Source organism: Diadema antillarum, unplaced genomic scaffold (assembly GCF_040938485.1).
Source record: "Diadema antillarum isolate AM-2024a unplaced genomic scaffold, OU_Dant_1.0 seq00001723_RagTag, whole genome shotgun sequence".
In the NCBI taxonomy this organism is placed as follows: domain Eukaryota; kingdom Metazoa; phylum Echinodermata; class Echinoidea; order Diadematoida; family Diadematidae; genus Diadema; species Diadema antillarum.
In genome coordinates, this window is record NW_027272410.1 from 13,768 (window position 1) to 85,856 (window position 72,089).

At 39.6% G+C, this 72,089-nt stretch overlaps 2 protein-coding genes across 2 annotated transcripts; one reads left to right on the top strand and one right to left on the bottom strand.

Annotated features, from left to right (window-relative positions):
• Nucleotides 1-16,730: 16,730 nt before the first annotated feature.
• Nucleotides 16,731-40,368, bottom strand: LOC139711877 (T-complex protein 1 subunit theta-like). Its single transcript, XM_071623726.1, has 14 exons — nt 40,308-40,368; nt 31,975-32,145; nt 31,102-31,233; nt 30,337-30,406; nt 27,919-28,047; nt 27,277-27,338; nt 26,711-26,848; nt 25,897-25,968; nt 24,662-24,835; nt 23,239-23,326; nt 22,538-22,653; nt 18,871-19,107; nt 17,631-17,750; nt 16,731-16,959 (listed from the first exon to the last, which is right to left on the bottom strand). The coding sequence occupies exons 1-14, from the start codon at nt 40,365-40,367 to the stop codon at nt 16,888-16,890; spliced, it is 1,641 nt and encodes a 546-aa protein (XP_071479827.1). The 5' UTR covers nt 40,368; the 3' UTR covers nt 16,731-16,887.
• Nucleotides 40,369-44,494: 4,126 nt separating this feature from the next.
• Nucleotides 44,495-58,422, top strand: LOC139711876 (uncharacterized). The gene is made up of 12 exons (XM_071623725.1): nt 44,495-44,570; nt 45,657-45,799; nt 46,439-46,487; nt 47,502-47,947; nt 48,162-48,405; nt 48,959-49,158; nt 50,270-50,434; nt 51,946-52,057; nt 52,896-52,952; nt 54,106-54,261; nt 55,281-56,697; nt 57,674-58,422. Exons 1-12 carry the CDS (start codon nt 44,495-44,497, stop codon nt 57,687-57,689), a joined length of 3,081 nt encoding a protein of 1,026 aa, XP_071479826.1. The 3' UTR covers nt 57,690-58,422.
• The last annotated feature ends 13,667 nt before the right edge of the window (nt 58,423-72,089 follow it).

Here is a 72,089-nt window from a genome sequence, read left to right on the forward strand (position 1 = left end):
TTTTAAAGTTTGTGTGTCCCTTTTGCAACCCTGAAAATTAGATTCCTTTCACCTACTGGTATATTGTAGAGGTTGGTAAATTCAGACCTTTCCTCAGAAAAATAAAACTGGAAATATCCTTATGATGAACGGGGAAGCAAAACTGATTTCCAGTGAATTTATTCAGACTCGGAAAAAAAAAAAAATTCCAACCCTTATTCTCGGCACAAAAAAGGACCATATTCACAAGTGATATAGAGTAAGTTTTTCAACTCTTTTCTTTAAAACTTTGGCAAGTCTGAATGTGTCTGATTTTTTTTTTTTAATTTTCACTGATATCTACTTCTGTAATTTGTCTGTTTTCATACAATGTGATATCAGAATGAACTTTCCCTTTAAGTACCTTCTACGGTAACTCATCTTTGGGCGATAAGGAATTGAGAAAGTTGATGTCTGGTAATGTTTGGAGACTGCCACTGAAAGATTTCAATTTGTGTCTCACCAGAACTCATATCAAAATGCTGCTGATTCATACCGTGCCAATCTCAAGGATTGCCCAATTTCTCATAAACACTACCAGGGCAATCAAAACTTTTCCTGAAGATAATCTAAACAGGTGAAGTGTGCTACATTCAAGGTTGACTGTATGCAATAAATGAAGCTTTAAAAGCACATCACAACTACCATGTGACCCTGCACCTCAAAATAAACAAAAAGTCGCCAGACATGAATTTTTAGTTAAGACCATATTCTGAAAGAGCAGACTTTAAGCTTTAAAATGATGTATAACTCAAATCAAATGGACTCTCCTAACCTATCTAAATATTGGAAAGAAAGCACAAACTCAGGAAAAGTGTGAACTGAGAAAAGAGGCTCTGAAGTGCAGTGTCTATTCAAGTGCTTAATCTTTACCAAACCGTGCTGGCTGTGCAATGAATGGGACAAAAAAGCAGGAAGTAAACCACCAGAGTAACAACAATGAAGGGATTTCCAAATTAAACAGAAATTAAGCATGCCTCATTAACACATTCTGTCCATAATTAATGCCAACTTTCAAAGCAGTAGCACTATCCTTTCAAAAGTTATTAGAGTTGAAAGTGAAAAGTGTGGACAAGGTTTTTCAGAAATGAAAAAGGGATTCTAAAGACACACCTAATCACACTATTCTACCAAAAATGTTCGATATAAACTGCTAAAAAAACACACTTTCCTGCCCGTTTTATGATACCAAATTTTAGTATAATGTAAACGAAGACCCGCTCTTTCAGAAAATATGAAAAAGTCAAGTTCGGCTAGGTTTACCCATTTCACTTATTTTCAGTCCTCACGCAACATCAGTGTGTGTGACTTTACAGACTGTATGTTCGTTTTGAGGTACACGGTCACATATGCATTCCAATTTCTTAGATCTATCGTTATAAGACATGATTTGGTACACTTCTTGCAATGCTCTTGTCTAAAATTTGTCATGTCACCTCCAGACATGTGAAATCCGGCAAAATGATTTTTTAATAAAAACCCGAACTGAGAGAAATCTTCAAATGAATTACTGCACACTGAATCTCGTACACGTTGGTACCAAGGGTTCAGCCCATTAAAAATGAATACTCTTCCCAAGAGATGGCATACAAGCAATTATCTCCTCACACTCTCAGTCAATCACACTTCTAAACAAACAGCATCCACTGAAAAACACATACGTACGTCACCTTACATAACCAAACATTGGGGCAGTGTGACGTCTGAAACGTTTGCTGAGCAAATTGCACTTTACGCATGGTGCACACTTTGAGGACTGTGTGCGAGCCAAGTGCATTTAAACGAGAGTACGAAATGAAAGATTGGCATTCAGATGCAAGATGACATGCTGACAGCGTTTACAGGTGAACATGACACATGTAATGAATATTCTGAAAATCAATATTATTCAGATATTTTATTTATATATTATTTGTTGGTGGCTGCTTTGTACACCTTGTGTACCTGTGCTGAGTTCTAAAAGGAAGTGAATACTGCACGTATGGCTTTTCAAATAATAGGAAGAAACTAAAAAATAAATGACAAAACTCAAGCATGTGTAAAGCTACCACCTCACCATGCTGCAAGAACCAACTGTCAATAACACTCATCAAATTCTCTGTCCTCTCACGCTATCTCTCCAGCTTCTCTGATATAAAATGTCTGTCTGGCTAGCCAACAAAATAAATCTATTTAGATCTTTCCAAGTGAATGACCTTCATTCAATTTAACTTTTCACTCACGCAGTCACGTCAGTTTCCTGATCGAGGCTAAAGAAATTGCTCTGCAACGTGATACAAATTACATGCACTGCACGGCTATTAAACTCATTTTCGTTCATGGACCACTGCACCACTTCTCACATTTCAAGCACTTTGCATTTCTTGGTGAAACATCAACCCAATGCTTTATATACTTGCAACTCCTCAAATTCTCAGACACTGGAAAATTACTAGTATTTTGCGCATGTGGGTTGACATGTAACATTGAATAATCAGCTGTTTTTGTAAACATGGTGCAATATCTGACGGCGGGTAATTTCTTATGCACGCTGACTCACACATATTATTAATTTGAACTTTGGTCAAAATTGTCAATATTGTATCAAAATTTTGTATCAAATGGTATCAAAATTTTCCTTAGTTTTCGATAAGTATACATGATGTATGTTTTGCCTATTTTCTTTTTTCTTCTCTTTTAAGGCTGTCGTATCTTCAAGCTATATGCTCATTTGACAACAGTCTTCTGCATCACACTCCCAATACATGTGCCATAATTCAGTCAGATCATTTGATTCACTATATCCTGAGTGGTTCCCAATTGACATGTAATTCTTTTCTTCAATCTGTACACGTATATATCTCAATTATGTTCGGATGTACACACTGTATGTTTTATTGTCTTCAAAATAAAAAGAAATGACTGTATTTCATGGTATATTAAATGCAGAAAATTCCTAATAAATTCATCTGAATTGGAAAAAAAAATATTGTCAAAATGGTATCAAGCTGCCGCCATCTCATGCAGAGAGCTCATGAAATAAATATGTACAGAGCAGTCATTTTAACTTGAAGCAATACTTCCTGAATTAAATTAACTGCATCTGTCTGAATGAATGCCTCAGACAATATACACCATCTTAACCCGTTGAGGACGAGTCCCGAGTATACTGGGCCAGGTGTCTATGGGAAATGCGTGTTGTAGTAAAATCAGCCCATCCTCAACGGGTTAAAGGCAAAAATTCTGGTGGGAAGTGACATTTTCTTGTAATTAAAAAATGAACAATGTACATGTATCATTGATACATTTATAATCTTTAATGAGTATTATTTATTCACAACATGTATATTCATAATAATTTGGTCAGAATTTTTGAGCTTGGAATATATCTAGAATTCATTATCAAGTTCTTTAAAACTGTACAATGTTTCAATCTATGCTGCTACAGCAGAAATATTACACTGCAGCAAAACCTACAATGTATGATGCAGATCTATTTGAGTGAAAGTGATCCATTCAACATTCCACAAACAATAAGTCTACATCTACCACAGATCTCCTCACAGTCTCTCAAACACACTACATAGTCTCATACATCACCACAAACCAATGTACCCTGGAAATCTGTAAACACACTACACAGTCTCATACATTACCACAAACCAATGTACCCTGGAAATCTGTAAACACACTACACAGTCTCATACATTACCACAAACCAATGTACCCTGGAAATCTGTAAACATACTACACAGTCTCATACATTACCACAAACCAATGTACCCTGGAAATCTGTAAACACACTACACAGTCTCATTCATTACCATTCACTAGATCTTGACTTTCCCGTCCACATGTACAGTACTGTATCTAAATCAACATATGTCTACAGCTGTACATACAACAACAGGAGGTATTCACACTTGGCATAACCTACTGTTGACAACACAACTTCAATTTAATAGGGAGTCTCTATCCCTCGCTCTTTCTCTCTCGATGTCTTTCTATCTGCCAGGTATCTATTCATCTCTTGTGGAAAACTAGGTGGTTTACACCAATATTCTACCTCCTTTATCCGTCATCACACCATGGCAGATCACAATATACACTGTGTACTGTATGCACCTACAGTATTGTAGGCACTGTAAATTGCATTTGGTTCTCCATCTTTATCTACTGTACTATGGCCATTCAAAGCCACACAGAACAGCCAGATTTACATGTTATTTGTACACGTACATGCATGCCTTGCTTTATAATCTATAGTAGATGAAGACTTGTTTTTTTTTTCTTTCTTTTTCTTAAGTGGTGAATTGACAGGGTCACTGCAGCATCCTCCCTTAATTAAACATTCCTTGCACGTAATTTGCTAACCACTTTGTTTACTCGTTTAAAAAAGGACAAATATTAGTTCGCTTTCCTCTACAGATGCTGTCCATGCATCAAGGCTACCAATTCATTCCCTTGTGATCCACTCTCCCTTTAACCCTTTGTGTAGTGATGACTGTCACAGAAAACCATCTAGCATTGTACACACTGTCCAACGTCCTTGGCAAAGAAGGATTTTTCTTTTTTAAACCATGGTAGTCTATTCTAACACACACATTGTGAGGTACAATAATGATTACTGCAACATTGTTACTAAGTGTAGGTCTATAATAAAATAAAGGGGATGGTTACCTACAGGAACAACATATACAGACATTATTACAGCATTCTGGTATAAGATAGAGACATGCCAAGTTCAGAGACAGAGACTCCAACTCTCCCGTTTTCGACGGGAGTCTCCCGCCGAAAGCCCATTTTTGCACAATCTCCCGTTCTCCCGTTTGAGATTTGATTTCTCCCGCCCTGGCTCTGTGTCTCCCGGTGGAAAGGATTTCTTACTTATTTCTATCGTATGTTGAAAAAATAGCCTTAGATAGCACCAGAGAACATCTAGAATCCTAGGAATTTCGCGCTTCGCACACATCAACTTGGAGTCTCCCGTTTGCTAGGGGTTTCGGGCGGGAGAATCTCCAGATCAGAAGGTGCTTGGGGTTGGAGTCTCTGCAGAGAGCCGCTACAAAGTAAGTGGGAGATGTAAGCTGTGAATCATACAATCTGGTACATACCTCATACAATATTCTGACTTATTCTGATTAAAAAGAAAATGCCTCAAATTGTTACTTTTTGTAGTGGTTCAAATTCCATGCTTTGCGTCTCTGTGTGTGTCTTTACTTTTTGTGAGACAGAGGAAAAAAAAATCACAAAGAAATTTCTTATTATCTTATAAATCAGTAAAACATCACATAAAGTGTATGAGAAAAGTTTTTATTAGGCAAAATGTGTTATAGTATTTGCAGTTTAAATGTGGTATTTCTGCATTTGAACAGGAGTTGACATGTAAATGTATTATATCTAATTCTCAAACAAAATACGTAAGTTTGTATAGACTGTATGTACATGTGTTAATCACATACATGATATTTGAATAATTGCAAAATTTATTTATACAAAGCTAACATCATGGTGATTGGCAAAATTACAATCTCAGAAATATTGTCTCTAGTAACAGAAATGCCGTCTTTCAATATAATATAATTTGATTTGATTTGATTTGACTCGCTTTGTTTATGTGACCGTCAAGGAAGCTATGAATGCATGCTTACTGTACATGTATGAAGCGAGTAACCATAGGTCTGATGGCAGTAATATTTACGCTAAAAGTGCCTTGCCCAGGGGCAAAGCCATTGCAGCCATGGGCTTTGGATCAGGGGCCTTGTGAGCTGGGAGGTGGACCTTCCTGTTGTGACTCTTGTAAGTGACAGTTGATAGTCTTATCCACAGAGCCACAACGGCTATTGACAAGCAGAAGTAAAGGTACAGCACCTTGATAAATTGTTTCTTCACAGATTCTCCATGATACTGGTACTGTGACACAAGACTGTAGAAACCTCTTTAGAAGCATTCAGTGAATGAGGTTATCTTAGTACTTTGCACAGACATTAGTGCTTGATCAATATCACATAATGATAAAGTACAGGAGATTTAAAAACAAAATGTATCAAAAAACGACTGACACATGGCTCAAAAAGTTTTTTTGTGTGCTATTCTATGTGTTTTATGCATTCAGCATACAGTACTTTATTTCACTTACAATGTAGTATGCACTAACAAGGTAATGATATCTGAGCCATTCCCAAAAGATGCACAATGAAGAGCATGCAAACCATGAACTATCCTCCCATGCGTGCGCAAGCTCACTCTGAAAATCTCACAACATGCTGTCTGCACTTGCACGAAAAGTGACCCAAGGCTGGTGGACGGCGGAATTCACAAAGAAAGTAAAACCACAATACCTACAAAGTAATTACTGTAAAAGTGGAAATTTTCGCAGTGTTGAAATTTTCGCGCATTTCGCGCAAACAGAAGCTAGCGCAAAAATAAAAGCACACAAATATTTTTGTGTGTTATATGTTCCAGTAGTTGATGTCTTGATTCCGCGGGATTAAAAACATGCGAAACTCTTCTAACCCAGCCAAGCGCGACAAACTAGTCACGCGAAAATATCCACTTTTACAGTAGTTTGCAGAAAAATTTGAGTACCCACCTAGTCTATCAGTGTGGAATAGTAATTTGGAATATATGCACAAAATCAGGTTAGGAACTGATTTTATTTTTCTCTTTAAAATGAGGTCAGACCTCAGTTTCATGGGGCTGATTTGTGCACAGAGAAGCAACAGCCACAGAAAAAAGCACAGAAAAATTGAGTCAGATCAGGCCCACAGGTGCAGCAGCATTTTAGTGAACCTGCTGGTGACCATGCTTCGGTGGGTCACTGCACATTTTAATATAAACTTGATTTTTGTCAAAATACACTGACAAATTTTTTTCTTCTCTTTATCATGGAAAGTGGAGATGTGTACAAAAAAAAAAAAAATGTGACCGTGCATCACAAAACCAACAAAAAGTTGCACCCTTGATTTCACGACAGCACTCAAAAAGGGTTTCTGTATTTTCTGAAAGACCTATTCCTCTTCTACATTGTTGTAAGTTTGGGTTCATAAAATGAATGGGAAAGTGGGTATTCCGCTGTTTTTCTACAACCAATAGGCATCAGATAAAATTGATAGTAGACCAGATGAGTTTAGCTGTACAACTGGGAAGTAGAGCATCTGATAGTAGGCCAAGTGGCAATATATATAGCGCTCTTGGATCTTGGATGAGTTCGATCAAAAGATCGGTCTGTATCTGGACGTCGGGGATATGTGCTGCGGAGACTGCGTCTGGCTTCACAGATCCCCTCCTATACAGACCGGTTGTCCCACAGGGTACTGTAGGGAGATACTTTAGCACAGATCAACAGATTCACCAGTGATCAGTTGTCACCAAGCTGCATAGAAGCGCACATGCACTGTATGTGCATGTGCATACAGTGCGTGCGCTTTTATATCCTTTGTTTATCACCGTGTATCTTAGCGGGTTTCAAATTTGCGCGAGGGATGCTCTAGCACGGAAACCGATTTGGCCACGCTCAGTTATCCCCAAAGAGTACAGAAGTGCACGCAATGCATGCACAAGAAGGCCTATACCTTTCGTTATCATCGGCGTATGGAGTTATACAAAATGTATTACTAGCATGTAGATGAGCTGGGCGCTGTGTCCTTTTCCATGAAAATTCTACTTAAGTCTTTAATATTTGCTGCAAACAACTGGTGAGTGCATTGTATTCATGAAATGTTAATTTTACTATACAAATTTAAACTTGCCAATCTAGGGCTGTGAATTAGACGCAATCGAGAAGGGTGAGGTACATCACCCAATTCTCCAAAGGAACAGTGGTTAAGAGTCTCACTACAGCAATGTACGGGACTTGATTCTGTCTATCTACCGAGGAGAGGCGATAACGTCAAAAAAATGAAAGACTCCTCCGCCCTCCAGACCGATGGATCTTTCTGTCTAGAGGATGAGTAGACCTCCCAAACATCTCTTAACTGGAAGTTGCGTAGAGGGTGGACTTTCAGAAGAGGGATGAGAAGGAAGGGTCCTCAAAATCTCAAATAGAGCATATTTACGCTTTGGGGGGGGGGGGGGGGGTCATTTTGGGAAAAGTACTAGATCTAGTAGATGACGGAGCTCTAAACCAATTCCGGCCAGCTCCACTCACAGTCTCATCAGAGCTGAACTTGCTCCTTAACTTCGAGTCACCTTTTATCTGGGAATTCTCACCGACACTGTTGAAGCCTAAGAAGTTGAGCCAGCGCCAGATTCTAGATGACCTAATTTTCACAAACATCAAAATAGTTTGAATATTTCCCCCCCCCCCCCCCCCCCCCCCCCCCCCCCAATCCAGATGATGCCAGATGATAGTGGGAAATACGAAGTAATACCATGGAAACCTCTCATCGTCCGGATTTTATATTTAGGCATGACTCGTAATACTTCCACGGCACTACAGTAGCTCTCGTACGATTCGTGAAGATGTTGCTTCGAATAGCAAGACGGTCTACGCCAATTTTACGGGGCGGGGTAAACTTACCAGCTGCAGTTCATCAAACCATCATCTGTTCTGTGGCCTGTCAATGCTTCATCTCGTTTGTAGTAGATCTACAACTTGACACTAAATGACAGATGGAAGTTCAAAAATGACTTCATCTGCTAAAGAGTCGATCGTCTCGGTCAGCTATAACAGCAGGCAATCACCACTTGCAAACTGCATGCGATATGCAACATCCACTGCGCGCGATGGTGGCTGGCTAATAGCCTCCGTGTATGCACTGTTGTACGGGTGTGTGTTTAGGTTACGGACATGCAGCCGATGTACAGCAGAGCAAGCATCACGAAACAGGTGGTCTGTGTGGTCGTCTAGCCAAATCTCAGGGCTAAACAAGCCAAAAGCTGTGAGCCTTCGGAAAAGCATACCCAATCTAGATGTACCACTAATGTCTATGGGAGATACCATGGCTTACACAGACTGCAAAGTGGGCGATTTATAAGCAGTCATCACCATGCAAACGATGTCAGCTGTAAGTTTGTTTACATGACCCCAGCTGCCCTTTTGCAGCAAGCTGTTGCGCTCTCGTATGCACCGTTGAGAAAATAGAGAAGTAACAATAATCAGTATCTGGCCCGTCTCGGTAATAATATTTCGATATGTCGAGCTTTCATCAAATGTTGCGGAGATATGATTATGCAATGAAAGTTATAATATGCAGTTATATAATTATATGTTTGTTGTTTTTTTTTGTTCAAATGGTGTGTATGAATTAATATATGAATCTATGATAATGAAATGAAAGTTGTGACATATGTTTATAATTAAAGACCTTTATCTTTTAAGGTCAAGGTCTCAAAATGTATAAACAGCTCTTTACCCAAAATCAAATAAGGAAACATATAGTAAAAACATCAGAGCTGTCATTTTCTTTCTTTCTTTCTACCTTTCTCTCTTTCTTTCTTTCGAAGCTCTCGCAGATCATGTTCTTTATGATTTGCTCTTTGACAGTGATATGGACATCTGACTGGTCTAATTTTCATATTCAGATATTGCTTCATCTCCACATGGGCATATGATCATTCAAATTTAATGTCACAGGGAATTTTAGAATTATAGCAGAACTTTCATTGAGCACCAGGGAAATATTTTGGCATGTCACCCGTGGACAATTTTCCAATTATAAGGCACGTACTGTTCATGAAACATTACATAAATTCATATTTACCAATGAGTAAAGAAACAAGGATAAACAAAAGAAAACAAGGGGTATAAAGTTACCTTTCAAAATAGCCATTGACTAGGTTGAATTTTGCATATTTGAAAATTTTTAATGTGTGTGCTTTTTATTTTTGCTTTTGGCATGAATTTGTATGAACCCTTAAATTATTTGCATGTACAAATTATATGATCAAGCAGCATATAAGTGAGAGGAATACTAATTGCTGTTTGTTTGTGTGTGTGTGTGTGTGTGTGTGTGTGTGTGTGTGTGTGTGTCTGCATTTGTTTCATTGTGAATGTGATATTGACATTATTGAACAAAATTTGAATAAAGAATACAGTGCACTTCTATCATAACAAACAGGGTTACAATGAAACTCTCATCACTTATTATGAAGTACAAAGTCAGGTCCCAAAATTAGTAGCTAGGATATCTTAACAAATTACTTAATTGTTCGGCTACAACGGAACTTTGATATAACAAAAGAAAACTGTCCGTTCCAAGGAAGTCATTATAACGGCCGAGTCAACTGTAAAAGTGAAAACAGTGTGTGTGTGTGTGTGTGTGTGTGTGTGTGTGTGTGTGTGTGTGTGTGTGTGTGTATGTGTGTTGTGTTGTGTTAACTGATCATCCTCAAAAGTTTCTCCTCTGTTGATTACTGCATTTTGGACTAGTTTACTCAACCAACCTAGCTGGCTGTCATCATGATCTCTTTCAGCTAGGTAAGCCTGTAAATCATCATCTCATACTAACTTTCTAGGCAATCTTCTACTTCTTCTTCTTCGTCTGGTGAATTCTTCTTCCATTCAGTGCAGCTTCATGCTTGAAGATTGCACACTGCATTCATCGCACAAGATTCAAGTCTGACATGCATTATTATCAAAGGTTCGGGAAATTTCATGTTTTCATTAAGCAAATACTAACAGTGACAATGGATGTTAGCACATAAATCTCCAATTTGTTCATGCACAAAATCATGTCATTGGTCACATGCAATACAACCACATACAACCCCTTTTCCTACAGGTCGTGGCTAGGTGATTAGAAGTTGACACACCCACACAATCAATATGTGAATTCCTTTTAAAATGTAACTCAAAGAAAAGAAAAGGATGAAATCTAGTCAGCTTGTGTACATTTAATGGCAGACTTGTGAGGTAATGACATCATCACCTCATCTCATCTAATTTGCATATCATCGGTTGAGAACCAGAAGGGCGCTATTGTGTTCTAAGATTTGAGTGTAAATAAAAGCAAATTATTAAATTTTCATGAAACAAAAAGTTTATTAAATCAAAAGTGGATAGATTTATAAGCATTGTTCCAAAGATAGGGTAAAGAAGTACCCATGTGGTTTTAATTTTGAACATTTCACTGAAAATAAAAATAATTTAAAACTGACATCGTAATGTAGAGGAGAACAAGCTCTACAACATGATACAATAACTCAATACCCCTCAAAATTGCGATAAAGCCCTTCTAGTTCTCAGCCGATGATATGTCATTGCAAATGACAAAGTGGAACCTCTATATATAAGAGGTTATATAGAACAAGCCCCTCTTGTGACAATGTAATTTCATAGGTCAAAACTCTTCCAGTTTCTTTTGTTTATGTACCCTGATTTAGTGAGACACCTGGGCCGTTTTATGAAGAGTTAAAATTGATTATATGGTTGATTTCTATCATAAGTCTATGGCAGCATGTGAGGTAAGGAAATTTACAATTGATTATATCCTTGGATAAAACGAGGCCCTTATCTAAGAAGGCAATTGTTGTGGTCTTTAGGTCCTTGCTGTGAGGTTTCCCTGTAGTACATGTACTGTTTTATGAAACTTGTGATACTTCAAATTCCATCATTTCCTCAATTTCATGCCAAATTGTGATGAAACTTCTACCATTATACAAATGTGTATTTGTTTCTCTTTTACTCCACAATCTATGCCAGCTTTAACATCGAGTGGAATTGACAGCGTCAAAGACTTGGACTTATCTATATCCATTTCTGCTGCATTTCTTCTTGAATACTTAGAATTCTAGACCCACTCCATATCACCAAGGAAATTTAAAATTAGTGTGTATTCATGGTCGGTTAATTTGTATGTCCTGAACGTTCTTCTCCAATGGCATTCACATAAACGTGTGCACGCACGCACGCACACACACACACGCACACACACACACACACACACACACACATATACATACATACAAACACATACATACATAGAGCCACTGGCAGAAATAAACATACTGTCTAATATAATACCATGTGGATAATTCTGTCATGAAAGCAGTCAAGAAGAGACATCAAAGTCATCTTTTGATCACAAGCTAATGTGAATTTACTGACACTCTTGGTACTTTTCTTCTTGTTTTTCTCTCACTTTTTTCTTTATGATACGGGTACAGAAAGCAGACACAATACACTATTCAAACACGTCACTCTAATAATACAAAAATTCAAATTGCATCACAATATCACTTATTGTACATACATACAATTTTCCACAGAGTACCAAAGTATGATGTCATAGCCATTCATCGCCATAGAAACTGGTTCTAAACAACCTCATCTGGCCAGAATATGTGTGAACACTATAGTTGCTACCCATGTTCGCACCTGGTTCCAACCACAGCTTTGATAAAAGACTGTGACATCATCACTTCGGTCCTCTATACCCCATGTCTCTCGATATCGTAATTCAGTCTCTACCTTTTCTTTAAGACAATGACAAATCACCCTCACCTCTCTTGAAGGACTTAAGCTTGTGCACAATTGTACATAGATTCAAGTTTAACAACCTCGGTTCATCAGGGCAATATTTGAACCCAACACCTTGATTCATCAGGGTGATATTTTAACACAACTCTTGGATCCATTCAGTTCTCTCCCAATGCAAGTGATAATACCTGGGCCCTGTTGCATAAAACCCTTACCGCTGGACTTACCGCTCCTTTCTAGCGGTAAGTCTTCTAATTAGCGGTAAATTTTATAATCCTTGATGCTGATTGGCTGTGACGCCTAATTTTGACGGTAGTTACCATTGAAATTCAATGGTAAGTTTTATGCAACGGGCCCCAGAAGAGGAATCCGTAAACATGTGGTGAAGCATTCGGACTTAAAAAGAATACTGTAAAGTATCTACTCTAGTTGGACAAAATGACCCTCGATATTCAAGATGACTCTTAGCATCTAAAACTACTTTCCATGTAGAGTCAGATACAGCCTTTTACCCTGGTGTGACTAAAATATACCGTCATTTACAATGCACATGCGGGACTGCATGTTTATCATGCATTTCTTGCACCTGGTACATAATGAAATCCTTTGTGGGGTCGCTCTGATATTGATAGGCTGAAAAGGGAGGAATACTTTGTATCACAAAAACTGCATGTGTTCACAAAGCTTTGAACATGGTACTTAAATATCCCAAGTTGTGTAAAGTCCACTTTAAATGACCACTGCAGATCAAAGACTTCTCAGACATTCACACCCCCTTCCCAATCCCAGACTGACAAAGAAATATTTATGATCTTAAACACATCCTTTGGTCACCTCTCTTTGTAGCAATGCATGCAACACTCTTTCAACAAATATGGGGAGGGGTGATGCATAAAATGGGTCAAAAGTGCCCTCTACTTGGGTGGCTTCGTGAGGTAGACATACAACCGTAGTCAACACGTGGTTATAATATAACATCTTGATAAAGTGGGCCTTTCAAGACTATCTGGACACACCAGACAGGTGTTCTAAATATGCAAAGATTTTTAAAGGAAAGTCCAGAATGCTCTCTTTCAGAACTTCAGATACACAAGAGTTTGAGTTATATATTGACACAAAGTTTGCTTCCTATGGCACGATGATTAACTTCTAGAATATCTGCAGTAAATTACACGTGATTAAGAGTGATGGCTCCTGCTGCTACGATATGACTTTTATGACCCACAGATGTTGTGGATTATTGCTGTGGGGATGAATTATCAAACTTAAAGGGATAATATAGTTTTGGTTGAGATGGGGCTTCAGGTTTCCAACATTTTTTTTTGTGTGCAACATAATGAGAAATGTCTTATGAAAAAGCATACAATTCTAAGAGGAATTCAAAGTTTATTTGATGAAAATTGGTTTTGAAATGGCTGAGATATCCAAAACAGAGCAATCCTAATAAAAGGTGGTACTCACCTTTCATTACGATCACTTTGTTTTACTTTGTTTTTGGATGTCTCAGCCATTCCAAAAGCGATTTTCATCAAATAAACTTTGAATTCCTCTTAGAATTGTATGCTCTTTAATATTTCGTACGTGGCTTCTAAATATCTCGCAAAAAGTTAGACGGTGAATCCCGATCTCAACAAACACTGTGATACCCTTTAAAGTATGACTAAAATCACACAAATGACATCCTATCCATGATACCCTAAACATCCAGAAACGATGCCATGACAATGTTCCAACTGGCACGCAGAGCGAATATGATTCAGCATTATCATAATATCACACTCACGGGTCTGGGAGATACAAATCTCCCATTACAATGTTGAGGAGATTCTACAAAAACTGAAGTACGTGGTTCTCATCTTCCCCCACTACTACTGTTTTTAAGTGAGAAAGCATTGCTACAATATCTGGAAAAGAAACTTCAAAAAGAACAGATGTACAAAATCATGCATAAAAGAATTCTTGTCTGGTAGAAAAAGCATTTTGATTATGTACAACAAATTTCATGTGAGTGCTGAAAAGAAAAAAATAAATATATCATAGGTGTTAAAAGGAAACTATGACAAAGAACAACACAGTCAGGAAAAAAAAAAATTAACCTCAAAGTCTTTCAGATACACATCATTCTGGTCTTTGCAATGAAAGGCAGAGGCAACAGAAAGCTTACATCGAAAGTTTGCTTCAGTACTGAAGCAGCAACCTAACGGAGTGTAAGAAAGGCCAGCCAAACTGCATTCTGCTGACTTTGCATAATAGAACACAGTATTTCACTCGCTTTTGATATAGTCATTTTGCATTGCTGCTCCTTATGATTTAACCCAACTCCATAATTAGCTACTCCACTGCCCATCTCCCCACGCCATATGAGAATTATTTATAACGCCACATTTGATATCTAGGCCCCGTTTCTTCAAAAGATATAATCGATTATACATTTCCTTGCCACACAGGCTGCCATAGACTTATGATAGAAATCATCTATACAATCAATTATAACTCTTCATAAAACACGGCCCTAACATTACCATCTAGAGTATGCCACATGCGTGTCTCATGTGTTGGTATTGCAAAGAGATATTAGCACAACTCATATCTCACATTTTATTCTAGGAGTGATCAGCCAGGAGATGATGGACATAGTATATGTACCACGATGTATCTTTGCCTATCACACATTGACAGTTCAAAAGGATCAGACAAGAAAATCAAGGAAACTACCAATACTTTTGCATCAGATAGATTGCCGAAATCTGTCAATGTGCTTGAAGAAGGGGAGGCAGAGACCATGTATTAACTTGTGATATATGGTGCTCTGAAGTGCGAGAATGTTTTTCACGTTTTACCAAAAAATAATTGGTCATATGGCAGACCCCATTCAACAACGTTTTTGTGGATGTGCTGGGTATGGGTGTTGTGTTTTGAGACATTAAAGGACAAGTTCACCTTCATAAACATAAGGATTGAGAGAATGCAACAATATTAGTAGAACACATCAGTGAAAGTTTGAGGAAAATTGGACAATCGATGCAAAAGTTATGAATTTTTAAAATTTTTGTGTTGGAACCGCTGGATGAGGAGACTACTACAGCTTGTGAGTCATATGCGTACAACAGTATAAAGAAAATGTAAAGAAAATTCAACATATTTTCACTTTTTTCGCATAATAAAAGAGCACATGACTTGCCTCTTTCTAAGGGCAGGGGGAATAATATTACCCATAACATTTGTCGGTAACGAGTCGGGGGAATGTGCACTTTTTTCAAAAAATGAAATATTGTGAAATTCTCTTTATATTTTCCTTATATTGTTGTACGCATGTGACATCTAAGTTATTCACACACTGCAGTAGTCTTCTCATCCAGCGGTTACTGCACAAAAACTTCAAAAATTCATAACTTTTGAACGGATTGTCTGATTTTCCTCAAACTTTCAATGATGTGTTCTACTAATATTGCTACATTCTCTCAATCCTTATGTTTATGAAGGTGAACTTGTCCTTTAACACCTCAAAATACTGTCAGGAATGGTGCTTCTGATAAAATACTTTGCACGTCTTCCGGGTATGCATTGACTACTCAGGAGATCACACATGGTAGTGTTGCAAACTTAGTGATCTGGCACGGATGGCATCAGACCATGCATGACACGGATAATACTTAGTACAAGTAAATCAATGCAAGTTAATGGTCTGTACGTCAGGAAGTGGTCACACATCGCCATGTCAGAATTATTTCTACATCTGGGAAGTTGATGCAAAACAAGAACAGAGGAAATATGCCAATATTTTACCCTCAAAATCTTGAATTCCCCATCAAATGTGGACCTTATTGCTATGCCATTGACATCAGTGGTCAAAAAAAAAAAAAAAAATTGTCTGCTGTACACAAGCATGCGTGCCATAAAAAAACAGAAATAGATACATACGTAGCATGTACACACTACTGTAAAAGCTGTTATTCTCACTACCGTAAAATTTTCGTGAATTTGGCGAATTACTGTTGGGGCCGTGAATGTAAGAAAACACGAAAATATTGGCACCTGGGGAGCATTTCATGAAGGAACTTGTCGGATAAAATATCCGACAAGTCAATTATATCCGACAAGTTTTGAGAAATCCTTTAGTCTGATTAGCTGATTTCTCTGAACTTGTCGGATATAATTGACTTGTCGGACATTTTATCCGACAAGTTCCTTCATGATCTTGATGGCACTAAATTTACCGACAGACATTAGTGCACTTGCGATAGCCTCAGTGTCAAATCGCAAAAATAACATCTCGCGAAAATGTCTGTGACCTCATTCGCAGAAGTATCTGTGCGTTAAAATAACAGCTTTTACAGTAATCCTCCCCCGTCCCCTTTCATCAGCACAAACCAAGGAGATATTCATGACAGAAAAGAGTTCTGAGGTGGGGTGGGCCAAGACTTTCCTTCAAAAGAGACATATGGGAAATTGTTCTGTGTTCCTTGTCGTTAGTCATCGTCATTGTCGGCTCCTCCTGGCTGTCTGACCTTTGGACCTCCGGCAGGCTTGGCCATGATGATCTAGAAATAAAATGTGACAAGAAAGCAAAACAAATACTTTAAAGAATGCTCCATTCCCATTTTAAATCTGTTGATTGTGTATGCAAATATTGGTTGAACCCATCCCTTAAAAAAATTATTTTGACTGCTTGTCAATACGAACTTGAAAATATTCTGATGATAGAATGTGATTTACTTCCTTCGACACCTCAGAAAGAACTATGTAGTGACATATATATATTTGTATCAATATGAATGTGACAGAAATACCAAATATTCATGCATTCAGAAGTCTTCTATGCGACCTGAACAGTCAGGGGCATTTAATTTTGACACTCTTGTCAAAGCATAAAATATACAATAAGCTGCAAAGTTTCAGACAGACGGTCAGGGGGCATTTCAAGGAAGCATTCTGTCAGATTTTTTTTTTTCTTGACAAAGTGTTATAAGCTACTGAAATCCTTGCATCTGATTGGCTGAGAGCAAGCAAATTTGTCGCACAAAACGTTGCATGAAATGCCCCCCTGACTTGCAGACAGAGATATGAAAAGGACAGATCAACAGATAGGCTGACACACAGATAGACAGCTAGACACACAGACAAACACACAGACAGACAGACAGACATACAGACGGCGGTACATCTAAGCGAGAGAAAATGTTTCATAATAAGGATCAAATCTGCCCTTTACCTGGTCCACCCTGAGGACAGTGATGGCTGCATTGGTGGCCAGCTTGATGGCCCAGTACTTGGTAAGGAAGGCATCCCAGATACCTGCCTCCACCACATCCTTCACCTCCGCCCCTTCAGCCTGCAACGAAGATTACAATCATATTGTAAAGCATAAAATCAGCAGCATTAATTCATACTCATACTAATACTGTTAGCATGCTTTCCAAATTCTGTTATTGCTTATCGTGGTGCTAATCGAGAATAAAGTTGTGACTGACTCAGCTATCTATTTCAATGCTTTAAATGGACATTTTTAGGACAATTTCCTGTCATGTTGAGAATTCCTGGACATACTGCATGAATAAAATCAGTCAGTGCTGTACTTATACACACCCACAGAGGGCATGCTTCACACATATGACTCGTAAACAAGCTAATACTGTAAAAGTGGAAATTTTTGCGGTGTTGAAATTTTCGCGTATTTCGCGCACCGAGAAGCAAGCGCGAAAAAAAAAGCACGCGAATATTTTTGCATGCCCTATGTTCCAGTAGTTGATGTCTTGATTCCGCGGAATTAAAAACATGCAAAAATCTTCTGACACAGCCAAGCGCGAAAAATTAGTTGCGCGAAAATATCCACTTTTACAGTAGGAGCTAAATTATTGCACTGAATTGAACTGAACTGTATTAAAATGAATTGGACTGAGCTAAACTAACTGCACTGAATGCATTACATTTGCCTTAAATTGAACTGAATTGAATGACTGCTGAATAAAGCTGTCTCGCAGGGAACAGAATCTAGTATTTTGCTTTGTAAAGTGGAAGTCAGTCCATTTCATTGCCTGTTGAGCGTGACGAAAAGAAGTTGTGAGAATCCTGATAACTACATGACCAAAGTTATTCCTGTACAGTGGACTCCTGTTATAACGAAGCCCTCGCGACCTGCACTTTTCTTTCATTATTTCGAAATTTCGTTATGACCAAACAAATAACAAAAATACCGAAATTTCGTTATAAATTTCGTTTGTTATACTGTAAAACATGACATATTCATGGCATGAAATTTTTGCGCATTGGAGCGGACGGCCTCTTTTGTGGCATGAAAGTGTCACGAATTGCTACTGGCGTGCAATGCATACAGTGAAGACAAGAACTTTTGTGTGCATTTTATTTTCGCGAATCTTGGCACTCGCGAAATTCGCGAAATTAAAATGCACGCGAACATTCGTTTTACAGTAATGGAAGTGCGCTGTACTCACATCAATGTCAAAGCCGACGCCCTTCTGTTCGTCTTGGTGGGCAGCGTACAGCTTGGACAACACTTCTGTTGCCTTGACACCAGCGTTGTCGGCTAGCGCACGGGGTAACGCCTCAAAGGCCTGGGAGTACTGTTTGACAGCGTACTGGGCCAGGCCCGGAATGGTCTCGCTGTACGAGGACAGCCGATGGGCAAGCTCGATTTCAGTTGCCCCAGCTCCTGGCACAAATCGCTTGTCCTGTGGAATAGGGGACAAATGTGATGCACATGTTTAAAAGATAGAGAAGAGACCTACCTTTTACAACTCTTTCATCTTGTGCAAACGATGAGATACTCTAAAATCATTCTCTAATGAGCTACTTGAATATCATATACATTCAAGAATAAACATCAAAGCATGTTATGCTTGTAGAGCAAATCTGTTAAACAAATGCACATATGAGATTTTCCAAATACTAGCGTACAATCATATTCTGCAGAAAATGGAGCCTATCATATTGTGGATTCACGCAATATGAGAGATGTTGTCATAATGAAGTACTGTAAATCCAGAAATATTTGCAGCATGAAACTTTTACAAATTGGAGCCGACGGTCTTTCTCATGGCCTGAAACTTTCACAAATTGCCACTAGCATTCAATGCATTGACAAAAACTTTTACATGCATTTTACTCTTGGCTCCTAGCAGAATTCAAGAAAGTTTCATGCACACAAAAATTTCTGGTACAGTACTCTCCGCATAATCGGGTAGGCTCGGGCAGAGCGTTTCTTACCCGATTAAGCGTGGTACCCGATTAACAGAAGAACACGTCTCATTCACAATTGACACACACAATGTGTATGTACATGCATTTTACACTGCATCAAACACCTAAAGGGACAGTGATTTTCCGCGATCGCGGAAAACGGACGGAAAACGCGGAAACGGCCTTTTGAAACGGAAAAAATATTCCACACGGAAAATCACGGAAAATCACTTTTCAACAAAATAAAACACATAAAAGTAAAAATAAATCCAACAGAAGCTGTGAATTAATCATTATTACATGTCCACGATATTTACAGACTGCGGAAACTGAGTTTCTAAGCCAAGTTGTGTTAGTTGCAAGTTAGTTCTAAAGCTAGTGATGTCTAACGGCGTTAGATCTAGCGATGTCACGATTTCAATAACTGTCGAACACTTACTCAATCCAACACCAACAATCATAACCATAGAAGAAAGTCCATTTATATTCCAAAACACAATATGTGTCTCGCCGAATAATGTGTGATGATAAAGCCAGTATTTTGGCAGTAAAAGTAGCGGCAACAGAAGAAACTGTCTAGCGCTGTTAACTGTCTAACTGTTTTCTGCTCGCGGTAAGCTGTCAGCAAGTGAGTGGAGTGGTGACTTGCTATGCCTGCCTGCTGCACATGTGTGTCGTGTGTAGAGCACAGCGCACAATGCATGATTCAGGAGAGTAAGAGTGAACTCCAAGTTCACGCAGAAAAAAGAAAAATCCCACGATTCCAAGGTGCCATGCCAGACTAGCTGGGTGGGGTGGAGAGAGAGAGACCAATCAACAGAAGAAACTGCGCATACTGGCGCATTCTTGGAGGTCATGAGCTGTCTGGGGTGTTGGAGATGAACATGGAAAGGGGCTGTTCCCAGGCCCTCTCTCCAGTCAAGAAATTGACACGCGCACGCAAATTCTTCTGCCAACCAGCCAGCTGTCGGAATGTGCTTTGAAGTTACACGACAGCCTGGCCTGGCTGGCATGAATGGGTGTTGACTTTCAATCAATATCTACTGTTGTTTTATTCTTTTATTTGAACATGTCGTTTCACCTGACAGAAACACGGAAATCGGGAAGGTGTAGGGGAGAGGTTTTTGTTGTGTTGCAATGTGTGTGTGTTCTCCTTTTTTTTTTTTTTTTTTTTGGTTGGGGGGGGGGGGGGGGGGGGGACTGAGGCCAGAATGGGGAAAGATCAGAGTGAAATGAGTGCTAGTTTCTTGTCTGGATTATTGACTGAAGAAAGATAAATTGATTGTTCCTTTAGTGCTGAAATTTTTTATCTGTTTAGACCTTCTGAAGGAATAAAAAGACTTGACTAGACAGTAGTACACTGTAAGTCACTTGACTAGCAAGTCAAGAAAGAGGACATAATGATAGTTGTTGATACTGCAGGCCAGGCTTTGATAGTGATACACAAATATGTACTGTCCCACGGCATGATTAACTGGATTACAATGTATTGACTGAAGAAAGATTGAGGTAGATTGATCGTTCTTTTAGTGCTGAAGTTTTTATCAACACTGCTTATTAAACTGATTATCATGTACTCTGTTTGCAGCTTCTAAAGGAATGAAAACACTTGACTAGCATAAAGTCACTAGTTGAGACTCAGAGACTTATTTCACTTTGTATATTTTTTTCTAATTTGTAGACAGCAGTGTAAACAGTCGTGTAAACAGCCCTCTTTATCATTGCCATAATTAACCTTGCAGATTTACACATTATGCAATACTCTTCGAACATTATCACTGTGGCAACCTAAACCGCCATTTGGCAACCTAAAAAACTCTATAGGTTGCCCGGCTGGCAACCAAGGAAAAAAGTTAAGTGAGAGCCCTGTGCATGTTTTGACAGTCAAAATAAATAAATTGTAATACTGATGTTTCATTTCACTTGTCTTCATGGGTGTGTGGTACAGAGGTTGGAAATCATCAGGTATACACTATGCATAACATGTATGAATGTATACACAATTACACAGGTACACAAACTTCAAATAGTAATCATTTAATTTTTGTTCATTTTTGCATGCAAATACATGTAAACGGAATTTGCATTTTTTGTATGTACAATTCATATGGGAAAACGGAATTTCCGTTTTTTCACCATGTTAAAACGGAATTCATGATTTTCTGAAACGGAAAAGGCAATTTTTTGAAACGGAAAATCACTGCCCCTACACCTACACTGTATGCTTAACAAGCATGCTTGCACGGCACATTATACATATCTTCAAATAACACTTGTTCAGTCACGAGCAATAATTTACATTTTTTTATGGACAAATACGTCTTCACAAAACTTTGTCGTTTGACTATAGACTGTTCGCTAACAAGCAGGCGTTTTTCGAAATGAACACATCTTTTTGTGTGCACTATATAGTCACGTAGAACGTCGGGTTACTTTTCGAGAAGTCACTGGGGAATAGTAAAATTATGAAGCTGGTGCATGGCCTGATTTTCGTTGCAAACTTCAAGGGAAGAGCGCAAGTGTGTTTAACTTCCATCTGTCCATGCAGTTGTGAGTGCCAGCTAAATGTGTAATGTTCGTTTACGTGTGGCAAGTCGGTACACTGTACTGGTACATGTATTTTCATGTTTAATCACTCCCCAAATGATCGTTTTGTTTGCAAATTAAGTAGAGAATGCGATTAGCCGTGGAAAATTTGACATGCATGATTTCTTAAGTGTTATATCTGCGATATTATGGGTACAACTTAGGAAAGAAGAAAATTGTTTACCCATTTTATTTATGCAGAGAGGCAACCCGATTATCAGGTAATTTTAATGTGCATTGGAACTTATCTTGAAATTACTACCCATTTAAACGGAGTACCGTTTAAGCAATACCTGATTACGCGGAGAGTACTGTATTACAGTTTTGAGGAGTCACCTTTGTTAGGGCCTTGAAAGTATTGACACCATCATCAACAGCCCTTTCAATGTCGTCCATGATGTTGTCCGTTGACCCACGGATGACCACAGTGGAGATGGCATTCTCTTCTGACTCTGCATTGGAAGGACAATGTGATGTTGGACAATACAAATTTTTGGAACGCATTGTAAGGCGGGCAATTTTAAATTCAACCATTACGCTTCAAACAAGGCTACAGCATGAATACATCCTTCAAATGGGCATGTGCTTTACCGTGCATCCATGGCGAAGACACTGACCTCGGGTGCGAAATTATGAAATTTAATGCCAGAAATGGAATGGCTTACTGATGTATTGAAATTTCTTTGCATTTTTGTTATGAAGAAGTTGCAACACGTCATTTCATTTGGCAGTTCCTCACCGAGTCCATTTACAAACTAAAATCAAGTTTGCATGTACGTGTTGATCTCTTGGCTATCAAATATACAGCAACAAACTTCACTGCAAAGGAGCAACCTTTCTGACATAGGCGTGAATTATACATTAGTAAAATTATCTATTCACTCAACATCCGCTGTCAAATGGCCATCATTTCAAATTCAGAGTCATCATTTATCACACGAGGGCAAATTCACTTTTAAAAAGGGCAATTTTACATGTGATACTATCCAAGAATGCACAAATATATTGGTAACCTACACCATGTTATGGACACTGACCTTGCTTGAAAACGATGACAGGCGTGTCGCCGACTTCGTCCATGAAGACGTTGTCACAGTTACCCATCTCTTGTGATGTTGGTGGGGTCTGAAAAGATTTGGGAAAAGGGGAAAGATAGGAGCACACAAAAGCTTAGCCTCAGCTCTGATTACAACCTGCAAGCCACCTACGACTTTTGTATCAACACATGGAGAATGTCAACTACAATGCAAGTGTAATGCAACAAGGGCAAAACTGACTGTCATACTCAAAATCTGTTGAACTGACGATATCAGTACCAACACATAAGGCTACGATGTGCAAGTTTATCATATTTCTGTGACACAAATTCGTCATAGCGAAAAGTTATGCTTGAAAATGCACAACTCTAGTAAATGGCTAATGCATTTATAACATTCAGCTACATCTCTTCACTATAGACTTATGGGAATTTAAAGAAGACCTCTGGATGATTTTCGGACTTTTACATATGAACAACAATTAATGGTTACGCTGGATGCAGAGTTTCAGAATTTGTCGTGATTGGGATGAAGAATAGGAGTGTTTTCAAGATTTATAACAAATCACAATGAACAAGGATGATGACATAGCAGCCTAACTAAAAGAATGCATGAATACGGGCTCAAGGAAGAACAAAAGAGGAAGGCATGCACAAAAGAATATTCTAATGAATTACATTGCTACAGGTGTACATTTCTGAAATATGTGAGGCTCCTATGTCATCATCTTTGTTCAGTGTAATTTGTATTAGGTTTTCAGAGTATTGATTTCTCTGCTCAAGGACCACAATAAATTCCACAGATCTATACATGGAGCTGTTGATTTATGTACTACAGGATGTGAAATTATGAAAATCGTCTGGAATATGATTAAGAATGGCAATCTCCCGTCAGACAGTACACAGTGGGGGTAACACTACCGTGTACACTATCCAATATATGTCCACTTCTCCACTAGACCTTCACGACATCAGCTACCCATAAAATAAGGACAATCCTCTCACAGTGTATGCACTTAATGGACAATCTACCAGCAAACATGATTACAGTCACATTGACGATATCACAAGCACTAGCCTAACAAAATGGTACAGCACCTCACACAAATTTTCTAAGTTCTTTCCACTGGCCACATAGCGGGAATCCGGTACAGGAAGAGTGGAAATTTTTGCAGAGGGGAAATTTTCACGCATTTTGCTCGACCAGAAACTAGCATGAAAATAAAAGATGCAAGCAAATATTTATGCTTGCTACCTGTACCACTGTGTAATGCCTTGATTCTGCGGAATTAAACACGAACAAAATTCATCTCACTTGTCTGACATGAAATATTACTCGCGCCAAAATATCCACTTTTATTGTACCCATTCCAAGCCCCGAAATGCTCTCTCTGTGCATATAATATGTAGGGGGTGTGGCTCACCATGCGGGGGAGCACAGTTGCCCCAACTGTCCTGGCCAGGCGTCGCACGTCCCACTTGGAGTTGAGTCGGACCACCATCAGGTTGTGCTTGTTGAGGAAGTGGAGCGCCATGTCTCCTACTTTCCCGCCTGACACCACGACATTCACCCCAGTGTCGGCAATGGCTTTAATTTGCTGGAGGAGAGAACGATAGGTGGGAAATTTATTCAACTTACAGTGAAACCATAAGTTGGCTGGCATACAAATAATGCACATTACACTGTGAGTTCAATTGTCCACCTGATACTAACTTTGGAACATTCAGAAACATATGTTTTGGAATGTTCAAAAGTTACGGAAGGTGGATAATTTTACTACTGTCCAATCAAGTAATGTGCATTATTTGTTTTATAAAAAGTGACATGATTTTAATTTCAGCCATACAGCAGCCATTTCTGAAAGATTCCCCGAGGCCAGCACCAGCTCCAAGATACTGGTGACTGAACACACACATTAACAATCATAATGAAAACTTTGAAAATGCGTTCCAGCAAACATGAAACCCGGTACTATCACTGTGATTGGAATTGTAGGTTTTTGTATAATCTTTCCATTTTTTTGAGCGCTTAGGGACATTATGCTCTAAGCATTATGGGCTGTATAAGCACTGTCATTTATTATCATTATTAATGCATTTGTAATACACAGGATATGCAGCAGAGCAGAGACGAGCATTTGTTAAAACTGGTCATCAGTATACTAATGCCTAGTCATGTGATAGCCCCCAGCTAGTCATTTAAGCGCTTTATCACCGTTTTATTATCATGTACACGTATGTAAAACAATGCGATTCAAGGGTCACTAACCCTCCAACACCATTTCTTTGTCATGCCCCTGACATAAGGGTATGAACAACACTGCAACTCTTACAATTTTCCTCTCTTTCAAACAAGAGAAGGCTCTGTAAAGAATTCTTCCTATAGGATATGATTTCTACTAATCCACTTATAATCTTGAAACTTCATCTTAGACAATTCAACTTCAGGCACATCTTGTACAATGCGGTATTTTGTCATACACTATTGGACAGCTTGTACTAGTTTGAAAATAAAGTAAAGCAGTATGAATGAATTGTAGCCCCATTACGTCAACACACCCTTTGTCAGATATTGAAAGGTATTCAACATGTGAACTTATCACAATGAACTCTACTGATGAAGGCTTGGCTCAAATACACTCAAAGTTTGAATACTCACATTTTCCAGTGCGTTTTCCTCTCCTTTACTGTAATTCATCAGCTCAGCAGCAGACTTTATTAAGACTGTCCCCTGGAAAAGAGTACACAAAGTTCAAATGATGAACATAATACTAGCACAACAGCTTGGGTTATGGAGAAGTTGGGCATACATTTTTATACTAACATAGTCTATTCCAGGAAGGTACTGTAGCATCATAGCTGTTACACACGTTTTTGTTGTGTTGTTATTGTTGTTTGCAGAAAAAACAACAGGGGTAATTCTCACATTTCTATATGGTCACAAAATAATTTGGAAATTCAGCCCACAAATACCACATCCTTGTTTCTGTGTTGCTGATAGCAGAGGTGGGATTAATTGACCAGTGATGCTCAGAGATTCATGATTAAAAGGAAGCAGGTTTGCTGGAATGATAGAATACATCAAAACAATAACAAAGCACTCAGTGATTTTTCACCAGACATTGCTATTTAAACAGGGCTGCACATTAACCCATTTTTTCTACTGGTCCACTAGACAGGTCGGACCAGTAGGTACCCAGCGTTTCCAATTTGAACTGCTCTATTCCTGAAAAGTTACTGGTCCGAAAGTGAGTTTTACTGGTCCTGGACCGTCAGACCAGTGACAGTGTGCAGTGTTGGCCATTATTTCAGTATGACGGGGAAAGACTGAAATGGTATACAGAACATTATGTAAAGCAAACTTGTAACTCTGTGCCCAGCTTGTGGAATTACATCCTCCGAAAATGACCATTACATGACCAGCATGACCACTGCACGTAGTATGTCTGTAAAGGCTTAGAAGTGCTACCCACCTTGGTCTCTGTGTGTGAGGAATCTACAGGGCAGGAATAGACGGCAATCTTTGCCTTCTTGACCCGGTTGATGGATCCCTCAACATTCTTCTTGAAGACCATTCCCTGAAGGACCGATGATCCAAGAATTCCCGAGCCCTGCAGTGGCGAAGTAGAGACTTTGACCAACTGGCTCACGCTATTCAAACACAATATAGCCAATGCACCGACTGACCACTTGAAAAAGACATGTAGCGCTACGACTAACAAAGTTGTTGTGTTTGCAGAGGAATTCAAAATTATACAAGGGCGTGAGTGATAGTGATATAGGCCAAATGGAGTTTACATAAATGCCATGCACCACTATTAGCTACACATCATTGGAGCAGAGTGTTTTGTATCACATATGTTAAATAGGTGAACAATGTTTCCATTTTTACAACTCTCGCGTCAAACTGGTAGCAGGAAATCTGTTCATAAGCACGAATACAATCACTGCAATCACCCTTAGAAAATTAATAACAATGGGGGAAAATATAATGTTTACAAAGTCGCATACCAGTATAGTATTCAACTTTTGGACTCACCAAAATTTTTGTGACACGGACATTGTCGACATTGAAGGTTGCCGTCTTTGACAGTACTGATGCTGCAGAAAAAGAAATGCATACAAATTCAGGGCCTAACTTAATATGGGCCTTACTTATAGAGATGTGTTTGGTTTTTTTATCACATCTGTATAAACTGCTGATGTGTCCATATTTGTGCTGAAATTCGATCAAACACTTAACAAATTAGAGGAACTACTACAAATTTCATGATTTGGCCAAAATCACTGATAATCACATGATCTCTACTAAACTGAAGAAAGTCTGCTGCCTTGTCATGGGCGATAACTTTATTGACCTCAACAGAATGCCTAACTATTGTGTAAAGTTTGAGCATGAGCCATAGCCTTTCTCCCAAACATCTTTGACCTTTCACACTATGACCACAAATCTAATCAGTTTCTCAAGTGATGACGGACATACATGTACCTACATACACCAGCTTTCAGGTTCCATACAGATACCCTTTGTTATTCTGAAGCTGCCAAGGTAACAAGAAATGATCATGCACAGATGGACACAAGGAACAGACTGAAAATTGTAATGATTCTTGAATTTACTCAGTAGTGTAGGCCCTAGGAAAAGAAGAAAAACAAATGTGTGTCCATGTTGCCCACTTACAACAGGCCTGGGAAATAAGCTTAGCGAGGAAGTCTTCGTTGCCATACTGCTTGCTCATGACAGCTGTGCGAATTGCCTGGGTGACTTCTTCTAGGTTCTTCATGTCCTTGATGGACCCACACACGAGGTCTGTACAGAGGCACACAAAACAGGGCGAAAAATTGAAAACTTTAATAAAATGATTATGATAGATATACCACATTCAAGCCTTCTAAAGTACCTGTCATAATTATAAGGAGCTGTTCTGCATTCAGGGAGAATTTAGAAAATGGGGAGGGGGGGGGGGATTAAAAGTCATACATGTATTCTTCCAAAGCAATATTCTGGAATATGCATTGCATATGTGCCTACAACAAGAGCGTATAGACGAATACCCCGTTTAGAGTCCCCCTGTCTAGGAGGACCTCTGGAGGACGTGCTAGATGAAAACTAGCTATTTTTTATACAAACTCGGTGGGTGGTATTAGTCCCTCTGTTGTCTAGAGTGAGGTCCGCATACATTTCTATGGAAATCAGTGGAAGGGTATTTTTTTTCCACCACAAACAGTGCTGGTCACTGGAAGTGTGTGCTGTGTTTACGCTAGTCTGGTTTTCAGACTGTTTTCTCACACTAATTTCCTTTTCAGAATATTAACTGCTTCTAACAACAAAAGAAGTAGCAGGTTAAGCTGATGGGCCTTATCCTTACGTCTGGCATGAACACAGCACAACCTCTAGAGGTTGTGCTAGACTTGTGCTAGGATGTCTAGCATGACAGTCACCCCAGACTCACGCCAGACTCACTCCAGACTCGTGCTAGATGCTTTGTGCAGAGACCGTTTAGAGTCCCCATCATCTGGCGTGAACACAGCACAACCTCTAGAGGTTGTGCTACACCTGGTGGGACTCTAAACGGGGTATATGTGTGCTCTTGTGTGAAGTTTCATGTAGGCAACTTCATGAAGTGTGGATTTAATAAAATACAGCTGAAGGAGCTTTTCAACCAATACATATGTCGCAGACGAAGTGTTTTTCTTTCTTTTTTCCCTATCTGTAAACATTATCTTTATCATTTACATTTTGCGATCTATTTTTAACCCTAACTAGGCCGGGCTATTTAGGTAAATGATAGAGCCGGGGGGGGGGGGGGGGGGGGGGGGGGGGGGGGGGGGCCTCCCAGGCCCCCCCTCCAGATCTCGGCCGTCGACCGCAAGATCGCGACGAAAATTGGCACACACATTGCCCATGATGTAATCTAAAGTACCATGAAGTTAATTTTTTCAAAAATTATCATTTACACTAAATTATGCTAATTTATGCATAATGATGCATGAAATCAATTTGGTATAAATCACTAAATAGAACTCAAAATAGGCACATTTTTTGTGTAAATATTCTTTTTAGTGTCCTTAGCAAATGTAAGAGAAAAAAATTGCGCAATCAGAAAAAATTTCTTAAGTATTTTATTGCTTTTTTGAATTTCTTATGTATTTCCTTGTTTTTTCGACTTTATGTTTTTCATTGTTTTTTCGATGAAATTTGTCCGCGACATTGTTCCGAACAAGAAAGTATGTTATTAATTGATTTTAATCAATAAAACCCCAAAATAACCATGCTTTTATGAAATTTGCCTGTAAACACAGTTTGCATTGAAATTGTACACAAATTCACGTTTTTGAGCAATTTTTGGTCTGACATGCACGTGCATATTTATGCGCAACTTCGGAACCGCGCATCCGGGCATCGCAAATTTTGTGTCAAAAGATGCGGGAGACTCGAAAGAAAAAAGTCATGAAACGTCGCGGCAATAGCTTCTCGCGATAGCGATATATCGCGCGAAACGTCGAGGGGGGGGCCTCGGAGGCCCCCCCCCCCGGCCTAGTTAGGGTTAAATTTCAATCATATCATTCATCACATACACATTAAAAATATTGTTATTACCATAAACTCTAGCAAATGATGATTCTCACTATAACATAACTGGTTACCAGGTATACAAGCAATTGAAACCATAATCATATGTTACCAACCTATCCATAGCTTTTCTTAACTACAATATAAGTCTGATTTTCACTTCATATTGCTTTCTTTTTTTTCCACACTGCTAGAAGTATGAATTTCTAGACTCTAATCTAGATCCTGCAACACTGAACATAATGACTCCAAATCTGCCCGTGTAATCTGGATATGCTTTCATATGATATACAAGTGTGTATTCACACACTGTGTGTAGGCAAGCGCCATTTCGACAAATCTAGCTGTTTTCTAGTTGTTGCAGTGACAAGAGCTAAACTTTCAGTGATCACACGGACAGAAACACCCCCCTCCCCCAGCACCACTCGAGGAGAGACAATAGTAAAGCAGGTGCTTTGCATCTGCAAACAAAGACTGAACACTGAAGACATGTATGGGTCACTGTTTAAACAGAGCTATTCTCACCTGGCAGGATTTCTAGAGTCTTTTTGAGAGCCACCTCATAGCCTTCAATCACCTCTGTTGGTGAGAGACCCTGAAAATTAAAGGGAGAAAGACATATATGGGTTTTACAATCTGTTAAGTTCTTTAAAGGCACAAGTTTAATGATGCTCCCATGAAGTCAGCTTCATGCTTTCAGTAGTTTGTGGATAATGTGTACTGATGCACTGTGGGCATTACACCATTCATTCCATACATTTACAAGAGGCTGGACTTGAGTCATGGAATATTCTTGCTATTCTTCTGAATTACACTCAGTAATAGGAGGGTAGAAGGAATCAAGTGTGCAACATGAATTTGGAATACTTATCACGTTTTGGGAAGCTGGAATCTCAGTTCGAAAATTAAAACAACTTTGATGATTGATTAATGTGGTAATCCCTTTGGAGGCTCATGCAGGAAGCTAGACTGGGATGACAAGTGAAGTGAGCAGTCAGAAGGAGTGTCACGACATGCACAAATTGTTGTGGGCAGACATAACAATTAACATTATAAAAAGTAAAAATGTTATGTCACATGAAAGTAAAAACCAATCCAATGTACACCTGTACTTAATATGGGAGCCTGCAGGTGGCTGCATTACTCTAATGGAGGGGAGGGCAGCCTCCTTGAAAATGGACATTACTCGACACAACTCAACGATGTTTCATACTTCAAATCAACCCTACAAATATGAAACTGGTTGATCATATTCTTGTGTTCTACTTGGTTTTGTTCTAATTCACAAACCATTCTAAGGATATCCTCGGCGTATTCCAGGAGGGCCCCTGCAAAGACCATGACAAAGTTTGTGCCATCGCCAACTTCCTGCTCCATCTGCTGAGAGGCAAGCACCAGCATCTTAGCTGCCGGATGTTGGACCTGCATCCGGAAAGCGAGGAGGAGGAAAATGGAAAGGAAACAGATTACGATGAGTACCAAGTGTGCTTGTAAAATATGTTACACATCAAACGCATGTGACAGAATTAATAGAAAACCATGTGCCTCGCTATCATCAATGTCTGTAGCTTACAAGAAAAACATTCAGATAATTTACCACTAGAGAAAGGCACTGAGATGCCGAGTTGACGAACCTGCACACACGTGTGGTTATAGACATACTCAAAACTATATTATTATATTCATCAATACAAACATTGTTACTTTGATTACAAGCTCATGATTATAATCACCTTTCCTTCTTTTCCTTATCTGCAACTTGATCAGCAGTAACAAAACTATCTTACTTCCCTTCTATTCTACAAACTTTTGTCATCACTGCTACAACTTTGGACATAACCATAATTACTTGAATCATCACCCTAAGAGGTTCTAGACATTTTTCTTGTCAAGTAGCTACTTCTTACAAAATAAAAAGGATTAACATCTCATCTCAAAGAAATGCAGATTTTTTTTACCATGATATATATTGTATGACAAATTGTCACAGTTGTTATAAGCTATTGAAATCCTTGCATCTGATTGGCTAAGAGCAAATTTGTCACAGAAATGTGGCAGTTATCACTGAAAACAAGTTTCATGAAACAGGGCCCTGGTTGATTCTAAGAAATATGCACAAGCCTTACTAGGAAAAAAATATATATCCCCCCCCCCCCCCCTTACCTCTAACTCCTTGAGGATTGTGGCAGCATCGTTTGTGACAAAGAGCTTCTCAATGTGGTTGATAACCATCTTGTTCATGCCATTGGGGCCATATGCAGACCGCGTCGTCTCCGCCAGCTCCTTGCAGGCACTGATATTGCGGTAGATCGCTTCTTCCAGACCTTGGTAGTTCTACATGAGAAATGAAGAGGTGAATCACAAGTTAAAGGTAAATTTTACCATTGGGAGCAGTGATTTAAAAATGTTCAAGATATCCAATTTGATGCATATATGTGTAGGTCAGTTGTATCACAAAACATCCTACCATATGAACATTTCCTAGTAAAGCCCAAAATACAAGGAGATATCACTATTTTTCCGACTAAACCATAACAGTAGATGGTGTAGTCTGAAAACATATCTATTATACTCACATTATAACTCACATTTTAGAACTATATTAAAGCAATATAACAGGGTTCTTGTTTCATCTGCAAATGGTAAATAAAGTCTTTAATGTTTGTTCACTAATCAACCCATGAGATAGAAATTACAACTTGGTTACGCAAAATCCTAACTGAAGTCAATTTGTTGAATGTACTGCTCCGTCTGCCCAAGATACTAGTGTGGTGGCATCATTTTATATCGAGACCAGTGATGCATGCAGGCTTTAAAGGACAAGTTCACCTTCATATACATGTGGATTGAGTGAAGGCAACAATGTTAGTAGAACACATCAGTGAAAGTTTAGGGAAAATCCTACCATCCGTTCAAAAGTTATGAATTTTTAAAATATCTGTGCAATCACTACTGGAGGAGAAGACTACTACAGTGTACGATGTCACATGCGTACAACGATATAAGGAAAATAAAAAGAGAATTTCACAAAACTTTACTTTTTGAATAAAGTGCACATTTCCTCGACTTGTTACTGACTTATGTTAGGGGTAATATTATTCCCCCTAACTTCTGAAAGAGAGAAGTCGATTGTTCTTTTATTATGTGAGAAAAGTGAGAATATCTTGAATTTTCTTTATACTTTCTTTATATAGTTGTACTCATATGACATCACAAGCTATAGTAGTCTTCTCATCCAGCCGTGACTGAGCAGAAACTTCAAAAATGCATAACTTTTGAACGGATTGTCCGATTTTTGTCAAACTCTCATTGATGTGTTCCACTAATATTGCTGCATTCACTCAACCCACATGTCTATGAAGGTAAACTTGCCCTTTAATGCCTTTGTATTTCAGGGTCCTTTGGAATAATTCTATAAACGTGAGGGCATTGATAATCAAGTACAGCACTGAAAAAACTTAAGAACACATGCAAATATATCTCCCAACACCCTTTCATGCAGCTATGTCATGATGTAGAATCACTAGACTCCATATATTGTATAAAATCATTGTTGTGCATAGTTTTGCTGAACTGTTTATCCCAAAGTACATTCATATCCTAACAAGAAGCTGTAAAGGTTAATCCCTGTAGAACCTACTGCATTCTTTCTTGTAACTGTCTGAACAGCTGAAAGTTTCTGCAGTTTTAACTTTGCAAAAAGCCACCATGCCCAGACAATTCATAAAAGTCAGTGGCATTCATCCTCAGTGGACATGATATACAACTTGTAAGTTGTACAAAAGTAAAATGTGTACCTATACAGGAAATAGCGAGCAAGTACACGCACTTTCCTAGTAGTAAACTAGTAATAGTAGTATTTAAATATTAATTTATATATTTCCATGCATCCATCCATGCAATAATTTAATCTGTTCCAGGCCTCAAATTAACCGACGGCCACCGACGGCCATGGCTGTCGGTGCCCCTCTCGCTGGCCGCAATGCCTTTTGTTTTTTAATTAAAGTTACGGCCGAAAAAAATGTGCCCTTTTTCTTGGGGCCGTGGTGCCCTTTTAGAATGAAAGTTACTGTTTATGACGGATGATATGCCCTTTCTCAAAGTCTCTTTAATAAGCTTGAACAACTTTCATGATCTCAAATATCATACCTTCAGTTCACTCGCGTCCCGATATATCTGATTCAAACTCAAAGTATCTTTCCGAGATACGAGACGACGTGTACGTACATGTACGCCCGACCGGCTTTTACCGTCTCGACTGCCTCCGCAGCGCAGCGGCCGCGAGTATGTACAATGTACTGTACTAGCTAGGCAGCGCATTTCAGGTTTTTTTAGTAAAGAGTGAACTCCAAGTTCACCAAGAAAAAAGAAAAATCCCACGATGCCAAGGTGTGCCAGACTGGGGAATGGGGAGGGGTGGAGAGAGAGAGAGACCAATCAACAGAAGAAACCGCGCGTACTGGCACATTCTTGGAGGTCATGAACTGTCTGTCACAGACAATCTACATGTACATGCGCGCGCAAATTCCTTTGCCTTGTGGTTTTGCCAGCCAGCTGTCGGAATGTGCTTTGAAGTTTCATGGCAGCCTGGCCGGCCTGGCTGGCCTGTCGAGTTTCAATCAATACCTACTGTTGTTTTATTCCTGTTCTAAAAAATGTCGTTTCACCTGATAGAAACGCGGAGATCGGGAATGTGTTACAGCTGTAGGGAAGAGGTTTTTGTTGTGTGTTGCACTTTGTGTGTGTGTGTGTGTGTGTGTGTGTGTGTGTGTGTGTTTGTTTGTTTTTCTCGGTTTGTTTTTCTTCTTTCTTTTTTCATAAACACCAAACATGCCCTTTCCAATGTGGCCTTGGTGCCCCTCTGACTGACTTAAGTGCCCTGGCCTCTTGGAAAAAGTGCCCTTTTCTAAATGGCCTTGCCCCTCCAAAATCCTATTTCGAGGCCTGCTGTTCATTGATGGCCAAGCTTTCAATTTCATCATATTGCCATTGGCATCTAAGGAGAAGAAATGTGATAAAATCAGTAGACGTCCAATGCTACGTTAAATCATGTCATGTGTCATGTTGATCATATTGTTCACCATGCATGGCCATGGCATATGGGGGCCAAATCGTGATATCGCATTATCTGTCCCCTATTATTCTGCGTGTGCGTCTCTCCACTATCATGACTATTTTATGTGCAAAGTCTACATATTGTACATACATGGAGGTTGAAAGAAGTCCCTGGCTATGACGAAATGAATGGCGGTGAATGGAATCTTCTTCTTCTTCTTCTTCTTCCGATAAAGTGCTGCCCTCAAATGGTCGAGGATGAACGCACTGCGAGAACATGTGCATACGCCGCACCGGGGCAACAGAAATTTGAAATCAGGTGAAAAATATTTACAGGTGCGAGTAAAAATCTCTGGATGAAGAGTTACATCCTACAGAGTTCCCTCAGCGCAGTTTTGAAGGCGATGAGGGATGGGTATGTGGCAGGATCAACAGGCAGGCTGTTCCAGTCCCGGATGGTGCGTGGGAAGAATGAGTTGGCATACGCTGTAGTATTGGTGTGGGGGATAGTGAATCGGGAACAGTGTCCTCTGGTAGATGTTGAGAGCTGGGTCAGGTAAGTCTGCCAATGGATGTCAACCAAGTGATGTCTGATCTTATACATCATCAGCAGACGATTTTGGGAGCGACGTTCCTGCAGTGGAGGCCACTTGAGATGATCGAGCATGGCTGTGACGCTGCTAGATCTTTCGAAGTCGCCCGTGACAAATCGAGCTGCACTTCTCTGAACCTGCTCAAGCTTGTGTATGTTCCGTTGTGTGTGCGGATCCCATGAAGTCGCTGCGTATTCGACAGTTGGTCGGATGAATGTTGTGTAGACAGCTTCTTTGACTTTTTGGCTGCTATGACGTAGGTTGCGTGAGAAGAAGGCTCGAGTACCATTAGCTTTCTTGGTGACGGTATCCACATGATTGTTGAAATTCAATCTTGAATCGATATGGACACCCAGGTATTTGGTTGAGCGGACAACTTGTAGTACATGGTCATGAATGGTGTAGGAGGCAGAAACGGGATTCCTCTTGTTGGTGACCTGCAAGACCTGACACTTGGTAGCATTAAATCGCATCAGCCATTTCGCTTCCCATTCTTGAACTGCATCTAAGTCCCTCTGCAAGCGGGTTGAGTCAGCAGGTGAAGAAATGTGCCTGTAAACCACACTATCATCAGCGTATAGTCTGACAGATGAACTTGAGATGCAGTCCGGCAGGTCGTTGATGAAGATGAGGAAGAGCAGGGGGCCCAAGACACTTCCTTGTGGGACTCCCGATGTAACAGGGGATTCCCTGCTCTCCTGGCCATCAACAAGAACAGATTGTGTGCGTGAGTGGAGGAAATCAGATATCCAATCTGCTGTTTTACCACAGATTCCATAGTGCTGGACCTTCTCCATGAGATGTCGATGGGAGACTTTATCGAAGGCCTTCTCATAATCGAGAAGGACCACATCAATTTGTGACTTCATGTCTAAACCCTTGGCAAGGTCATCCAGCATGCAGATGAGTTGTGTTTCGCACGATCTCAGTTTGCGGAAACCATGCTGGGCATCCGAAATGATGTTGTTGTCAGTCAGGTGACGGATTACAGCACAGTGAAATATGTGTTCACACAGCTTACACAGTACGGATGTTAGAGAAATGGGTCTGTAGTTTGCAGCATCAGAGCGACTTCCTTTCTTGAACAATGGAACGATCTGAGCCTTCTTCCACTGTGAAGGCACTTTTCCTTGGCTGATAGAAGCTTGGAAAAGTAAAGTCACTGCTGGTGCAATCTCCACGGCTGCTTGTTTCAGAAGCATAGTTGGTATCCCATCAGGACCTGAGGCAGTGAAGGACTTGAGATTTTTCAAAAGCTTGATCACTCCGTTTTCACTGACTTGGATGTTATCCATAGTGGGGTACTCCTTGTCCTCAAGGTCTGGGAGAGGGGCTCCATCATCAGTTGAAAAGACAGATGAGAATTGCCTGTTCAAGATGTTGGCTTTAGATCTTGGGTCCGAGTGAAGGAAACCTCCATCTTTCAGTGGAGCAACACCTATGTGGTCGCAACGCTTAGCTTTCACTAAAGCACCCAACTTCTTGTTTCTGCAGCCAGCTGGTACACTGTGGATGATGTCGTGCACATAATTGTTGTAGGATTTACGGCACACTTTTTGGGCTTCCTTCTTGAGGAGCTTGAAGCGGTCCCAGTCCCTGGTCATATTCGTCTGGCGGGCCTTTTTGAAGGCACGACGTTTGCGTCTCAGGATGCGTTTGGTTTTGGAATTAAACCACGGTTGATTGACTCTAGTTGAGGTCATCTTGGAAGGAACACAGTCACTGATGATCAAATCAAGTTCCTGCTGCAGAGCGTCGGCAAGGTCATCGACTGATGTAGAAGTATTGAAACTGGAGGTATAGCTGGTTGACATCTGTTGTACCCTTGAGCGGATGACGTCAAAATCGGTCTTATTCCATAGAAGAATCTTGCGTCGAATGGGCTTTCTTCTGCTGGCTTGTACGTTAGCATCCATGAAGACAAGATCATGATCACTTAGAGCAGGAAGACCTGAACATCTATTTGTGAGGGAAGGCCTGTTTGTCAAGATGATGTCAAGTGTGTTATCCCCTCTGGTTGGAAAATCAACCATTTGCTCAAGACCTGCCGACTCCAGTAGATACAAGAAAGTCTCACTGATGGTACGCCGGTACTGATGCGAGATGATGCTGGAGGTTTCCCAGTTGATATCTGGCAGATTTATGTCTCCAGCAAACCAAACTGCGGCACCTGGATTGTCCTGGCAAAGTTGGCTGATGGTACTGCACAGATCTACCATGTAGTCAACATTATTGTTAGTTGGTCTGTAGAAAGAGGCAACAACGATAGACTGTTTGTTGTTGACAATCTTAGCAGCAACTAGCTCAGCTTCAGTCTTGATTGAGATCTGGTGGTTATTCAAGCTACTATGGACAGCAAGTAGCGCACCGCCGTAACCATCCTGGCGATCAATGCGATAAACATCAAATCCAGGAGGAAAGATTTCTCCATTTGAAATCCCTGGTTTAAGCCACGTTTCGCAACCAAAAACAACATCAGGCTTGACTGCATCCAAGACACTCCAGAATTCTTCACGCTTCCCGAAAATGCTCTGGAAATTAACCTCGAGAAAGCGGAGGTTCTGAAAGGATTGATGAGATTTGGTCTTGGAGCTCAGTGATGATTTAGCAAGAGGGGAACCGAGTTGGCTTGAACTTGTGGAGCTTGTTGAGGGGTGAGTGTGAGAAGTGTTAGAAGTGTCCACAGTGCTAGATCCATCAAGTTCTGTAGAGTTAAAGAGCCCTGAGGAAAAGTTAGGTAATCCACATTGACAGCACTCCCATGGAAGATCACTTCTTCCGAGGTTGTCTAACGCAGAATCTGACAGGCCCACACACTCCGAGTGAAACCATGTGTTACACGACTCACACAGGATACTGGCTTTTGCACCTTTATAGTTGGTACAAGCTTTATTACACTCCCCACATGGGTACTTGGGCTTGCGAGGGCCAGGGTTGCATTCTATGTCACCAGAAAGTAAGAGATTACTTTGGGTGAAATAGTTCAAGGCAATCAGGAGGTATGCACTCTTGAGTATAGTCACTTGTGCGTGCATGTTCATAATGATGATAATGATGATAGAGAATCTAAGTCTATGAACATGTTGAACAGTTATGAACACGTCTAATCAATGCTGGCACAGTCACTCGTGTATTGTAATCAAAAGAACAACATTAATATGTGCCAGGAGGATGTGCTATATGGGTGAGAGTCATGCACATGCAAGAGCAGTAACCTCTTGAACTCCTGCACTGACAGTAGCAAAACTAACTAGGGCATTTGTGAAGCAGTCATAGTAGAACACAGTCACAGTGAAACTTCATGATGTACTATAGACAATGATGTACGTTGCAGATAGTGAAGCAATCATGCACATGCAAATTCGAGGCAAGCAACTGTAGTAAAAAATCAGTGATAAGGTCACTCGTCACTCAGTTACTCATTGTCAGAATTGGCTGTACACTAACTGCGACAGCCGCCACACGCAGTGTGGCGGCTGCGCCGTGCTCCCATAAAAGATCTTCATGTTGAACAAACGGGTGCCTTTGCGGCGCTATATTTCCTTATTTTTTCAACAGAAACTACTAGGAATACTTACATGGGTCGATGAAACCTAAATGACTATCATCGGCGACTGTTTGAGGCATTTCATTGCTTGTGATGCACAAAATGATGTCTTATAAGCAGCTCACCGATGTTCACAGAATTCACAATCACTCGCACAAGCACACAGAATAGGGGAGCTCTCACATTAGCGAAACTGGGGGGAAGCCGCCAGGACCGCGCCTGGCGGCGCGGTCTCCGGGGCTAGCTGTACACATACAGTACGTTGACGCTGGTGAGAGCATGTAAGCATGCAGCATGGCTGTATAGGCCTAGTACCTAGAGGTAGTACTAGTGTAGTACACGTGTAGTACAATACAGGACGGTATGTACTACATGTACAGCAAATGCCGTGGGGGAGACATCTTTAGATGTTACAAATACTCAGGCTGAATCCATGAGTTCATCATACATCATGATGTATATAGACAATGATGTAAGTTGCAGGTAATGAAGCAATCATGCACATGCAAATTCGAGGTAAGCAACTGTACTAAAAATCAGTGATAAGGTCACACGTCATTCATCACTCAGTTACTCATTGACAGAATCGGCTATACATACAGGACGTGACGCTGGTGACAGCATGCGAGCATGCAGTATGGCTGTAGTAGTAGTGCACGCGTAGTACAATACAGGACGGTAGGTACTACAGCAAACGCCGTGGAGGAGACAACTTTAGCTGTTAAAAACACTCAGTAGGGTGAAAAATAAGCTGAATCCATGAAGACATGAGTTCAGGAGACATCAAAACACCGGTATGTTGAAAATAATCAGCAAATGATTAGGAAAACCAGTAAAAAGAGTAATGTAAGAAAATTTGCGGCACGGGAAATCAAAACTCCATGCTGCCCGATGCCACGCATGCGCAGAATGGTGGACTATTTCACGATAATGCCGCCATGGCACAGTTGCATGGGTCCTACCTCCAGCTCCTCGTCCTCGTACAAACAAGTGCATGTGTATGTGATAGATATACCTAGCTAGCTAGCAAGCCCTAGCCACCTCTCTCCACACACGCACTACTAACTACAGCAATGACAGTCACCCTGGCCTGGCCCAGCCCATGTGCGGCGGTGTAGTAAATTTTGTGTGCATGTGTATGCAAAGAGCGATACTCCCGACTTGGCAACGCAACGGCATAAAGCCGTCGACATTCATAGCGTGTATCATATCACTTTAAAATATTATTTGAAGATTCCCTTCGACACAAATGTGGACAACGATGTTAATGCCAAGATTCTTGTTCAAACAAGACGACTCACCTTAGCTCCTTCTTTCAGCATTTGGGCAAAGCCCGGGGCACGAGGTATATTCATCGCCATCTTGGCCGTATGGATAAGGCGTGCATGCAGTTGTCTGAAATAGATTTTGGTCGAGTCGTTTGGGGAAATTTTTCTTAGCGCGCGTGTAGCCGTCTATGTTGTTGAATAGACTCTGGAGCGAGTCATTATGGCAACAATCAGCCACTTCGACTGAGGCAACGGTTAGCTCAGCTCCTGTTAACACGTGAAGGTTCGAGAAAATAAATGACTCATGGTTTGGTAGTGCAGGGCCTTTGATATAATGCATGTTACTACAAATTACCAACAATTGTTATCCATAATACGTCTTTTTCCCGGAGAAAATGGGATAAATGATGTTTGGACTGGATTTTTAAGTTGAAAAGTTTTGAAGTACCCAGTAATATAAAAAAGCAGGACCTGCGGAAAGGGTCGTGGGGGTATGGGGGTGGGGTGGGGGGTCATGGGGATCTGTGGGGCTGGATGCCCGCACACTTTGTGTCAAGTTGTTCGAAAGTTGCCTCCAAAAGGAGCCCAAGGGGGGGGGGGGGGGGGGTGTTAACCTCCTTATATAAATGATCCAATTGTATATTAATTGCATTATATTGTATTCCAAATAAGAAAATGAAACTATGAGAAACTTGGCGGGCAAATCGTGATGACAACTCACAATCCTGCAATTCACCTTATTTTTAGCGATTGTAGGCCTATATAAGGGAACTATACAATACATGTAACCATTTTAAAAAATAATTTTATTCCATAATAAATGCCACTATTATTCACAATTTAAGTGAGTTCTGTTCTGTTCTGTTCTGTTCTATTTGTATGTTTTTCAGCACTGCATTAGTTTCAGTTTGTTTTATTGTTTATTATCAACTTTTGTCCACTTGATACAATAAAAAAGTAATATAATGAGGGGCACACATCGATGCTTTAGGCCTATACGTCTCTACACCCAAGTGGGTGAAACCCAAGTAAGTAAACAATCTCACCATACAATTACAATGGACTCGCCTATTGAGTAACCGTTGCATATAATATATAGATCATATGCACGATGTTTAATGAGATGCAGTTTGTTTTTCAGTATCAGTTTATTCGCTATAAAAACCCCTACTTTGATGTTTTGACACATAGTTTTGCCCATTAACACTCCCCAGCCCTTGCTCATCTTCATCTAAATGTTGAACATTCCTTATCCTCAAAACTGTGTCCTCAGAGGCGGATCCAGGAATTCCGTAATGGGGGGGGGGGGGGGAAGGGGGGGGGGCAAAATATATCTCTGGTAGTGCCACTTTCGGGTTTAATCAGCTGGAAAAAAAAGGGGGGGGGGCTCCCGTGCCGTTTCTCGTGTCAATGCCAGGTTTAATCAACTGACCACGACACCGTAAGCAAAAAACAACAACAAAAGCTTCATCGCAATTTTCTGGTGCCACTATACAATCAAAATTTAAAGGGGGGGGGCACAAGTGCCCCTTTTGGTGCACTCCCTCTGGGTCAGCCACTGGTCCTATACCGGTACTGCGTGGTCAGACATGATTTTATTCAAAATGAAGAATATCATCAAGATAGCAGGGAAATAGTCATAGAGTCTTGAAGAACTCAAGTGTAAAATCATATAATATCAAGAGTGGATGTGGAAGCAAAAGAAAATTCAGGAGGAAGAAAATAAAACGGCAAAAGCGGGGGGGGGGGGGTGCTGAGCAAGCAGCGAACCCTCACCTGGTGTACCAAGAAGCAACAAAATGAAAGTTAGAGTCAACCAACAAAATGCGTAATGCACGTCATCAAACATATCAAAGTGTATATAAAATGATTATTATTATCTGGAAGTAAGACTGGATATATCATAAACAGGAAAATTAATGGTTTTGGCTGACGCGAGTAAAAATGAGTGAATACATGAGAAAGAAGGAGAATAACTGAAATGGTAAAGTAGAAGGAGTTGCAAGATATTTGAATTGCATGAGAGTGAAAAAAAAAGCTTGAGATTCGAAAAACAGGTAACAAACTGAAATAAAATTTTCAAATTAATTAAGCGGAGTAACATGGAAGAAAATACTTTCTAAAAAGTCCTTCATAATATTATTGCTCGGAGGATCGAGGTTCGAGTAAAAAGTGGTGATGATGAACAGTGAGTGGGAAGGTCATAGTATAATGATTATAAGCCAATAAAAGTTGACATATAGGCCCTATAATGAAAATCCTTGTTTAAAATCCCGCAACGTTGCTATTTTTATTTACCACCGCGAAAATTCAAACACCAATTTCGCGCCGTGGACATGTTCCCGATCCCAGAATGCTGCCCTCAACGGTACATTTGAGTAATTTGCATGGCGGTAGCCATTTGCCACCAAGATTACCGTGGGACAGCTATCAAAAAGGTAAGGTTAATTCCCAAACTTGCCGCCCCATGAGTGTAAGCGTGTCCTGTTTTAACAGGAAAGTGTTTCCTTAAGTATGTGAAGAATTTCCAGTAGGAGATCGAGGTGGGAATCATCCTGGTGAAGCAGTGGAATCGCTACGTTTGTGCCCAGTAGCTGCGCGGTGTCGTGTACCAAGCAAGAGTCGAGTTGCGTGGACGCGGGCGAACTTCCCTTGACCGTGTGGTGCACGATTCACGTCACTCGATCATGCACGCCTACACTACAGGGTACAGTACACGACAGGGGGGCCACACTTAAATGGATATTTATGGCCCTAACAGTTTGTAATCTCGACTCTAGTATGGAAATTGGGATTACTAAGTAGATTTACTATGTAGGTCTAAACTGCTACCCTTACCAAGCAAGTTACCAGGGCCGTGGCGTGGCGTGGTCGTAGCGTCAGTGGTCCAGATAATAGATTCTAGTTGTTAGCACTTGCACTTAGTTTAGCAGAGACCTAACGAACGTTAGCATTATTTGGTGTAACTTGTGAGGAGATTACGACTATGTTTTTTCTGGCATTTGTTTGTTTGTTTGGGTGTTAGACTATACTGGAGATTGTAAATTTAATGACATGTACTTTCGCAACTCCTTGACCTTGTCAAATGATCTCCAAACATGTGCAAATTCACCCTTGTTCGTCAGTATCCTAAAATACGAGTCCCAGAGCAGAAGTCGAATAGAAGTTAAGTTTGAACACTTTTACGTGTTGAGAAATCGTTTGAAAATCTTGATCGCTTGAAATGCTGCTCTGTGCACAAGCATTTAAGCAATCGGCACAGCGACTGGCGACAGTAATGAATAATATGTTTAGTGCATGCACTAAGGCCATATGGCCAATATGGGTCGATCATTTTGATTTGAGTGTAACTGCGGCCAGCCCGAATGCGAACACAGTATAACTGTGTGAAGGAGCGCCCTGGGCGGGGCTACTAGGAGTCTGAGTGTAGCGATCACAGCTCACAGCGGCTTTTTCTATGGTGTCTTTAAAAAGCTAAAGTCTTGTTTTTTTCCCTTTTCCACGGCCAAGTCTTGCGATAACGGTTGTACAAGGTAGCTTCTAAACAAAGCGGTTAACCGCGGTTGAGCATGTGCATGAGTGAGTCCTGCCACTTATATATATCTTTCTCTTTCCTTTCTGTCTTCTTTCATTTTCAGGTATTCCTAAATTTTCCTTTCCTTCCTATCAATCATTTCTTTGTGGGTTTTCTCTTGTCTAACTTGCTCAATTTCCTATTTAATCATACTTTCTGAAGTTGTTCTTTAATTGTTTCCTTCATGGGTCATGGTCTTTCCCTCTAGGGTTCTAAGTACCTTTCCTGTCTATCCTCTCCAATGTCCTTTTCTTATGTGTCGTTCTAATGAAATGTATCATTTTCTCTATTTCCTTTTCAACCAGTATAATTCTTTTCTTCCTATTTATCTTTGCTCTCATCCAGTTTTGATTCATCTCTCATTCTATTATTCTACCTAGTAGTGATTTTTTTTCAATCTTTTTATTTTTTTCTTTGCTTTCCTCTTTTCTTTTCAAACATATCCATCTGTCCCTTACTTTCCTTTATAATGCAACTTTCTCACCAACTTGACTAAAACTTGTCTGTCCTGCAGGTGCTATTTTCCAGAGCTGATCCATGAGTAGACCTACTGTAATACTAGTCTAGTATAGCACCGGTACAAACCTGTGACTCAATCGTTGACTGAAAGAAGAAGGCGACCAATGTTGGCAGCCCTGCGTCAATCATGTGGCCGGTCAACCAATGGCAGATGCAGGGACAATGGGGAATGCAAGCCCAGCAGCAGTATCAAGCTAATGCTGGTGAGTCTAAGTGCTTCTTAAAGGGATAATATAGTATTGGTGGAGATGGAGATCGGGCTTTTAACTTTGTGCAAGATACCAAGAAACCACTTAGGAAATGGTACAGAGCATACCATTCTATCTAAAGAGGAATTCAAAGTTTAATTTCATGAAAATCAGTTTTGGAATGGCTGAGACATCCAAAAACAAGGTAGATCAAAGCGACCTGAATAAAAGGTGTATCCCACCTTTTATTAAGATAGCTCTGTTTTGGATATCTAACCCATTTCAAAACCAATTTTCATCAAATAAACATTGAATTCATCTTGGAATTACATGCTTTTTCATATTTCAGAAGAGGTTTCTCAATATCTCACTTAAGAATGTGAGAAAACTGAAGTAATCCCTTTAATTCTTGTAGCTTGCAGACCTGTAAAGAGTGCCTAAGGGTCGAGAGTAATACTTTATAAGCTGTTACTTTCGCGAATTTCGCGAATCACTGTTGGACTGCGAATTTAACAACACCTGAAAATGTCGCCATATGCTAGGGTGATAGTGCACTTATGATAGCCACAGTGTCTATTCGCGAAAAGAACATCATGCAGAAATGTCCGTCACCTCCTCATGTGCGAAAATATCTGTACACGAAAATAACAGCTTTTACAGTTAACCGATAGTCTTTTGATTATGCAATACTTTGCATTTACTTCGCTGTTACTTCGCATTGAAAACATGATTGAAGTGTAATGAAATCCAAAAGAACGCAATTTAAAAAAACACAGCAACAAAACAAACTTAAAAACCACAGCAAAACAAAACTAAAAACCAGAGCATAATATCTCATAGTATGTAGTGTTTCATGTCAAATCTGAGATGAAATTTTAAAATCTGATATGAAATGACAATTGTTTACCTGTCTACATACAAAAAAGCCCAAAAAACTACAAACTAGGAAAGGGGCATGGGCTCAAGCTCAGATATGTCTCCTTAACAGCAGTTTAATACTTTGATTTTTTTTTTTGGAAAAATGAAAAAACAAAAAAATAAGGATGCTTAGAAATTTAAAGACCTTGCCTTAATTTCTTGCTGCCGTCCCATTCCCAACAGCGACTGACTGGGCTGCCCTGGCCCAGGAATGGATAAGACAGAAGGAGGCCGCAGATGTGCCGCCCGCTGCACCACCGGTCTCTGAGCCACCACCCCTGCCCCCAGTTGGCGATTTCAACAACCAACCACCCCTTCCCCCACAGGTAGGGTAGAAATTAATTATAGTAGATTGCTCTGTCAACACTTCTTGGAACTGTTCAGTTGTGTTCTTAGTTTCTTCTTTTCAAATATATATCTTTGTTATAGGCGAGTTTACTAGTGTGTTCAGATTTATAATACTTTTCCGTGAAGACTTGGGATCAAGGAATTTAATTCACCTCTATGTGGAAAGTACATGTGCTTTTCAATAGTTTAATTTTCACAAATTTCACTGGGAGCCAAGACTTGTTACATGTACAGTAAAACATACACAAAAGTGTGTGTTTACACAATGCATTAAAATGCCTGTGGCAATTTGGAAAAGTTTCATGCTGCCAAAAAGGACATCGGCTCCAATTCGCAAAAGTTTTATGAAGCAAATGTTTCTGGTTTCACAGTACCTTTGTTGACTATACCAGTACATTGTTTGTAGTAACTGTAAACTGTACTATGATTTTGTGATAATGATTCTTCAGTTGTTATCCGCATATTGCAGCTATACAAAACAGGAAGTAACTCTGAGCTTTGATGCAGGGTTGATGAGGTAGAATATCTTGGTAGATATTCTAAATGCAAGTATTTACCTGTCACAGATACCCTGTAATTACCATGTTATATGTTGTGTGTGAATATGTTTTCCATAGATTCCTCCGCCAGCCCCACCCCCTCCCCACGATGATGGCGATAAGCAAGGTAATGTAAAATTTTCACCAATAAGCCAGTTCACAATTAGCTCATAGGGTGCATAATGGTATAGATGACCTTAGTTTTGTTGTTGTTTTTGTTGTTGTTGTTGTTGTTGTTGATAGTTGTTCTGCTCTTCACTCATTTTCAAAGCGGGGTAATGCATTTAAGCTTACCTGACGTACAATTTCTACAACTCATGTTCAAACATATGAACTTACGTACAGACGAGGTGACCAGTATGGTCTTACAGTGGACACTTTGGGGGGCATCCGTTTCATTGCTTTGCATTGAACACATTGACAACCCTTTCTGTCAATATTACCAAATACTTGGCTTGCTGTCAGGTGAATGCGCTAGCAAGCACCATCAAGGTCGCATTGATATAATCATTTACTGGTTCATCACGGATGCCTTTCTCAGTGAATTTAAAAAACCGACAAGCCTGATTGTACAAATTACCCTTTTCTGCTCTTGTGCATAGTCAAACTGAGAACTGGCTTATTCCGTGAAATGGTGCAGTTATTTTCTGTGTAGATGTGTTCAGTCTGTGCGTTTTGTAGCAGAACTCGCTCCACAAAACAAACAATGATGTCTACACCAAGGTGATGATTCTTCTTGTGCATTGTCTTTGACTGTGAGAAGGAGCTAGGCCTCTGCTTCAGATTACTGTCCAGCTTGGACATTAATATTTGAGGACTCAAGTCCTTAATTAGATGTTTGTCGCATCAGAATGCAAGCAATCCGAAAAAAAAAATGAAATAAAATGGGGAAAAAAACCCAGCTACGCAAGAATTGGTGATATGTAACACAGTGACAGAAAGTAGTGCATGTTGTGGCACATTACTGAAGGATAACAGCATTTTGACTTCGCAAAGTATACACTTTAAGTTTTTGAGATATCTGTATGGAGACGTGCTGTATATGTAAACAAATGCTTGTCGTGCATGTAAATTTGTATCCAGATATATACATGGTAGAATTACTGGAGCTTTGAGAGAATTGAATTGTGTTAAATTGCAGGGTTTGATCAAATGGCCCATCAACTGCCAGCCCCGCCCCCACCACCCCAGATGCCTGACGTGTCTCAACCACCCCCGCCCATGTCATGGGACTGGAACCACCAAGCACCTGCTATGCAGTTCCAGCAGGGCTCTTTCTCAGGACCAGACGCAGACTCCGGCTCCATTGGGCAGGGAGGACGGATGGCGCCCTCGCAGCCCCCACAGCGCTTTGACTATGCCCACGGCAGCGGCCACGGCAGCGGCCACGGCAGCGGCCACGGCGGTGGCGGCGGCGGCTCCGTGCAAAGGTTTGATCACCAACATGGCCTGGAGGGAGGGGGAGAGGCGCAGGACCAGCACCTGGCCCCCTCCTTTCACCACCAGCCCCCTCCTCCCCCTCCCATGCAGCAGCCCGAGAGATTTGACTACAATCATGGTGGGCATAGCAATGACTATCACCAGGAGGTATGTACCATACCCCTTTACTCTCTTCCCACATCCACTTGTTGACCCTTTTCAAACTTCTTTTTTTATAATTATGATATGATACCAATCAAAGATTCAGAAGTGCTTTCTCATCATTCCATGACACTACCTGCTTACTGCTCCAAAATATTGATCTTTGTACATTTATTAAGATAAACGAGTTTGCCAATTTGTCCTTTTTATTTGGTGAAAGGCCTATCACCATGGTTACCAGCCCCATCACCAGCAGTGGCATGCCCCGCCCCGCCAGGAATACCAGGAGATGGGCATGGGGAGGGAGCGCATGCCCCGCGCTCAGCACTACTTTGAGGAGAGGGGTCACGACAGCAAGAACCACCACCGCGATTACCACCAGCAGCCTGACTTCATGCGGGAGATGCAGTACTCACATCATCCGTACCACGAGGTGGAGGAGGAGGAGCCACGCCCCGCCCTGGGTAAGATGATGCTCACCAAAATGGGGAGAGTTCTTTGGGGATAGAAACTGAAATATTCATGTGGATTGAGTGACTGCAGCAATATCACAACACATCAGTAAAGTTTGGCGTCACATTTGTACAGTGATATCAAGAATATACACTGTAAAACAAGGAATGTTCGCGTGCATTTTAATTTTTCGAATTTCGCGAGAGCGGAGTTTCGCAAAATTAAAATACATGCCAAAGATCTTGTCTAAATTATACACATTGAATGTTAGAGGCAACTCGCAAAGATTTCATGCTGCGAATAAGGTCGTCGGCTCCCATTTGCGAAAATTTAATACGGCGAAAATATCATGTTTTACATTAAAGAGATTCCACAGCAAGGAAATGGGGGGGGGATGTTAAAGAACACACATGTACTCTGTTTAAGTCCTTTTTCTATGGTTTCCTTCTATATGTGCATGCACACACGTAGACACACTAACCACCGACACACTTACCCTTTACCCTGCATACTGTTTGAAATCTCACACGGTACCTTTCCTCTCCCCAACCCCTCCTCCAAAAGATGCCCAAAAGATGAAGCTGCTCCCCGCCTGGATCCGAGAAGGCCTGGAAAAGATGGAGCAAGAGAAGCAGAAGAAGCTTGACAAGGAACAGAAGGAGAAGGAGAGACGGGAACGCCTAGAGGCAGCGAAGCAGGCCGAGCAGGACGTCGTCAACGAGGCCCGCATCGCTGCCGGTCTCCTCCCAAAGTCAAAATATGATGTGAGTGAAGGCAGAGATGCCAACTTTTACTTTCTGGGAGCAGTATTTAGAAACATCCGTATTAAGCGCTTTATAAATGTATTGTATTATTATTATTATTAGTAGTAGTATTTTATACTGTTTTATTACAAAAAAATACAGCAGGTTTCATGAAGCGTCATACAAGGATATCTTGTTTGGAACCAGCACTTAAACTATACCAAAAGATTTTGACATCATTACTTTGATACTCTGTAGATTTCTTGAATTTATTTTGATGATTTCACAAACTGTACGCTGGAGAGGAGTTGATAACCTACATCAAGAAAGCACTCCGTGTTTGCGCGAACACTCATTATTTTGCTCCGTCAAAACCATTGTTCCACCGCTTTCACACATTGAATGTCCATGACTGCAATGTCTTACAAGTTGCTTCTTTGATGCACAGGTATTTTACCAAGAGCCTTCCCCCTTACCTCGCCGAAATGTTTTGTTTGAATGATAAAGTGCATAGTTACAACACCCGTCAGTCATCCAAATTCCACCGCTGGAAAATGGAAACAAACATCCATTCAAAATCAGTTCGTCACCTTGGTCCGGTCATTTGGAATTCACTACCGTCCAGTATTCGAAATTCACAATTTAACAGGTCTTTCAAAAAACAACTTAAAATATTTCTCCTCGCTAAATACTAGTTTCACATTTCTTCACACTTGATCCCCTATTTGTCTAATTTACCCAACACTGCATTGCATTTTCTGTTATTTTGCGTGTTTTCCAACTCCTTATAGTCAGGTGATCCCATCACTGCAAGCCCTCGAGGCTTTTACGGGACACATTTTTCTTTCACTTTACTTCACTTCTCCCCTCTTGTTCTTGTTCTTCTTTTTTTTAAGTCCGACTTTTTGAAAAGTCTGACTTGGTACTATAATTTATTGCATGATGACCTATAATGTCATCCCTTTGTGAATTGTATTGTGAACTATGTTATATTTCGTCTTTTTTAACTGTATATACTGTAAAGGTAGAAAGAAATAAAGGAGAGTCCTATGCTCTCGGTCAATCTATCTATCATTAGTCATCCATATCCCTTGATTTTGACCATCACCAATCCATGTGAATTGAATTTCAGGATAGTGATGATGAAGCAGACAAAGAGGGAGATAAAGGGCCTCGGGTGAAGGGGGAAAAACCAAAGGAGTCCCCTCCCGCCAGAAAACGATCTCCAGCCCCAGAATCAGAAGAGGAGGAGGAGGAGGAGCCATACATGACGGAGGAGGAGAAACAGCAGCAGATGGTAAGATATCGTGTTTCAACCAGGGAGGTGTTAGAAAAGGAGAGACAACTCCTGCTCTCCTTTGAAGTCATGCGTGGCACCGCCGAGAAGTTATGCGCTTAACTACAGGTGGAAATCAGGTGCTTTGACAAAAGAGAGCATCAATAATCGGGACTCACATCTAGAAATACTTGCCCTTACTGCATTTCGCTCTCTCTCTTTCAATGTGATGGCAACAAGGAATTTGTGTACCTTGAGTTGGAGCAGCGAATCAGAATGCAGTGTAAAACTGACAATTTTAACAGCAAATAGTTTAAAAGCATGCTGGAGCACGCTTTAGTGGAGTACTTTATTTGAAAGATCAAAATATCCCAGATTAAAGGATAGAAAACTAACATGCGGAAATGTGCACATTATAGACAAATATTAGGTTTTTAAGAGGGCCTAATTTTCATTTTATTTCTATTTGCGCATTACGAAGAAACTAGAAATACATGTTTATGATATTTAATTCTTTCCTAAACTACTCTTAACGCGGATCAATTCGAGTATTTCATTTAAAATTTTACGGGGAAATAAAGATTGTAATTCAACGAAAGGTGAAATGCGTTCTTCCTTTCCGAACTTCGCCTTGCAACTAGAGCGGTGCAGAGCATGACTTCAAAGCGTATAGTGGAATGATAGACATCCCATTGTAACGCTTTGAACCCAAACATGTGTTTGCATGAATTACGAAGAGTTGTCTCTCCTTTTCTAACACCTCCCTGTTTCAACTGATAAAATGCCAGCTACTCCTTACATGCTTATAGGAAAGAGCATCACATTTTCGCTTTGACGAGCGTGCATATTCATATTCGTGCTGTAGAGCAAAATATCAAAGGCATCACTTTGTTGTAGATAAAAATACAAGTACAGCAGGACAGTCTAGAGTGTAGTTTCTGAGGACCATGTGGAGTTATATTTTTTTTTAAATTCAGTTAATCCTTATAATCCATAAGAAGAAGAAAACCAAGAGAACAACTAGTCCAGGCCCTGATTACGAAGATGACATGACATTTGCTCCTGCGACAGTTACTCTGGTCTTATTTTCTCCAAGGACTTTGGGTTAGGATTAGGGTTGTGATAGGGTTCCAGGGCCCTGTTTCATAAAGCTGTTCGTAAAGTTACGAACAACTTACGAGCGACTGGTGATCAGTTCTGATGTGCTATACTTCTATAGCACATCAATACTTATTTCAATAATTCAGCACAAGAACTGATCACCAGTCGCTCGTAAGTTGTTCGTAACTTTACGAACAGCTTTATGAAACAGGGCCCAGGTTTAGTTTGATGTGAGGATAAGGGCTATACTAAGGGTTATGCTTGTGAGTTGAATTTATGTTTGGCTTAGTGTGCAGATATTTTTTCATGACAGCAATTGTCGCAGGAGCAAATGTCATTGAACCTCTACTACAAGGTCAACAACTACGGTTGAGATGCCACAATTGCAGTTGCTCAGTGGTGAGAAACCCTTTTCTCATCTCTCTTTGCAGATGATGAAGATCCGAAAGTGGATGACGGAAATCCTCCTGGAGGTGACCACCCAAGAGATGAAGTCTCTATCATCCGAGGTTTATCGCAAAGCAAAGCTAAGGGCTGCTAAAGGTAGGAAGGGAGCGGGAATCCATTCAAAATTTGCACATAGTGACTCTCATTTGGGAGATGACATTGATATGTTCATGTCCATAATTTGATTTCTTGTTCACATTGTATGGCACATGATTTCTTCATGTTTTTTTTTTTTTTCCTGCAGCTGTACCTGATGCACGATATCATATGTTGCTCTTCTCTCTTTGATCTGTTTCAACTACCTCCAATTGTATTTGATTGAAATCTTAACTTTTGTAAAGCATTTTGCAATCGGTATATGTGCATACATACTAGAACACACTCAGGTATCCAGCTATATTATATAGAAAATATTTTGCCAAGACAGCTGTTTATTCTTGACATGGTTGAGAAATTGAAAGAAGAAACTGAAGAAAAACAGAATCATTTTATTGGGTTCCCTGCAATTTGATTTATTGGATTTGTGGTTTCATTTTATTTTGTTATTTGTTCTAGTTGCACTGAAAAATGTCCATGCTCTTTATCTTTACACACACTTTGTCTTATTAACATTTAAAATACTGTCATAATTTATTTTTTGTTTTGTTTTTCCTTATGATGATGTCAACTCCAGTACTTCTCATTTACAATTCAGAGCTTAAAACTGTGCTTGTTGAAGCATCCTGTTTGCCAATGAAACTGATTTCAAATGGATGGCAGAATATTTCTCTGTTTACATTGCTGCACAGGTCCACTGGCACTTTTCCAAAAGAATTTGACAATCTTGTGCATAAGGGGTCAAATACCATTGTCCTCTGTTAACGTCAGTTTTTCCTTGGTTTCTAGCTCTCTAACGATTTCACGTGCAACTCTCGTGGCGTGTGTTATTTTATAGCCCCAGCTCGCCAACTTTCAAATTCCACTGCATTGGCTTCCATTACTGGCCTCTCCGGTAAGTACCACATTATAATCGAGTATAAAACACATGTTTTTCTCTTGTGTGGATACTGTTTGTTTCTGTAATTAGCTTAGTTAAGTAGTTTTAAGCAGTTACGCCAAAGATTTTTGCTTCATTCTTGCCCCCACCAAACTCAAACTTTTCCAAAGGACCAGCTTTTTGTCACTCGTATCAATGAAATCAAATTATGTGTAGCTTGTAGAGCTTGATGTAATGGTCGCAGCAAAGTCAGGAACGGTTTGCCCGACCGGGTATAGTAGTAATTAGTACCATAAGTGATGGGAAATTATTAGCATGTGACATAGTTGTTTCATCCTTTTAAACTCATATTGCATGTGTGTAACATCCACCACGCAAGACAGTAGAGACAACTCTTCTGTCTTTGAGTACTGTATACGCTATATATTTCGCGGGGGTTTTATTTTCGCGAATTTCCCGAGTCGGGAGCTATTTGCAAAATTAACAACATGCGAAAATATTACCTTCCAAAATGAATCCCTTGCCTTGATGATACGAACATTTCAGTACTCGTATACCATGTCATGGCTTACCGAACAGACCATACTGGCTAAGCTTGTTTACGTACATATAGCACGTCCACGTCTACTTACGAATACTGTAGAGAGCCAATCCATTATCACAAGGGGACCACTTGTCAGAAATCTAGCGAAATGGACTTAATCACTTCAAAAATGTTGAATTCGAACTTACTAGTTCACAGAGTTTGGTAAGTTTTTTTTCATGCAGTGTATAACTAGTATCATTCTTATTTGCTAGTAAGTTGAAAATTCACACTTTCTTTGCCACTTCATATTTTCTCTGGTCCCCCAATCGCGAATTTAACCACTCGCGAAAATGTGTGACAGCGGCGAAAATTTATGTACGCGAAAATTATAGCGTATACAGTATATGGTGGTATTTGGAGAGGATTTGATCATGTGCTATACCTTTTACACTCCACATTGAGAAAAATTTATTGAGAAAGAGAAGACAGGAAAGAAATTCTGAATTTTTTTACAAAACCAGTAGAGAGTTACGTGTGTTTTGTGAACACTGCAGATCGTAAATTTCAAAGACTCAAATAGAAAAGTCAGGAATGTAATATTGTAAACGAGTGTTGAGATATGAAGTGGTCCAACCTTTGCAGGTCTGACGTCGTACGGATCGGACAGCGATGAGGACAAGAGCGAAGGGGAGGAGGAGAGAAGGGATGAGGACTCCGACAGCTCGGACAGTGACCAGGAGCTTCAGAACAGCATCAAGGAGAAGAAGAGGGCGTGGCAGCGCAAGAAGCATGAAAACAGTAAGTATTAGGCCGCAAGGCTTTCATAGCTTTCATCTCTTATGCAGTGTCCCAGTTAAGACAGTCACCCCGTGGTTTGGAGACGAAATAATGATGGCGATGTTTATGTCCTACTGGGAATAGGTTGTGTATCAAGAAATTATGTTGATGTAAAACCAGGAATTTTTTTGACTGCCTGAAACTTTTGCGAATTCCACCAAGACTGCCAAGATTCACAAAAGTAAAATGCATACGAAAGTTGTTTTTTTTTTCCCCACACACTATACTGAATGCCAGTGGCAATTTGCGAACGTTTTCATGCTGCGACAAAAGGTATTGGCTCCAGTTTGAGAAAGCTTTTGGTGCTATGGTGTAGAATGTAAACATAAGCATGATTTCTCACAAAAATTGATGATACCAACTTGTAGGTCTATGAAGTGGATATTCTTGACGGCATTTCTTTCTAGAGAAGAAAGAAATGATTATGACAGTCTCCAGCCTTTTCATTGGGTATTTAGTGTGTGTAGTCATAGATATTGATCTTTTTTTTTTTTCGGGGGGGGGGGGGGGAGGGGGAAGGGGGAGGGCTAGGATTGCAAATAGAAATAGGAGAATGCCATTTTAATTTTATTGTAGTTATTGGTTTGCTTTTTATTGTATGCCTAAATCTCCTCACCAATAATGATACCAACCCTGAAACATGTCATGCCTGGAAAAAGATCAATTTGCTTCATCATTCTCAAGATGTATCATGATGCTTGTCCCTCATGAAAAATGAGCTTCGTCATTGACTTTGATTTTTTTGTTCAATTTCAGATCTTGGTTGAGATTTATGCCTTGGATGCAATGATTGTATGGAAATGGGGAAATAGGGATAAGTTTAGATTATACACGAAAGACAGGGATCAGCTGTTCCCCACCGTGTGACAATATAGTTCTTGTGTAGATAGAGATGATAGGCTGCATCGTACTGTGATTAGATTATTGGTCAAAGAATGCAAAATAACAAAGAGCTGCATGTGTTTGTACATTCCTCTCAGTGTTTGCAGATTCTGATGAGGAGGAGGAATCAAAAGACTTCAGGCGGAGAGCTGAATCCCCCGTCAAGGAGTCCAGCGACAGACCCGCTTTCATACGTCCAAAGGAGGAGGAGGAGGAGGATCATGGGGAAGGCAGGGGGAACAAGAAAGAGTCCAAGACCGAGGGCGCGAGGGAGGGAGAGGAAGGAGGGGATGGGGAGCGGGATAGGAGAAAGAGCGGCGACAAGGACAAGAAAGACGGGGGAGGGGGGAAGACCAAGCGGTTTGGGAGGTGGGACCAAAAGACCAAAGTGGTTCCAGAGAGCGAGTCGGAGAGCTCTAGCTCGGAGGACAGTGATAGCAGCAGCAGTAGTAGCAGTGATGATGATGATGAGGAGGATGGGAATGAGGGGGAGAACAGCAGTGATGGGGCTTCCAGTGAGGTGGAAGAAAAGAAGGGGAGCAGGAGGAGGGAGAGAAGTAGGAGTAAGGAGCGGAAAGGTGGGAGGGACAAACGCAAGGACGTTGAGGATGATGACAGGCATAGTGACAGAGAGAGCAAGAGGGAGAGAGATAAGAAGAAGAAAAGGGAAAGGGATAAAGAAAGAGAACGGGCAAGGGAACGAGAGAGGGAGAGGGAGAAGAGTGAAAAGAAGCGCCATCGCAGTAAGGATAGAGAGGACAAGTATGACGAGAAAGAGAGGAAGAGAAGCAAGAAGGACTCTGAGAAGAGTAGCAGTAAGGAGAAGAGTAAGAGGAAAGACCAAAGGACTAGGGAAGTGGATGAGGAAGAGAGGATACGGGACAGGAACCCCAGTCGAGAGAGGGAGGTAGAGAGGGGTAGAGATAAAAGTAGGGACAGGAGCAGGGAGAGGAGTAGGGAAAGGAGCGTTGATAGAGAAAAGGAGCGGAAGAAAGATCGTCGCAGGGACGAGGATAGGGATAAGGACCGCGAACGCGACTCTCGGGATGGGGAAGTTAAAGAGCGCAGCAAGAGCAGGCGTCGCAATCGCTCTCGGAGCTCTGATAGCAGGGACTCGGCCGGTAGTCCCAGGGACAGGAAGCGACGTCGGTCCCGGACTCCGGATGACCGCAGATCGAGGAAGGACTCGCGCCGCAGTCGATCCAAGGAGCGGTCCAGCAAGCGCCGCAAGGAGAAGCGGAAGAGGGACTCGTCCGACGAGGACAGCAATGCGTCCACGTCGAGGGATCGTCATAGCAACAAGCACAAAAAGTCCTCATCGAGGCGCGATAGAGACAGGAGGAGATCCAGGTCGGACTCTGAGGAGTCTGAGCGCCGCAGCTCGAGAAAGAAGCGACACCGAGATGTCAGCGAGGACTCCTCTGACTCTAGAGCGGACTCGCTAGAACGATCCCGCGGGAGCACCAGGTCCGGTAAGGCGTCGAGTCGCAAACGAAGGTCTAGATCGTCGTCAAGGTAGCTATAAACTTTTTCTTAACCTTCCGAAGAATGCCTTTTAACTTTGCTGTGTGTGTGTCTCTCTCTCTCTCACCAGTTCTTGATGTCAGCCATTTCATGTGATTGTAGTTTTTACATCAAATTTTCTGTGTTCTGACTGTTCATTTGATCATTTCAATTTTAATGTAAAGATCATTGAATGCTGAGAAATCTATTTATTTGATGACTCTGTGATGGTGAATTTGCAGTTACCTGAAAACAATTGCTGATATGTTTAAAATCCATATTCCAAGAGAGAGGTATCTGTGAGAGTAATTGTTCAGTGATTTTGCGTTCACATGAATGAAGTGACAAGGTGTCTGTTGAATTTGCGCCTTATCCAAAATGCTTTCTTTCTCTCCATAAACTGTCCTTTTACTTTCCTTTTGAAGTCAATTTGCAGTGAGCGAATATGTCTCGAAGAGTGTACAAAGTTATACTGTAGTGCACATAAGGATTCACAATGAAAAACATATGAAGTATGCTAGTCTCGACTCGCATTTCTAAATGCGAGATGCTTCTCTACCAGAAATGCTGAGTGATATGCCATTTTTACACCAACTACTTTTATGACCGTTTATTTTCCATTGCAGTTAGTTACTGAGCTCAATTGGCTTGGTTAGTCAAGAATTATTCAAAGCACTTGGTGGTATTGTGAAGGAATTCTTTAAAGTTTGGTACACTTACTGCCTGGTTAGGGCTGTCTTCTCCGTATCTTTGTTTTGTCTGTATATTTCTTTCAATTGTAAGAAGAATGCTAACCTCTATTACTGCTCTTCAATTTCACTGATTCTACACTTTACCGTGATTGAAGTCATTATGAAAAGCGTACAGGGAAACTTGTTCTCCGTGAAGCTATCATGTGTCTTCGTGCATAAAGAGCATGGGGTATCACAGCAAAAGAAAGAGATATAATATTCCATTTTCCCCGTTTCTTTTTATCTCATTCGTGCAGGTCTCGACGACGATGAGATCTAGACTGTGCAGCAACACCAATTTAATTCCACATGCGTGAGTAGAATGTAAAAAAGAAATATTAAAATCAATGTGATATATGCCATAGAGCATGACAATTCTACATATCAGTATGGGGATAAGCATTAGGCTATGCAATCTAACTGAGAAGATCATATCAAACAGTTCTTGTCAATTTTACATGTACCTGTCTCTGTTTGTGGTGACTATGCTTTTTTTTTTTTTTTTAAAGAAAGGAAAATGCCATGTTTTCCTTCAGCTGCAGCCAGAAGAGTATCAGGAAACATCTGTTATAGAAAACAAATTGATGAAATATATCAGTCATGTCAAGATAATAGATTAGATTTCAGTTCAGCCCGTTGAGGACGAGTCCTGAGTATACTCAGGCAGGTGTCTGTGGAAAATGTGTGTCGTAGCAAAATCAGTCCGTCCTCAATGGGAACAGTCGGAAGAAGCAATGCAAAAGACTGTTAGTGTAAAGGCAGATGAAAGTTCAGTATTTATGTCACCAAGGACTTTTGTAATGACACCATTGCGCTTGTGTTTTAAATGAAATATGAGGGTTGTGGGAGGATGTGAATTCTTGTTCTTTTGTTTGTTTGTTTTTTCTTTACATTTTAGTTCCATAAGGTTAGGTGTACTTTCAGCTAAGCAAGCAGATTTTCTGCTCTTCAAATACAAGCATTATTGCTGAATTTGCACCACAGCTGGCCAGTTTATAAGAGGAGTCTTGTATTCAAAACATTGGTACAGTGAAACCCCGTTATAACGAGGTCCGTGGGACCGGCGATATTACCTCGTTATAACCGGTACCTCGTTATAACCGTACGCATCAAAAACAAAGAAAAACATAAGCACAACATCATATACCCATCAATGAAACTTAAGAACATCCTTTGCGTTGATATTACACGATTATGGATCATTAGTACTGAGATAATAAAGGGAAATTATTTGTGAATTAGACGAAAAATAGGAGTTCAAATAAGTTAATTCTTCATTGCAATTCTTGTTTGTTAATTTTTTCTAAAACTAGCGCAAATAAAGTAAAATACAGGCGCTGTTTACGTAACTTGCGAGGTATTTTTACGCTGTTGGTGCCCAGCCGGAATGCGATGATTTCATGAATCATTTCGGCTGTAATCTTGTACAGTATATATGATTGTTGCGCTCGAAGGGATTAAAAATGCGTTCTTTATTTTCTTCTGATGATCTCTTCGCGATTTGTACATTGGTTCTTGAAAAATATGCGACAGGATTGAATGTGGAAGGTTACGTTGTGATCCTTTTTACGCAAATCTATACCTCATAGACCATTCTGAAAGAAAGAAAAATAATCATTCTGAAAGAAAGGAAAATCTTCATTCTGAAAGAAAGAAAAAAATTCATTGTGAAATGCGCTCGAAGGGATTAAAAATGCGTTCTTTATTTTCTTCCGAAAATCTTTTCGCGTTTTGTACAACCGTTCTTGAAAAATATGTTACAGGATTGAATGTGGAAGGTTACGTTGTGATCCTTTTACGCAAATTTATACCTCATAGACCATTCTGAAAGAAAGAAAAATCTTGCAGCGTTAAAATTGTGATAATGAACAAACCCAGATCTATTCAAACTAATAAATGCGCTTGTTCCTTTTTCTGATTTAGGTTAACACGCGTTATTCAAAGTATACGCTACTGTTACCTGGCGAGATCGCGATAATTTCAGAGTAGCATACATGCATGGTTTACCGTTAACTTGCAAGGTATTTTACGCTGTTGGTGCCAGGCGGGAATTCGATAATTTCATGAATCATTTCGACTGTAATTTTATACAATGTATGATAGTGGCGTCTGAAGGGATTTAAACTGCATTATTTATTTTCTTTCGAAAATCTCTTCGCGTTTTGTACATTCTTGAACTGTTAAATGCGTTTGTTTCTTTTTCCGAACACCGATTAAGTATAGTAACATGCGTTATTCAACTATTTTTATGCTACTGTCCCCCGGCGAGATCGCTATGATTTCATTAATCATTTCGGCTTTAATCATACACACGCATATTTAAATTATCATTTGTTAATTGATAATGAACAAATCCCGATCTATTCAAATTAATAAATGCGTTTGTTTCTTTTTCTGAACACTGATTAAGTATAGGTTAACGTGCGTTATTCAACTATTTTTACGCTACTGTCACCCGGCGGGATCGCGATGATTTCATTAATTATTTAGGCTTTAATCATCCACAGTCATATTTGCTAACCAGCAAAAGAACTGGAAGTTGGAACTAAAAATGGAAAGGATATAGTGATGAGTTGTACACGCATTCCAATTGTCCATTTTTGGCCACAAGTGTCGCTACATGAAAAGTTTTTGAATGCATTATCTTTTTTTTTTCTCATTGCGCTGTGGTCTTCCCTAATATCACGCACGCGTATCTCGCGAAAAAGAAAATCGAATGATTATGTTTAATGATTTAGTAGGAACATCAGAAGGCATTCCTGTGTTTTGATTTAGAAGAAAACATTGAAGGAACGGTTCTCTGCAATACGGAAAAAAGACGTGGATAGCGTGAATTCGGTTTTCAGTGTTTTGTTTGTCGCGTGTTTGAAAGCGGCAGTTTAGTCAAGAAATGGAACCTCGTTATATCCGATCAAATTGCTTATGTTTTTCTTTATCATGATGCACCGAAAGTGTCCTCGTTATAACCAGAATCTCGTTATAACCAAACTCGTTATAACTACTGATTCGTTCTGCCATAGGTTTACACGCAAAGGAAAACGGGACCGACGCGATCACCTCGTTATAAGCGGTTCCTCGTTATAACCGAACTCGTTATAACGGGGTTTCACTGTAGTTTCTTTTTAGTTTTTTGTGATGTGGTCCATGAATTCCCCCCTGCAAGAGTCACACACATTGCTGTTATCACAGACACAAAGATGATTTGCCACGTTTGACAAATATGTATCTTGTAAGTCCAGAGTAAGAGAGTTATTTAATACACTAATAATATTCTTTTGTTGAAGAAACAACATCATGATTTGTAGTGGTGTATATGTTTTTTTGGAAGAACTGGAAAAGGTCCATGGTACAACAAGGCTTGACACTAACTTTTTTTTCTCTGCTGGCCTCTTGGGGCCACTAAAATCTTTCAATCTGAAATGTTGATAGCCCCCAAGAAGGAATGTAGTGGCCCAAACTATAAGGAAACATAATGAGCCATTTTAAATCTTAGTTGCCCAATTGGGCCACCAACAAATAATTTTAGGCAGAACTCAAGAATATCCTGGTTTACATTGGGTATGTCAGTTGATTTTCCCCAAAGTTTATATTTATTTTGGACATTTATTGTTTTTGTTTTTTCAGCCAAAATGTTTGTTTGTTTGTTTTTTGGTCCATGAATACAATGATGGCATATTAGCCCTCATAGTAGGCCCTTTGTCAGTTATGGTTTCAAGAAGCATACTGTCCTGTGAGTTTCAATAAACACACTTACTGTAAAACAAAGAATGTAAGTGTGCATTTAAATTTCACGAATTTCGCAAGAGCCAAGATTCGTGAAATTAAAATGCATGTGAAAGTTCTTGTCTACACTATATGCATTGAATGTTAGAGGGAACTCGCGAAAATTTCATGCCGCGAAAAAGGCTCTCGGCTCCCATTTGCGAAAATTTTATGTGCAAAAGTGCAAAAACACACACGCTTGTGTGTCTGCAGAGGAAGAGCCAGAAGTGGGCTGAAAAAGGCTGGACAAGAGTGGAAGTAGGTTGATCGATCAGAAAAAGTTGTCTTGAAATCAAGCATTGTAATAGAGAGTGGAGAACAGTACAAAGGTAATATTCACATGTTATACTGTAAAGGTGGATATTTTCGCAATGCTAAGTTTTTGCGCTCAGCCAGGTAAGGTGAGTTGCGTGTCTTTTTAATTCCGCGGAAGCAAGACATCAACTACTGGAACATATGGCAAGCAAAATCTATTCGCGTGCTTTTATTTTTATGCTAGTTTATAGTTGTGCGAAATGTGCGAAAATTTCAACACTGTGAAAATTTCCACTTTTACAGTATGTTCTCATTTTAGGAGAGTTTTTATGTGGAAAATACTCTGTGAACTATCAGGTGACAACCCAAAGGGCATTAAATTTGTGCAAGGTCTACAGAATTACACACTGTAGCCCTTCTTGTGTTTGCCATGCTGTATTTCAAGTGTCTGTTGATAACCCATCAAACTCTGGTGTAATTTTGTTGCAAAAGTTATTGCTCTGTCCTCCCCAAATGTTGAAACCTGACTAGATGAAACTGGTTGAATTAAATTATCTGCACAAAATGAGAATAATGCCCCACAAGGTTTGTCAATACAAGAGAGAAATACAGTGTACGACCTCTAAATTTTCTGAAATTTGTTACAAGTGTAAGGATCACTTATGAAGCAAGTAGAACAAAGCAAATTGTTTCACGCCTCCCATCGACCTTATCTCGAGATGACTCAGTACTGTATCAGTTGCATGAGACTCGCTATTTGGGTACCATACAGCTGACCAATTTTGACTTTCAAATATCTAAACTCTCTCTGTTCGACTTTGCCAATGCCTTCGCAAAGCATTTTTTATTTCTTGTCCGCCTGTACACTGTATTCATTTCTGATAACTCTTTCTTTACGTAGTGGTCCTTCTTTGTGAAGGTTGCGCGAGTTGCGTCCCTTTGGTATTAAAGTTATGAGTGTTGGTTTGACTTCTTCCATGAAGAGGGTGCCGAGGTCGCCAATAAAAACAGGGAACTTGTTGCTGAGCTGTACATGCTACCTTTTTGTTGTAAATGTCTCTGAAATGAATGAAATAAAAAAGTAAAATTGCACTGTCACTATTATCTTGATTGTTTAGGTCTGTACAAAGTTTATATATTAAATGAAATTGAAACACACATTTACAAACTTTCAAGCCTCTCTGTTTCATGGGTTGATTTAGAAGGAGTGGTGTACTTGTACCTGTTCCATGAAATTTGCTCCTGCGACAGTTGCTCCCATGAAATATCTGCACGCAAAGCCAAACCTAAATTCTATCCACAAACAACCCTAACCCTACTCCTAATCCTCACATCAAATTAAACCTGAAACCTTATCACAACCGTAACCCTAACCCTAAGTCCTTGGAGAAAATAAGACCGGAGCAATTGTCACAGGAGCTAATGTTGTGTCACCAGTTGTACCACGCAAGAAATTTGCTGCTCATTCAGACTGAGCAACCTTCCACCAGTTTTGTTAAGCAGACTGGTGATACATGTACAGGGTCACTTGAAACAAGAGGTAGTCATGTTCCCAATTTTACATAGGTAGTCACGACTGAGGCATGCTGGGATATATCGACAAGTAGAACTTAAATGACAAGTTCACCTTCATACACATGGGGATTGAGAGAATGCAGCAATACAATAGAACGCATCAGGGTAAGTTTGAGGAAAATCAGACAATCCGTTCAAAAGTTACAAATTTTTGAATTTCAGTGCCACCATCACTGGATGAGAAGACTACTTCAGCTTGTAATGTCACATGCATAGAACGATGTAAAGAAAACAAAGAAAATTTCACATACATGTACATCAACTTTTCTTGCATAATAAAAGTGCACTTGACCTACCTCTTTCAGAAGGCAAGGGGAATGTGTACTTTTTTTCAAAAAGTGACATTTTGTGGAATTTCAATGTTTTCCGTATACATATTGTTCTATGCATGTGACATCATAAACTGTACAATGTGTGTAGTCTTCTTGTCCAGCAGTGACTGCACAGAAACTTCAGAGATTCTTAGCCTTTGAACGGATTGTCCGATTTTCCTCAAACTGTCATTGATGTGTTGTGCTGATACTGTATTGTTGCATTCACATAATCACATGTACATTAGGTGAACTTGTCCTTCAGCAAGTCGTGCTCAAGATGATTAAAAAAAGTAAAGAACATTCTGTTCATGAAACCTATTATGTAAATAAGTAAGGGAAAACTTTATAGGCCAGTTCTGGACCAGTGAAAGATTAGGCTGAAAAGAAAGAGTAAAGTTTTACAGAATGTATATGCTTAAAAGTGGAATGTGTTGAAAAGTGGATCACAATGTAATGAGGGAAGTTTTGAAATTGTAAAATTTTGCAATTTTTTTGTCAGTTTTTGAACAGTCCATATGCATGTGCAAATAAGTAAAGCTGATAATGTAATCACTCACAATTTCCCATTCATAGGCACAATAACATTACAACAACAAAAAAGAAAAAAAACTGACAAAAAGTTTAGTTTATCTGCCGTGAAAGTGTAAAACAATGTTAATTTCTAGTTTACTGACTGTAGAATAATTATCAGCTGGGCATATGTTACATTGGGAGTTGAGACCAAATCATAACTGCGTAAAAGAAAAAAGGTAAATGTGAAGATTTGTGCCCAAGCTATATGGCAAGTTATGTGCATACTGTTACACCTTGTCTGTTTTGTGGAAATAAGCAAAAGTTCAAAGTGTCAATGAAGTCCTGAATTACAATTGTATCTTATTTTGATCAAATTTTCACACACAGTACTTTTGACATTATCAAATTTTACTCTTTCTTTTCAGACTAATGTTCAAGTGGTCCAAAATTGCACTTCAACTACAGTACAGTACATGTACTGGGGAGAATGTGTGCTATGTTTTTCTTCAGAGCAAATGAGGTGTAATTTCAAATGATGACCACATATGTGACAGTGCACCTCAAAACAAACAAAAAGTCGCCAGACATGAATTTTTATTTAAAACCATATTCTAAAAGAGCAGACTTTAAGCTTTAAAATGATGTATAACTCAAATCAAATGGACTCTCCTAACCTATCTAAATATTGGAAAGAAAGCACAAACTCAGGAAAGTGTGAACTGAGAAAAGAGGCTCTGAAGTACAGTGTCTATTCAAGCGCTTAATCTTTACAAAGCCGTGTTGGCTGTGCGATGAATGGGACAAAAAACAGGAAGTAAACCACCAGAGTAACAACAATGAAGGGATTATCAAATTAAACTGAAATTAACCATGCCTCATTAACACATTCTGTCCATAATTGATGCCAACTTTCAAAGCAGTAGCACTATCTGTTTGAAAGTTATTAGAGTTGAAAGTGAAGAGTGTGGACAAGGTTTTTCAGAAATGAAAAAGGGATTCTAAAGACACACCTAATCACACTATTCTACCAAAAAATGTTCGAGATAAACTGCTAAAAAAACACACTTTCCTGCCCGTTTTATGATACCAAATTTTAGCATAATGTAAAAGAAGACCCGCTCTTTCAGAAAATATGAAAAAGTCAGGTTCGGCTAGGTTGACCCATTTCACTTATTTTCAGTCCTCACGCAAAATCAGTGTGTGCGACTTTATGTTCGTTTTGAGGTGCACGGTCACATATGATCCAAGTCGCTTGTCAAACAGTAAATACATACACAGATGACCTATTATTAATGGACTTAATAATACAGTGCACTCCCGTTACAACGAACAGGATTATAACGAAATTTTGTTATAACGAAGTAAATCTTCTGGTCCCAAAATTATCACCATTACAGTCTATGGTACAAAATTCGCTTATAACGAACACGGTTATAGCGAAATTTCCGTTATAACGAAGTCTTTTCCGAGCACCACAGACAAAGAAAAACAAAAGAAATGTGCTCCGTTATAACGAAATGCGAATTGCTTTCGAAAATACGTAGCGGAACAAGCATTTATAGCGTCTCTGCATGGGTGAACGATTCACATCACTCCGTGTGTTTGCTCCTTGTGTCACGCACAGTTTCTGAGGGGAACTTGCATTTATTATTGTAATACAGTAACTTATCCCATCACATTTCACATAGCTTTCCAATGTATGATGAGTATTTAGCAAACAGAATACACTTTATGTGGTTTCCTTGTTTTCGTTGTGTATATTGTATTTGTTCGGTTATAGCGAAATTTCGTTATAACGAAAGAAAACTGCCGGTCCCGAGCATTTCGTTATAACGGGAGTGCACTGTAGTTGGGTTCACACACTGTTCCTAATCTGTAAGTTTAGGTTGAAAACTTAAAGGACAAGTTCACCTTCATAAACATAAGGATTGAGAAAATGCAACAATATTAGTAGAACACATCAGTGAAAGTTTGAAGACTAATTGGACAATCGGTGCAAAAGTTATGAATTTTTTAAATTTTTGAGTTGGAACCGCTGGATGAGGAGACTACTACAGCTTGTGAGTCATATGCATACAACAGTATAAAGAAAATATAAAAGAAAATTCAACATATTTTCACTTTTTTCGCATAATAAAAGAGCAATTGACTTGCCTCTTTCTAAAGGCAGGGGGAATAATATTACCCATAACATTTATCGGTAACGAGTCAGGGGAATGTGTACTTTTTTCAAAAGATGGAATTTTGTGAAATTCTCTTTATATTTTCCTTATATTGTTGTACGCATGTGACATCTAAGTTATTCATACACTGCAGTAGTCTTCTCATCCAGCGGGTACTGCACAAAAACTTCAAAAATTCATAACTTTTGAACGGATTGTCTGATTTTCCTCAAACTTTCAATAATGTGTTCTACTAATATTGCTACATTCTCTCAATCCTTATGTTTATGAAGGTGAACTTGTCCTTTAAAGTCTTGATGATTAGCTTGTAGTTTAGTGCCACGTGGACGCACTCGAAAGTTAGTCGATGATTAAAACCACGAGACATCTTGAGGTTTACGCTCTCTCCACGAGCCACTGGGGGGGGGGGGGGGGGGGGGGGTCCCACTCATAGTTTCGCTCTGTGTGGACAAAATAATCAACTTCCAGCTGTGCTGTTTTGTGTGGGCATAGTCCTAGCAAAGACACTGCACTTTCAGAGTAATCATCGAGTGGGATTAGCTTGTAAGTTGTACAGTAACTTAAGTTTAGGTGCGCGTGTGAATGCATGTCGTTGAATTCACCAGTTGAGCTAATCATCGACACTTCAGCGACCTAAACTTCATGTTTGGCAACTGCATGTGAACATAATTAATGGCTCACTTCTTGCTTTGGTGTTTTGCCTTTTTTCCAATAATATTTACAAATTGTATCAGTTACCGTATAATCTTTATTCACGTATATAACACAAAGAAAAAAAAATGAACACATTTCTGAGTGTGTTGTAGTGCTTGCGCAAATTTATTTGAGGTTGAACTTTGGAGAGAGAGAGAGAGAGAAAAAACTGAAAGAAGCAAATAATGTTAATGGAACATTATTCACTGTCACACTGTCTAGCATGTGTCTACAATGAAATCAAATTGAAACAGTTGTCTACCTATAATTCCTTGAATTATTTCTCCTGCATACATTTGTATGTTCTTGTACTAACTTGCAGCACGCAAACATTTGCATTCTACATAAATACATTGTATAGTGTATTTACCCACATGAAATCTGCCTCAATATCATTTGTTTCTGTAAGCCATTTTAGCACAAGGGGTTAGTACCGGGGGTCGTGCAGCATGAGGCTTGCCATGATATTAAATTACATTGAACAACAACACCACCTGAAGTGTCTTCAACAGTGGAAAGATATACATGTACTACGTGCTGATAGGCTGTTCTTGTGATACATTTTATATTTGATACATACATGTAATAGATTTGTTACACAATTAAATACCTGAACTGTATCTGATACATTGTACTTATTACAAGCTGCTTGCGGCCACTGACACAGGTACAATGTATCAGATATGAACAGAAAACTACTACAGTGTGTATAGAGGGAATGGGACCTACAAAATTATATCGGGTACAAGGTATGATACAATTCCTTTTCTTTGGTGTCGACAACAAACTTCTGAGCTTATTATTGTTTTGCTTTTTTTTTATGTCCCATTTAATGAAAACCTGTTAACAACATGAAAAAAATAATCTCAGTCATGGATAACCCCTTAAAATCAAGAACATTGTGCCACTTTTCAATTGCTGGTGCGTGGCAAAGTTAATTACGTAAGTCAATTGTGAAATAAGTACTCGTGGCATAGGCCTCTACAGAAGCTTCCAATGATTTTCATTACCAGTCCAGTTAATTGCAGATCCCCAAGCAGACCTGACATTTAATCATGGACTTTATGTGGTATGCTTGCTCATACAAAATGAATTTTTAAGATTCTGCAATAGTGACTGGACACCACAGACAAAATATACAAAAGTCAATCAACATTTGGTTGCAAGCTCTAATGTTAATGAAGGTGAAAGGCAACATTCCATTTTTATGTACCGTGGTACTCTACAAAGGCAGAATGTCCATGAGACTTCACCTGCACAATACATTAACTAATACATGTACAAATGTACATTGTATCTTGAAACAGTTGCAACAGTAGAACTTACATCCATAGCATTCACCATGTTCCTTTAAAATGCTATTAAATGTGCCTTTTGCCAACAACTGCTAATGATGCACTGTAAACATGAATATTGATATCTTTGATGTAACATCATAAGTTAATTTAGTGTAAAAATACATCAATAATTTGTGAGTCATACAAATGTCTAGTATCTACTTCTAATGTGAAACGAGTCAGGTGAAAGACATAGCAGTACTAAGGCTGATAGGCAAAGGCTATGTTGAATACAGTAATTAATTAATTGCTCTACCATTGCTACCTACGAGTGTCACACACTTTCAAGTACACTTAGAATCATCTTTTTATGTAAAGACACTTCTTTTTCCTGCCACTTAAGCAATATCTAGTGGATGTTTATGTCGTAATCTACAAGTGAATCACAAAACAATATATGTGCAATATATCTAATTCACACAAAAAATATATTTTCATTTTATTATATATTCTACACAAAATGCTGCAGGTATTTTTATTTTTTCTAATGCACACTGAGTTACAATTATTACACAATAAAAATACTACGAGAAAATTCCACCAATTTGAAGCTGTGCTGCTTATTAGCATTTCAAATCTGTACATGCACACACATAAATCAGAATATCAGACAAACACTGCTCTGAATGACAAACGGCCGACAAAGTATCATGTTTAAATATAGCAGCTAAGCAATAAATTACTAGTTGTAGGGATCATCTGAAAGACAGGATAGCAATCCTAATGTTTGCCGACAAAATCCTTTCTAATCAACACTACGATAGAATAGATATAAAAAAAGAAAGAAAAAAGAAAGCACAACGAAACCCCAAACGGATACCTCCTACATCGGATCTACAGATGTGGGACTCTTGTGCAGGTAAATATGTACCATCAAATCCATACCTAACACATCTCAACAATTTGGTTCCTTAGTGGCTCTGACATTTATGTAGACTTTTAATTTTAGGCAAAGGCACAGACACGATCTTCAAACCATATTACAATAATTCATAGACATCGGCCAATGGTGAATCTAAAGCTTCTGAAATACATTACAATGTCATTTTTGCTTGTGCTATGTGTTGAAAAATTGATATTGGAAAAAAAAAAAGAACAACAATAAAAACCAAAACCCTCCATTGTTCAATGAATGGCTCCTTGAAAAGATTGTGAAAGAAGCATTTTGCACGTACTGGTTTGTATGCATTTGAAACTTTTTTTTTTTTTTTTTTTTTTTCAAATTGGCCAACTGGATGTCCATGTTGATGATTGACGTGCTGTTGCTGGATGCAAGGTTTGCAACTGTCTACCTGAGCTAGGAAAAGGACACTACAAATTGTAATTCTCTACGAAACAAAGCAAACACATAACTACCTTACACTCGAAAAAGGATTTTTTTTTTTTTCTCACCTTGACAACACCACCAAATCCAGTCTACCCTCCTAACGTCATCCAGAATCAAACACCAAATCTTCCATCTAATAACCAAGCATTTCTAGTACAATGTACATTACAGTTTAAGAATTTGTCAATCGGTGAAAATTTTAGTCATTCACTCAAAATAATCACTGGCATTTGTTTGAAAGAGCAAAAAGTTGCCTCAACCATTACAAATTGAATGTACAATTAAAGTTGTTTGTCCAAGGTACAGCTGTTGGTCAAATAAAAAGAGATGTTGGGCAACAAAGCTCAAACTGCTTCGGATAAAACAAATTCATATTTTCAGTTGTGTACAAACATTTGGGATTTAAATGGCAAATGCGTTGTACCTGTAACAAAATTGATGCCATGTGCATGCGTGTGATCAAGAATACTTGTTAAACTTTCATGATCACACACATTTTGTTCTGTATGTATCGTTTTGCTTTTTGTAGTACAAAAGTCAAGTTCCATACAATGTACGGAATTTGGCAACATTGCTCAAATTTTCTGAGTGCACTATACATATTGTATTGTATACCTTCGTCAACCCTGTTGCAAGTAAATTTTGACCCAGAGTAACTGAAGGGATCCCAAGTAGTTAGTAGCAAACTGACCAGCCCAAGCAAGCAAACTTCTTTAGTTTCAATTTGCAGCCTGTCCTTCTTACACAACAAGCACTTCTATGAAGCATAAATTGATGGTATTGCACATATTGTACAGATGCTAAAGCCTTTTGCCCAATACAACAGTACCTACAAGTTGCACCTCCATCTCTGAAACTTTCAGCAAGTGCTCCAGAAATTAAAGCAATTTTTACACTCTGGTGTAGGCTATCTGCACCAAATATCTGTGACATATTGTCACAAATTGAAGTCTTCACTCTGAGCTTACACCCACTTCAAGGTAAATTTTCATGAACGAGTACCGGTAGTGGAATACACAACTTCTTACAGCAAGTCAAAACTCCAGTTACAGAACTTGCATACATTCATCAATTCATGAAAGACCGGTCATGAGTACTTCGTGACTATTGAAGTATTTCACTCACACACAACATCCTCCAAAAGCAACTGAGAGAAATTTGTGGCACATGGTTTGTTTTGGAGCAAAAAGTACTTGCCCTATTGCAAAAAATGCTTTGGCCCATTTACAATGATTATCATGAATTCTGTCGCCTGAAGATGAATTGGTCTCAGCATCTTGTGATAGTACTTCCGGACTACCTGATATGGACACTTATTTCAAAGGCTGAAAATTGCTCTTTGCTTCCATGCAACACCACTTACAAACCATGCATGGAATTTTTGCTAGTTTCACAAAATTTTTGAAGATCGCTCATCTGGCATTGCATCAAGCCAGGTAACACAAGCATTTACACAGTTAGCCCTGTAAAGATGGGGCTTTATTGCTAAACAAAAACAAAGAAACACTTTTAGCACATACCACGTTTGAACAAATCCTGGATGATCTACATGTGACTTGATAATCCTCAAGGCTGCTTCACATATGAAATCTAAAACAACTTGAAAGACAGTGCAGAAAAAGAAAGCTTGAAGTCTACTGTGACTGCAAGTTGCCACTTGATCACCATTCCGGTGAATTAGCTTGAGAATACAAATTTCTACATGAGTTGTATTAAGGAGACGGGAGTTGAAACTCCTATGATGGGGGGGAGGGGGAGTAAAAAGAGTGAAAATTACATTCTTGGTATAGTTAATTATACATGTAAGTAGGCCTACAGAATATATAGAATTTTGCTGTTGTGAATGTAAGTGGAATTACTTTAGGGAAGAATGCATTGATACGAGTGACATGGGAGTTTCTTCAGCAGAACACACGAACAGTTGAATAAATTATTGCAGTTGACCTTGCCTTTTTGAAGATGGTGAAATATTGATTGTCTTTGAATTTATTATCACTTCTGTTTTCACACTGGGGGTTAGAGAGAAAATGTTTTAGAGTTAATGTGATCTTCCAATACAACTTCAAATACCATTTCAACTTAGAATGACTGAATTTAAGTACATTAGTGCTCCTTTACGTAAACAAAAACAGTATAAATACATTGTGCAAATATGAAAATTACAAGTGTGAATTATATTAGAGGGCACTCTACTATAAGTATTATAGCCACTGCTTAATTAGAGATGGGCACAATCAAAGAATGCATGATAATATTCAATCAATGTGGCTCAAATTACTCAGTACTGGTCCATGATATAAACTGTATACAACAATCACATTTATACATTTCTTATCAAGCAACATCTTTCACTGAAACCATTGTTAAATATTCCACATGAATTGTATAATAGAGATACGAATCTTCACAGTAAAAATTACCTGCAGACAAGAATCTGCACGTGTGTGATGTACAAAACATTGACTCGTCTCTTGAAAACGTACCCGACATCTCTGGATAGATCAAACCAAAATAATCTGGGCTCTAATACACTGAATCTGAATACTGGAATGCTCTTCTTGGAATATCAAGGAAATACTAAACCAACATCGAATGTTTTTACTACTTGAATACTCATCATCTTGCCTTTCATAATGGAATAGCTAAACAAGATGAAATAACAATAATTGTCAAAAATAACAAAGAACACATCAAAACCCTATTTTTTCTGAAAG

Bases quoted from the DNA above. Each gene is read 5' to 3' on its own strand.
- LOC139711877 (XM_071623726.1), bottom strand. From the start codon at position 40,367: ATGGCGATGAATATACCTCGTGCCCCGGGCTTTGCCCAAATGCTGAAA. The intron at 28,048-30,336 runs GTGAGAATAGCT...GCCTCTGTACAG, and splicing joins GACTCTAGAAATCCTGCCAG to ACCTCGTGTGTGGGTCCATC. The intron at 23,327-24,661 runs GTGAGCCACACC...AAATCTTTTCAG, and splicing joins CAACTGTGCTCCCCCGCATG to ACCCCACCAACATCACAAGA.
- LOC139711876 (XM_071623725.1), top strand. From the start codon at position 44,495: ATGTGGCCGGTCAACCAATGGCAGATGCAGGGACAATGGGGAATGCAA. The intron at 48,406-48,958 runs GTAAGATGATGC...CTCCTCCAAAAG, and splicing joins GGAGCCACGCCCCGCCCTGG to ATGCCCAAAAGATGAAGCTG. The intron at 54,262-55,280 runs GTAAGTATTAGG...CATTCCTCTCAG, and splicing joins GCGCAAGAAGCATGAAAACA to TGTTTGCAGATTCTGATGAG.